Genomic DNA, 70,109 nt, shown 5'->3' with positions numbered 1-70,109 from the left:
AAAAGATGTAAATGAATCATAAATAAAGAGAACTAAACAAAAATATCAAGATTAAGAGGCATAGAAATATAGAAAAATATAAGCATATCAATGAGCACCGTTCAATGGCTAGAAGAAGTCGCCATGGATGATATGATCAACATGCTCATGAAGGTAATCGCCAAAGTTGGCAAATACATGACCAAAGGAGTCATGACGTTGAGGGTTGGGGGTTGGACACCATGGCGCCACTTTTGGCCATGGTAACACTATTCCAACGCCAATGGTCCTAGGGACCATTTATATTGCATCAATACGCCTCAATCAAGAGAGCATCCTCTACATTATGTTTTATGGAGTACTTGATCAATGATGATCAAGACATCGAGTTCAAAAAGACTTTAAATCTGGCGATGAAGACAAAATGCCGCAGATTTTTATTTCGAATAGTCTTTTATTTTTTTTCCAAGAATTATGTAATGGCAATTATGCCTTAATCAATAAATGACAATTTTGTATTAACTCTTTCTCAAGTGGCGCATCCAATGAAGTATGATGTCTAGGAAAGTGATTGAGATTAGTGGTACTTAAGAGAGCCTTGCTCCATCGACATCTCTCTCTACTTCCCTGGTCATATTTGATTGGAGTTACCAAACGGATTGAGTGACTACGATTTGTCTAAGTTTGATTTTTATTTTGGATTAGACTTTGGTTAAGAAACTTTGATGTAATCATTGGCTATTAATAAAGTGTCGATTCTTTTACTTAATGTCTAGGACATACCTTAATTCGAACTTTATTTGAAAGATATAAAAGCTAATGGTTTTCATGTGGAAACACATTGTGAGAATGGATAAGAGTTCCTTTGCATCACCTCTAATGACTACGGACATAAATGAGTATTAGAGAAACTTATGTGTCGCTCTAGTGGGTTGTATGCAACCACGATTCGAGTCATTGAATCCAACCATGTCATGAGAGATGACTTATGGGATTCTGACACATATAGGCTTTGGCACGACCGTTTGGGACACCCAGGTCATGATATGATGATCCGTGATACTAAAGACTTCACACGGACATCTCTTCTTTAGAACGAAGACAAGTGAGAATCAAAAGTCGATTCAAAGAGAGCATTGCACCGCCACCGCACCTTGGGGCGTCGCCACCATGCACCACCGGCCAGCCAACGCCGGCACCGTGATCCCCCTGCGGCAAAATCATGGCTTTGACGCCATGTATGGAGACTTGGCTCCTCTCTCTACTTCTCAAAGTAAATTGTGACATTGTGGCTCAACCAAAACCTTCATTGGTTAATTATAAGGCCAATCTTGTAAAGCCTGTTTTTTTAGGATCAAGGCCATCCTATGCAAAGGACACTAAAGAAATAATTCCATTCTTACATAGAATCCAAGGGGATTTTGTGGATCGATTCAACCAACTTGCGGACTGCTTAGATGTTTTATGGTGTTGGTTAATGTGTGGACACGCTGGTCATGTGTCGCGCTATCATCCACTCGTAATGTTGCTTATGATGAACTCCTAGCCCAGAACATGTGGCTACGGGCTCACTACCCAGATCATCCCATTCAGTCAATTTGACTTGATAATGCTAGAAAGTTTACATCGAAAATTTTCGATGACTATTGCATATCATTGGGTATTGATATCAAGTATCATATTCCCATGTACACACCCAATTGGTCTCGCGGAAAAGCCACCACTAAAAGACTACGATGGTAGCCCAGACTTTGGTAATGCGCACCAATATTTCCGCTTGGGTTATGCAATATCGCATGCAGCTATGCTAATTTGTCTACGACTCATAGCAGCCACTCAACTTTTATTTGCGTTACAGCTAGTGACTGGGTTCGAGTCTTATATCTCGTACTTATGCATATTTGAGTGTGCGGTTTATGTGCCAATTGCGCCGCCACAGCGCATCAACATGAGTCATTGCAACGAATGCATATATATATTTGTGTTGGACATAAGTCTCCAACCACAAGTCCGCTATGTAGAACCCTTGACAGGCGATCTCTTTTTCGCTGAATTTGCGAATTGTCACTTTGATGAGACAGTCTTCCCGTCATTAGGGGGAGATTAGAACATCAATGTTCAACAGGAACGACAGGAATTGTCGTGGTCTGTCCCCACTATGTCTCATCTTGATCCCCTAAAAGTGACGAGATAACATATACCTGCTGCAAACATGTCTGCAAGGATTGATGTCCCCACAAGAGGACATGGTGCCACCCAGAGGAGATGGGTACGGCACCACTACCATGGATGGTGGTATGGTGACGCCACAAAGGTGGAATAATAGCGTCATAGGCCATGGGTTCCGCTAGAGAGCGTAGGAGACCCAAAGGTTCCATGGATTCTCGCCCTAGGAAGAGAGCGAGTTTGGCACAACTTGATCCATTGATCATTGATACTCAAAATCTGTCTCATGAGAATATTCTGGATTGTGGTTATGTCCAAGAGACATTGTTGGGGGACGCCTCAATGTTAGAACCAATTCCTGGGAATATAGAGATCTCTACGAATTACACTAGTGTACATGAAGACGTAGAATTGTTGAGACCAATGACATCAAACCTTACTCCGTTGAAGAATGCTAACGTAGAGAAAATTGGCCTAAATGGAAAGATGCGATCCAGGTTGAATTGGATTCACTAACGAAGAGGAAGGATTTCGGGCCTGAGATGCCAACACCTCCTAACATAAAACCTGTTGACATTAATAGGTCTTCGTTAGATAGCGTGATGAGAAAAAGAGATGATAATCTCGCCTTATGGAGCAAGGCTTCTCACAAAACGCCCTGGAATCGACTACGAGAAGACATATTCTCTCGTAATGGATGTCATTGCACTCCACTACCTTGTCAGTTTGGTAGTTTCTGAATAACTGAACATGCAGCTTACGAATGTGGTCACTACGTATCTCTATGGGGATCTAGATACGGAATATAATGAAGAGTCTTGTGTACTTCATTTACCCAAATCAAGTGGCTCTTGACCACGAAGCGCATTTGCAATGAGGGTGAAACGCTCACTAAAGTGACTACTTGATTGGGAAGGGATATGATGAACTATGCCCCTGCGTTTTCATGACAAGTTCTGGATTTGCAATTGTCACGGTTGATGTTGATAAACATAATTGGAACCTTTGAGAGTTAAAGGAAACCGCTGAACACCTGAAATCCGAGTTTGAGATGAAAGACCTTGGGAGAACACGGTTTTGTCTAGATTTAGAACTTGTATACCGTGTCAATAAATGCTTTGCATTTTGATAAAGTCAAAGATGCACTCCCATGGTCGTCCGTAGTCTTGACCCTAAGAGGGATACGTTTCGTCCCAGGGATGATGACGAAGACGTGTTAATTGGCAGAAGTGTCTTACCTAAGTGCAATAGGCGCATTATTGTACTTAACACAATACAAGACCGGACACCTCATTTGTTATGAACTTGTTGGCTAGATGTAGCCCTGCGCCAACGCAACGCCATTGGACTAGTATAAAGACAATCTTTCGTTACTTAAAATGTACGATAGATATGGGCTTGTTCTATCCCTGCAGAGAGAAAAGAATGATGGAAGAATGAGAACGGATCTCATTAGCCCAATAGGCCATGACCGGCAAAGCTGCCACCGCCAAGGGTGGCCGGCGTCATCCTCCTCCCATACACCAAAACGATGGTGATGTTTGTTGATGAAGGGTATTTCTATGACCCTCACAAAGGTCGCTCCCAAATGGGTTATGTCTTTACCATGGGAAGCACCGCTATATCTTGGACGTCTATAAAACAGACCCTTATTGCTACTTCCTCGAATCATGCGGAGACTATTACTCTACATAAACTTGTGCGTGAATGCATATGGCTAAGGTTTGTAATTAGACATATTCGAGGAACTTGTGGTTTGAAATCTACCACAGATAAACCTACATGCATTTATGAGGATAATGCATTTATGAATTGAACAAATGTAATTAGGTTTCATCAAGGGCAACAACACCAAGCATATATCACCTAAGTTCTTTTACAATCAGCAACAATATTAATCACTTCTAAAGATTGAAGTGAATCAAATCAGATCAAAGGATAATGTAGCGGACTTATTCACTAAGTCGTTACGTAAATCCACCTTCGAGAAACATGTGAAGAGCCTCGGATTGAGAAAATTATCCGAACTCCCATGATTGTAGCAATCAGGGGGAGATGTTGACATCAGGGGGAGGAATGATGTCTACATGATCGATCTCGAAGAGTGAAGGACGTGTTGTGCTCTTTTTGTCCTTCGACCAGGGTTATTTTTATCCCACTGGGTTTTTGTTACCTGGCAAGGTTTTTAACGAGGCAACGATCAAAGCGTCATCACCAAGTTTGAGCGGCACAAGGGGGAGTGTTGAAGGATATCGACATTGTGTGTGCCTCTTCAAACTAGGGTTTAGTCCTAGAGTTGTAATAGGAGAAGGTTCTAGATTTCCTAGTTATGTTCGGATTCTATTACCTAGGGCTGGGCACGGGCCGGGCCCAACATAATTTTGGGGTTTTTCCCGTATACCCAAAAAGCTCTTGTATTTTTCCCAACTACCCAACACTTTTGTATTCCACTATTGACTTTAGGGAAGGACGAAAAGGGGTAAGTCTTTATCTAAAATGCTCTTTGTATCTTATGTTGACCCGTAGTTTTGTCAATAGTATTTGACCAGAAAAAAAATTATTTTAAACGACAAAAACAAAAACAAGACTAGCCTTCAACATGCCCAAGTTTTTCTCCTAACGGCCTCTTGCCTAACGGATACTTTAACAGGCGGAATCACTGCTGCTTGTCCTAATTTTTGGTTTTGAAACTGGTTTTTTTTTTTTTTTTTTTTTTTTCGGGTAAATAGTACAAACCTAACTTTGGATTTCTATAAGATGCAGACATTTTGGATAATGACATATGAAGAAACATGAAGGAAAATGATGACAATGACATAATGACAATAATTATAAAATGACAACGACATTTGTTGAAGAAGTGGACGAGTAACCACATGAATTCATTTATTCAAATATATACATGTTAAACATTCAGAGCCTCATTCTCAGGTAAACAGCAAAAACTGTTTAGCTATCCATAAGAATGAGAACAGGTACTTACTTGTACTGGAAGCACACTACTTCACTTTATATAGGAAGGGAAGCACACTGCTAAACTATTTGAGAGAAGACTCTTCTACTCAAGGTGTTTGAATCTAGAACTGATATGGCTATTTTCGAATATTGGACTGATGTTTCCGTTTTCGAATGCCTTACAAATGAAACTAAAGCTCCTTATATAGAGAGCGGAACTCAAACTAGAATTCAAACTAAAAAATGTACAGAACAACTCCGTGATCTTCTGCTTTTCTGAGTGCTCCTGATGATGGAGGTCGGACAGGGAAAAGCAAAAGAACTTTAGGTGAAATGTTTTTCACCTTCTTCTTTTCTGAAAAGCAAAAGTATCTTTTTGAAAAAGGTAACAGTTGCTTTTTTGTTTTGGTGCTTTTCTTCTTCACCAGCTGCTACATGTTGTCATCAGTCTCTGAATTGTGGCCAAAGACAAAGGAGTTGTTGTCTGCCTGGGCCATTCTGACTGTTGTAGCATTGTCTTCTACATCGGTATCGACATACATCTTGTAGTGGTTGTCGTTTTCAAGCTTTTCTATCCACTGCATGCATGCCATTGTTAAGTCTATCTCTTTTCTGGTGAGAGATAGAAATAAGTCACTGCTGACTACGTCTGGATGATCATAGGCAGTGATAATAGTTTTCTCTCCTGCTGCCAAGAAGGTGTTGCTGATGTCTTTAGAGATGATCTTCTTAATGTATTCCAGGGTCATGGCCTTCATCCATGGGATGCTTGAGTTTGGTTGACCATTGTACCCAACGCAGGCAGGTTGTAGATATTCTCTTTGAATGATTCTCACATAATGGTATGGAGAAATGTATTCAACCTCGCCGTTTGCCTTTCGGATCCATTCTGGAGGAGTGGATTTAAACTTCAGTCTAAGTGTGCTGTCATTCTTTCTGATATTTTTGACAGTATTGACGATGATGGGCGGCAAACCTTTTAGATCATCATTAGTTTTAGTCCACAGATTATGGACAAAACCATTTTCAACAAGCCAAAGCTTGTGTTCTTGGGGATGTTCACTCTGAACATTTACCAGGTATCTTCCAACATATGGTCCCGCGATGATGAAGAGGGTTGGAGGAACTAGGTCTTCTGAATTATGCCTTCCTATCAGATTGTGGAATTCATGCCAATCTGATTCATTGAGTGCCATGATAGGGACCCTAGCACTTTCTGGATTTTCAAGGAAGTTAATTTTTTCTTTCTTGACAGCACTCTGCTGTAGTTCTTCGAACTGTGGCCTGCCATTTTCATAGAGTTCTTCAGCTAATGCAAAGAGAGCTGGGAACATTAGACCACTGCTTCTTTCCTGAAACGCAAATAAAAGATTGTCCAGAATTGCCTTCTGGTGGTAAGCAAGTCTCCTGCCAGTTCTGAATACAGGAGTATCGAAAGTTCGAAGTTCATAATTGAAAACATTTATTATTCCAGTTGTAGTAGGTTTGCTTTTTGGCAAAGCAACAGCCGTCAACAGTCTTGATGAGCCTTTACCGTCTGCCGTTTGAGACGGGCTAGCCAATCCTTTACCCTGGGATTGATCAGTTGTGGCTGGTCCTTTTGGACCTAGCAGGAATCTTTTGAGGATAATTTCTTTAGGATCCTCAGTGTCTTCATGTTCTTTCCCAAGTCTTCTGCTTCTGGGATTGCGACCTTCGTCGTCATCTCTTCTGTTGAACATGGCTAATTCTCTTGTTAAGGCGTCTGGAAGATAGTTCTTGTTTCCTGCAATTAATTCAACAACATAGTCGTATTGATTAAGAAATAATTGCCAGTTGGCTAATCTTCCTCTGTCAGCAGCTTTATCAAGTTTGAAATTTTTGAAGTTCTTTACTCTGGCACAATCGGTGTGAACAGTAAAGGGTTTTCCAAGAAAAGCTGGAGAATTTAAAATAGTTTTCTTAACAGGCAAAATTTCTTTTTCCCCTGTGGGATAATTCAGTTCTGCAGGGCTGAACTTGCCACTACAAAATTTACAGATCTTTTCAATGTTAGTTCCAGGCGCTTTCACCAGAACAACACCGGACCAGTAATTATCACTCGCATCTGTCTGGATGATAATTTCATCATTCTCTTCTGGTTGTTGAAGAGGCGGGAGGTTTTTGCAGAGATTTTTTATCTGCTTCACTGTTTTTTCATCATCTTCTGTGAAGTTCCATTTTTTCTTGGAACTTGTTTTTGGAGATAACATTGCTGTTAATCCCGAGATTTTAGGGATAAAATCTCTCCCATAGTTTATGACACCAAGAAATCTCTCTAGACTCTTAGCATCAGGAATTCTATCTGGAAACTTCCAGATCTTCTCAAGGATATGAGGTTGGAGTTTTATTACTCCATTCTTGATGTTTATTCCTAGGAAATCAACTTCATCGAGGATAAAGAAGATCTTCTTTTCTCCTAGGATAATTCCATGCTGAACTATCAGCTTGACAACCTCGTGGAGGTGTTTCATGTGTTCTTCTCAATTTTTGGAGAAGACAAGGATGTCATCAATGTAGACGACGCAGAACTCCGCGACATGCTTGAAGATGTTGTCCATCTTTCTTTGGAAGATTGAGGGAGCTTGCTTTAGACCAAAAGGCATTACCAGCCATTCGTAATGTCCTTGTGGTGTTCCAAATGCAGTGAGAGGCACACTCTTAGGATGCATCTTGACTTGCCAAAAACCCGACTTTGCATCGAACTTTGAAAAGACCTTGGCTCCTCTGAGCTGGTTGATCAATACTCGTACTTGAGCAATTTGATAGCCGTCTTTGACAGTCTTCTTATTGACATCTCTGTAGTCAATAACCATTCTAGCTTTTCCTCTAAGGGTTTCTGCATGATTTCTCACGTAGAATGCTGGAGCATGATGAGGGCTAGTGGAAGGTTGAATTAATCTCTTGTTCAGGAGATCTTTAATATCTTTTCTGAATTCTTTTTGGTCTTCCTCTTTGTACTGAGGAATGGCTTTGACATGACAAATAGCATTCATGTCATGTAATCTCAGTTCACAGACCACTGGGTCTTTTTCCCAAAACTTCTGAGGATCTGTGTCGATGTTCTCTTCAAGTAATTTCTTGATTTTCTCAAGAGTGGGAATTTTCTGAGACTCAAGCTTATTCTGAAAGTGCTTGAGGTTATGCTCATGGATGAAACTAGTTTCTTCATCTTCGCTAGTCTCTTCTTCTTCTTCTTCTTCTTCAGAAGATTCTTCAACAAGTAGCTCCTCTTGTTGCTTGATTTGGAGTATAGGTTCGAATTTTGGTTTGTAGGGATCACCACTATTCTGTTGCGATCTCTGATACTGAGTAGTAAAACCGTGACCTACCACACTTTTTGCTTGTGTGAGTCGGTCAGCCCAGAACACCCGTTCTCTTTTTCTGAAGCCTATAGCTTCTTCATCCTGAATAAATCTCTGTTGGAGAATAAAATCATTTCCCAACAAGAAATCTGAGCCTTGACCTTCAGATTGCCAGACATTGTGGATGATAAATGTTCCTCCACCGATGGTGATATGAACATTTTTTGCTACTTTATTCATGGTGAGATGGCTTCCATCAAATGTGACACCAGTAGCAGATTTTTTCTTATCTTCTTTCCAGAGTTCTTCTGGAATTGCAAATCTCTTTGCAACAGTAAATCCTGATCCATTATCTACAAAGGCATGTAGATGATATTTTTTATGATCAGGGAATTTGAGTCCAATCTCTATGTAGTTGTTGTATCTACTAGTAGAGACGACTTTCGATTGTTGAAGCTCATTTTTTTGAGCTTGTTCCTTTGGAATGAATGGTTTACATTCTTCTGGAACATTTTCCTGAGTGGGAGATTTATCAAAACTAGAAGGTTTTGTATCATCCCAGTTTGTAGGAATTATCTCTTTGCTGTCTGGATTACTGAACCATGACGGAGGGTCATATCGGACTTTATAATCAAACTTGCCAGAAGGTTGGCCAAGTAGATCCCATGTTTCAGTATTTCTCGTAGCTGCTTCTTGCCTTTCTAAGAGATGAACAGTTTCTGGTGGTTTCACCAGTTCTACATTTTCTGGTACTTCAACCAGTTCAAAGTTGTCATCGATTTTTTCTTCGATGATTTCTTCCTTTTTCGAGGAAGATGGTTCCATGGTTTCCCGGAACAAAGTTTCTACTTCTTTCTCCTTTTTCTCAGAGAAATATTCTTCATATTCTTGTTCAAACCAATTGGCTGACAAGGCCATTCTTGGTTTTTCTTCTTGCTTCAGCTATGAAGCATTCTTTGTGATAAGTCTTTTTTGACTCTTCACAAAACATAGGGAGACCATCCTTTTCGTGACATAAGCAGTAGTCACAAACGAATGTACCAGGGTTCACCTGATAAGAAGACATTAATGATTCTGTCTTACTTTCTTCCCAGTTTTTGATTCTTAGGACATTCATTTGTCTGGATTCGAAGTACTCTACTTCAGAATCAGTATCAGACTCAGATGATTCGTCTTCATCAGACCAGGCAGAGTATACTGACCTGTCATCTTCTTCATCATCAGAATAGGCTATTTCGTAGCCCTTCATGTTTGCTGTTTCTACTATAGGCTCATATTCCTCGAACAGAGCTTTAGTAGATCTTTTACCCTTTTCTGGGCATTCATTGGCATAGTGCCCTTCAGCTTTACATAACCAACATCTGCAAGCTTTCTTGCTGGGTTGTTGTTTATGCTGATGAATATTCTTCTTTTTCTTGAAGAATTTCTTTTTAGGACCTTCGTCCTGTTGTTTCTTGTAATTGGAACTTTTCTTGAATTTCCAATCTCTTTTCTTATTACCCTTGTAGAATCTTTTGGGGTAATACTTTTCTTTTCTTTTCTTGAGGAACTTGGATTCATGACATCCCCAGTTAGTGGGTATATCCAATATTCCATAGCAGAAATTTTCAACTCCTTTGAGTTGTTTCTTGGCCATCTTTGCTCTAAGATTGGCTTTGCATTGTTCTTTCAGTAGTTGCCGGATTCTGTCGGCAATTCCTCCAACTGAAAATCTTTCAATTGGTTTTTCAGCTATGCTTTCTCTCACAGCTGTTCTCCATGGTTCAGGGAGTTTTCTGTGCAACAGGTTGACTAGATTAGTATTCTCTAGTTCACCAATCGTACAGTAATATTCTTGAAATTCATTCAAGTATTCTTCAAAATATCTCATGTCACAAATCTTTAGTGCATAGATTTTTGATTTGGCCGTTTCTTTAGCCTTGTACCTACATGTACGTTTGCAAAGCATAATTAGCTATAATCAGCCACGCTCATCGTACCACCAGAGGTGCCAACTACCGTCAAAGGAGTGACCCACGGATAGGCAGCCAGGCGGGCCACGGCCTGAGCACAAGAGTTCCCCGGGATCACCGCTGACGCGCCGCCACGCACTCTGCCAAAACGGCATCAGAAGCTACTGAAACTGGGAACTGAAGCATATCAGTCCCACATAGAAAACAAAGAGAAGATCAGACCTCTCCTCACCTATAAAAGGTCCTCTCTTCTCTCTTCATTATTACGCATTAACTACTCATTTATTATTGTGCTGCCTATATGTATCAACTGACTTAGGCATCGGAGAAGTGAAGACCGCCCAACGCGGTCTCCCTCTGACGCCCTGTCTTTCATTTGGCAGCCAGCAAGGATCACCAAGTATACAGAGTAGCGGTCCGCCCACCGGACCCGCGTTAAACGAAGGTTTGGCTACCGCCAGACTTTGAGCATTAACATTGGCGCCGTCTGTGGGAACCCTTGAACAAGAGGTCATCCCATCACAACTACCATGACTAGCGGTAGCGGGGGAAACGCCGATGAGCAGGCAGACCAATCCGCTATCCCCCAACCATCCAATCCAGCGGTAGGTGTTAACCGCGCACTATTCAACACCCCAACCAACCCCGGCGGTGAGACGAATCCAAGCAGCAGCCGCCCACCAGGCCAGGACCTCGCCGCCATGTACGAGCTGGCACTGGCAGACCTTCACAAGGCAAACAGGGAGCGTGAAGAGGAGCGCAGAGAGAAGACCGAGGCCCAAAAGCAGGTGGCTACGCTGATGTCACGTTTTGATGACCTGAAAAGGACGTTGGAAAGAACCGCCAACCCGGCACAGAGCGAGCATTCGCATAGCACAAGGCGTAGTCATCCCAACGCTGGTACATTGGGACCAGAACCAGTCGTACAGATGCAGGTCCCGCTGGACCCCCCTGAACTACTGGGGATGGGACCACCGCCCATTCCCCAACTCATGTTGGAGCAGGAGGCAGAGTCGGTACCACGCACCAACCGCTCGGAAATTAGGGCAAGAACTGAGGGTGATCCGCCTGCGCCAAGGCATAGGCAGACCCAGCGGAGTATATACGCCGGACCCGCCGGCGACGCAACAGCCCAAATTCTGGAGAGGATGCAACAGTTGGAACAAAGGTTGGTCCGGGCGGAGTCGGGCGCCACACCGCCAACTCAAAGTCCACTTTTCACGACCAGACCAGGGCCCTTCACCGCTGCAATTCTACAAGCTATCAGGCCTGCGTACGCAAAAACTCCAAAGATGTCTCATTACAGCGGTACAACCGACCCCTTCGTCCACATGGACACCTTCAAGAAGGTCACCAACAACAAGGGATTTGACGACCCCACTCTGTGCCACTTGTTCAGCGAAACATTAGACGGAGAGGCAATGAATTGGTTCTTCGAATGTCCGCCAGGATCCATTGACTCATTCAACGCACTATCACATACCTTCCTCTCCTGGTTCATCTTATTGTCCGCCGGACATCATAACACGAGTCAGCTGTTCAGCGTCAAGCAGGGAGAGAACGAATCACTAAAGGCATTCGTCACAAGGTGGCGAGCGGCAGCATCTCAGTGCCGCGATCTAGACAAATCGATGGCATCGGCGGCCTTCAAGCAAGGACTCCTCAAGGGGCCGTTCCTCTATCACCTCAACTACAATCATCCAAACGCGGCATATGACCATATCATGAGTGAGGCGGTCATTCACGCCCAGGCGGAATTCATTACATATGGAGAAGCCCCACCGCCACCGGCAACGCCAGCAAAGGCAACACAGCCCACCTCCAGTCATGAGACCGTTAATAAAGCACCCGCCGCATTGCCAACTGACAAGAAAAGGGAATGGCCACAGGGCACCAGAGCAAGCGGCAGAAGGATCAATACCACAAGGGCAACCGCCCAACCCAGGAAGATAACCGCAACAGACAAACGGAGTCTTCTCAACGGTATGCAGTGTTCACGGTCCTCACAACCTCGTACGAGGAAATATACAATCAGTGCAATGATCAAATCCCGCCACCTCCCCCAGCAAAATACCCAAAGACGGGCAAACCTAAAAACACCGGCAGATGGTGCAAGTACCATGAAGACAGCGGCCACAATACCAACAGCTGCAACGCATTGAAAACGGCAATTGAGACCTTGTACCGTGAAGGCAAGATGGAACAGTTCAAGGTGCGCCAACCGCCACCCGTGATCGCCAACGTAGAGACGTTGGGCTGCATTAACACAATCGACGGCGGTGCTCCAATCACGGGCATGTCTCACAGAGCCAGGAAGCGTTATGCACGCATTAATCACCCAAAGGAGGTCTGCCATATCCGTTACGAGAGATCCGCCAAAGTCCCAAAGGTGGGTTGGGAACCTATTACATTCTCAGAGGAGGAGGAGCGCGGGGTGCACCTACCCCATGATGACCCCTTCTTGGTCGACGCCATTCTTGGCAGGTTCTCAGTGGGGAGAATATTGGTAGATAGCGGGTCCGCTGTCAACGTCATCTTTAACGGTTGCTACAGCCACCTCAAGTGGAATAACAAGTTGCTCCAGGACCATGAGCCACTGCTCAGCTTCTCTGGTGACGTCACGCAACCGCTCGGTTCTGACTACATGCGGTTGACTATTGGCGCTAGTCCATGTATGGCGGAGGTACATACAGAATTCATAATCGTTGATTGTCTCAGCTCATATAATGCCATCCTCGGACGACCGGCGCTCAACAAGCTTAAGTGCATTATCGCCGGATACATGCTTCTCATGAAGTTCCCCACACCTAACGGCACGGGCAGTGTGAGGGGAAGCCAGCAGTTGGCACGCGAGTGTTATTCAACGACTATAGCACGGTCAACACACCGCCATGATGTCCTGACAGTGGGAAACCAGGCACCGCCACCAAATATCTTCGAGGACCCTAGGGATGAGGAGGAGAAGTATGCAAGGAAGGAGCCGGTCAACCCGGACACATCCTTGAAAGTTGTCTGCATCTCAGACGAGCACCCTGAGCGGACAGTCCGCATAGGCGCCCAACTAGACCCAGAAGTAGAGGCAGAACTCATTCAATTCCTACGTCATAACGCCTCCGTCTTTGCATGGTCCTACGCGGACATGCCAGGTATCTCCCCTGAGATTATCACTCATAAACTGACCATCAAACCCTCATTTTATCCCATCAAGCAGAAGCGGAGGGCCTTCGATGAGGAAAAATACCGGGCAATCGGAGAAGAGGTCGCCAAACTCCAGGACATTGGATTCATCCGCCAAGTCATCTATCCCCAGTGGATCTCAAATTTGGTAATGGTCAAAAAGCCCAGCGGCAAGTGGCGGATGTGTGTTGACTTCAAAAATCTCAACAAGGCATGCCCAAAGGATAGTTTCCCGCTACCCCGTATCGATCAGTTGGTCGATTCAACCGCCAGACATGAGCTCCTCAGCATGATGGACGCTTTCTCCGGATACAATCAGATCAAAATGCACCCCAGCGACCAGGAATGCACCACCTTCACCACCGACAAAGGCCTCTACTGCTACAATGTCATGCCTTTCGGTCTGAAGAACGCCGGTGCCACTTACCAGCGGTTGATGAACGCCATGTTCGCTGAGCATCTGGGAAAAATCATCGAGGTCTACGTGGACGACATGCTAGTTAAGAGCATAAAGGCCGGCGGACATGTGGCAAACCTCAGGATCATAGTAACCATTCTCTTGGCCTATGGTATGCGCCTCAACCCGGAAAAATGTTTCTTTGCAGTCACCGCTAGCAAATTCCTGGGATACATTGTCAGCGAGCGGGGCATCGAGGCTAACCCAGACAAGGTCCAGGCCATCCTTGACCTGGCGGACCCTGAGTATAAGGTACACGTCCAGTGCCTCCAGGGCAAGTTAACCGCCCTTTCTCGATTCATCTCTCGACTCACTGATAAGTGTGCCCCATTCTTCAAACTCCTCAAAACAACGCACAAGAAGGTCATCAACTGGAATCCAGAATGTCAGGCGGCGTTCCAGGGCCTGAAGGAATACCTGGCGGCAGTCCCTCTCCTCTCTGTCCCTGTCCAAGGAGAAACCCTATTCATATACCTAGCGGTATCCGCATCGGCGGTAAGTTGCGCAATTGTCCGAAGGGAAGGCATGAACGGAGCAGAAACAAGGTATCCACCCTTGGAGCAACTGGCCCTTGCACTTATCGTTGCCGCCAGGCGCCTCCGCCAATACTTCCAGGCTCACACGATCCATGTGTTAACTAATCAACCGCTGAGGCAAGTAATGCAGAACCCTGAACACTCGGGGCGCCTCAGCAAGTGGGCCATCGAGCTCAGCGAGTTCGACATAGAATACAAACCAAGAACCGCCATGAAGGGCCAGGCAGTGGCGGACTTCATCGCTGAACTCACCGAACGTCAACCTGAACCCGGTATAGAGATGGTGCCCGGAGCGGAAGTGGTAACCGTTGGGGAGGCGAGTCCCCTCCAGTCAGAATGGAACCTACATGTGGACGGGTCCGCCAGCGCCAAGGCCAGCGGCGCCAGAGTCATCTTAACAGGACCCGAGGGACTGAAAGCGGAGTACGCGTTGAAATTCAACTTCAAAGCTTCAAACAATGTGGCGGAGTACGAGGCACTTATCGCCGGTCTGCTCCTCGCCATTAACTCAGGGGCTGACAGCGTCAACATATTCAGCGACTCTCAGTTAGTCGTTAACCAGGTCAACGACAGTTTCCAAGCCAAGGACCAGCAGTTAGCGGCATACTTGGGATACGTCAAAACATTGCTAAAAAAGTTCAACTTTCACACCATCACACAAATCCCCAGGGAAAAGAACGCCAAGGCTGATTCACTGGCGAGACTGGCAACCGCCCAGCCGCATCAAAGTCCAGCGGACACAAAGGTGGAATGCCTTGACAAGCCAAGCATCACAAAGACCCTAGCAGAGATCTTCAACATTGAAATCAACCCGAGCTGGATGGACGAGATCACTGCATACAAGCGCAGCGGCACATTACCAGAGGATAAGGTCAAGGCACGCCAAATTCAGCGGAGAGCAACCCGCTACAATATCCAGAATGGCAAGTTTTACCGCCAGGGGTTCACTCACCCCAACCTCCGCTGTTTAACCCCGGAGGAAGGAAAGGTCGTGTTGGCAGGAATCCACGGCGGGGAGTGCGGAAACCACTCGGGCGCCAGATCCCTGGCCAATCGCACAATGCGACAGGGCTACTTTTGGCCTACGCTGGGTGAGGACGCCCGGCAGGTATCAAGATCTTGCCACAAATGCCAGCAGTTCGCCGATCTCCCACATGCGCCGGCAGAACCACTTTCAATCATCATCGGTCCATGGGTCCACTCTACATGGGGCCTCGATTTGATGGGAAAATTCCCAACCGCCAAAGGACAGTTCAAGTACATCATTGTTGCTATCGACTACAACAGCAAGTGGATAGAGGCAGAGCCACTGACGGCCATCACTACCGCCAAAGTCATTCACTTCCTCTGGAAAAACATTTACTGCCGCTATGGTGTCCCACACACAATCATTACAGACAACGGCACACAGTTCAACAATGAGGAGCTCATTTCATTCACCGCCAATCTGGGCACCAAGATGAGCTTCGCATCTGTCGCCCACCCCCAAACCAACGGCCAGGTCGAAGCGGCAAACAAGATAATCAAGAAGCTGCTAAAAAAGAAACTCGACACTGCCAAGGGCTTGTGGGCGGAAAAGCTTCCAGAAGTGCTATGGGCCATCAGGACGACTCCATCCTCCGCCACTGGTGAAACCCCCTTTTGTATGACGTTCGGAACTGAGGCCGTTCTGCCTGTCGAGGTAACTCAACCCACTGCTCGGGTCGAGTGCTACCACCCAGAGACCAACGGCGATGGCATCAACCTGGACTTGGACCTCCTAGAGGAAAAACGACACAAGGCCCATTTGCAAAACCTGCAAAACAAGCAACGAGTATCACGTTTCTACAACTCCAGAGTCAAGGCCCGGAACCTCCAACTGGGGGACTGGGTAATGAAGGAAGTCATTCCACCACCAACAAAACTCCGCCCAACTTGGGAAGGTCCATACAAAATAGTAGAAGTCGTTAGCCCAGGCACCTTCTACTTAATGGACAAGGATGGCGTCACTACGACCCACCCTTGGAATACCGAACACCTTCGGTATTACTACAAATAGTCATGTCGCTACCCAGGAGCATCTTGACTTAGCTAAATTTTTGTTCAATATTTAGCTAAGGGAAGCTACCCAACGGGTACATCCCCACTTTTGTTAACACTGACCAGTCAGTTATCAATGAAACGAGGAGTTATTCAAACCATTGTTACCAAGTCTAGCACTGAGGGCAGCTGGCAACGCCGGTAATCGTCAGCGGACCACGTCCGCTACGTTGTGCACTTGGACCAATCTTAATTCCTTTAATATTTCATTGATTACAAAAGAAAATCCTAAGTCAAAACTCTAGCGGTATAGACATGTCATCACACAACGTAAAAAATTCCATACTTCATATATTCAGGGCTGGGACTCCCCACCCAAAAATATTCCTTACATTCAAAAAAAAAAAAAAAAAAGAGTACATATATCTTCAGCCTCAGCGGCTACACAATCATAACAAGGCAAGTCCGGCATCTCAGGGGTTGGCCCCGGCGTCGCCTACTTCGGACTGCGGCGGCTGTACGCAGCTTACTTGGTCAGTCCCTCGAGCGGTGGGACTTGGCGTCTCTATGGTCCCATCCACCGGAGTATGGTACCCACTGCCTGAGCTGCCACCTCCTGCTGGGGGACTAGGTACTGGCGGGAGTTTCTTCGTCGGCGCTACATTTTTTGCTTGCGGCGCCTTGGGCAGGGACGCCTTCGCCCAGTCAATGGCACCCTTCGCTTGCAGCATCTCGACGTTCGCTAGGGCGCCGGCCTTCGCCGATTCATTCATCGCGTTTTTGTATTCCGCCGACTGCTTGAATTTCTCCACAGCGGCGGCGGCGGCTCGGCTTCCCTCGTCCCTCAGCCGGGTCACCTCACCCTCCAGTCTCTTCACCTCCCCTTGCCTGGCGGCAGACTCCCGCTGCAGGATATCAATTTTCTTATCCTTGGCGGCCACCCGCTCTTGCAGCAAGGCCATGTCCTGCTCCAGCTTGGAGACATGATCATTTCGTTCTATGTCCCGCTGGATGGCCACGTCTAGCTTGCCTCGAGCGTCCGCAGCATCACAGTCCGCCTTCATCAAGCGTCGCTCCACATCCGCCAGCCTGTCCTTGGCATCCACCAGCTCCCTCTCAAGCCTCTTAACCTCCTTCCGGAGCTGTCCCTCAATTCGGGGTTGCTTGGAGGCCGCCAAGAACATTTCTTTCAGCCCAACCGCCAGGTGCCCAAAGGCTGAGCTAAAGGGCGACTGCTCGATCGCCATTGGCCGCGTCATCCCTGCCAGACCGCCGAACCCCAACCGCTCGCACAGATGATAGAGAAACTCCCGCTCACTGTCGGTCATGAACTCGGTGAAGGCGGCGAAAGAGTCCAGATCGCTCACGGGCATCTCTCTCTCGGCCGTCACAGGGGCCTTCGACGGGTCTTGTCGGCCCTTCTTCTGCATATGGACCTCGAGGATCTCGTCATCCTCCTCCTCCCCGGCCGAGTCACACTGGCGCCGCTTCCGCAGGATCCCCCGTGTATTTCCAGTGGGCGCAGCCCTAGACCCCTTCTGCGGTTGTCTCCCCACCGCAGTAGCGGCAGCCCCCGCCGGCGCCACAACTCTTTCCTTCTGTGGCCCACGTCGAGTGGCGACCACTCTTTCCTTCTGCGGCACGGTAGAGGACCCCTTTTTTCCCCCGCCCGCATTCCCATCCGCCTGCACGCTGGGCAGACCATCGGCCTCTAGGTGGGAGTGGTGCGGCATGGGCAGCACCACCGGAACCTCGGATGCGCTCACCTCCAGAGTCTCCGGGTTCACAACTGTACTTTGGGCCGCCTCCCCTGACGCATACATCGCCTCCAAGAAATTGTCGATCTCCGCACGATCCATGGCTTTGTCAAAGGTGTCGCGGCTCGCTTTGTTGCCTGGTGGAGTATCTGAGAACATGCAAACACCCGTCAGCTTTAACCAAGTTATCAAGAGATACAATGTGGCGGAGATCTCTTACCAATAGCGCGCGTTAGCTGTTGGTCGACCAACAACTCCCAGCCGGTGAGGAGACGGAAGTCCAGCAAATTGCGATTCTTCCAACAGCCTTTGATACGCGCAACACGGCACTCTTCCTCACGCGTCAGGTTATAACGCAGTCCCGCTACAAAACAAGAAGCAAGGCGTCAGTACAACAGTTGAAATACATATACAGTAAACCGCCAACTATGTTCAGCGGAGATCGACGGACAACCTCGGATTGGCTGAAACTCCGACTTAATCCTAAACGTCGGTTCCCCCTCGTTAGACTCTGATTGATACTCCCACCCTGTCATTGCCACGCAAAACGTCCCCCGCCAGTAGGACATCGAATCCCTCAAATTCTCTATCAGCTTGGGCGCTCCCTGCCGGCGGCTCAAATTTACTTGCCCTCTGCAACCTTGGCGATTCACGTACACCAGTTCGTAGAAGTGCAAAACCTCCGCCACAGTCGGCCCCTCGCACCCGGATAGCCGCCACAAGGAGTTCATCGCCAGCATCAACCGCCACATGTTGGGACAGATCTGCCCAAAGGCGACGCCGAACTCGCACACCAAGATCTGAAGGTTGGGTACAAGCGGCAATGTCACTCCTTGGCGGAATATTGCCTCGTGAACAGCGGCGAACCCCGCTGGAAGAATTGAGGCCTTCTCGTCCGCTGTCGGTTGACGAAGTCTCACCACTCCCGGCAGCCAGTATATCCGCTTCATCCGGTTGACAGCGGCGGCAGTCATCCGCCCTCCCGCCTCGTCAATGGGGGTCCCATCCTGGAGAACCCATGCCGACTCTGTTTCCTCCCCCGTCACGTTTCCCCCGTCACCGGAACCACTGGCGGCGCTGTTACTTGCTAGCCGCTCCTCACTCCTATTCCGCGCAGCAGCATCCTCACCCGCCCTAGAACTCTCCGGACGCGACGTACGGCCCATGACTACTTCCCAGGGTATGGTTTGTAGCGGCTCGATGTCTAGCGGCTCTGGCAGTGAGGTTCCTGCACGGGCAGACGGACGCAACGAGTCAATAAAAACCCTATCCGCCGCACTGATTGACATGTCAGACCCGGAGTCCTCACTGCTCGAGATCTCTATGACGTTGGCCATCCCAAACCCTAAAACCCAAATCAGTTAGCCCACAGAAGGATCTAACCTATCCCTATATCAGGTATAGCAAAGAACACCACGAACAGCTACCCAGAAAATACCAAAATATGAACAAACCCCCCTCAACCCAGATTCAACCATCTAGCAAAACCCTAACTGACAACTCTCTGTCAAACACCATAACCTACCCCCAAATCTCCTCTTACACCCCCGACGAACATCAAGAAACCCAGTTCACACACCAATCCCAGAAACAACCACCAAACCCATAAATCGACAAAAACACGAAACCGACAAGAAGGATAACCAGAACACTAACCTCAGTCGTGAACTCTCTGGCGTACTGATGCTCGCTATGCCCCGACGACGGAAGTTTTCGTCTCTCCGACCACGAGAACTCCACCAACGCGCGGCACTCTCTCTCTGCAATCTGGGATGGGCAGAGCTTGAAGACGACTAAGGTTCGAATGGATTTTGTGATGTCCCTTCTCGATGAGTTCCCCCCCTTTTATGTCCACATCAGAGGCTTTTGGGCCGTCCGCTAGAAAACGACATCACACCCCAGCCGTACACGTGTCTCCTGCTCGCACTAACCCTCCGGGTTAACCGAGGCGTCGCCTCGGTTACGAAATCCATCATTACTCGCATTAATGACGAGAAGACGGCCGGACTGAGGAGACGCGTCTCCGCACGCTAACCCTCTAGTTATTTGCCACATGTCAACCGCCGTCAGACGAGGCGTATCACGGAAGCAATCACAAGTACGCCCTTCTACAAGTGACGGTCTCCGCTGAGCGAAACCCCGCCAGCGGAACTTCTCACTTGTCCTCTCCAAGTGACGGTCTCCGCTGAGCGAAACCCCGCCAGCGGAACTTCTCACTTGTCCTCTCCAAGTGACGGTCTCCGCTGAGCGAAACCCCGCCAGCGGAACTTCTCACTTGTCCTCTCCAAGTGACGGTCTCCGCTGAGCGAAACCCCGCCCGCGGAACTTCTCACTTGTCCTCTCCAAGTGACTGTCTCCACTGGGCGGAACCCCGCCAGCGGAACTTTTCACTAGCTGTTATTCACGAAGTCTCCCAACAGCGGAACTTCTCCCTTGTCATCATACAAACGGGGCGCCTTCCGCTACACACCTCTAGCGGAAACCTCTTTTATCTGGCAAGTCGCGTACTTTATTCAGCGCGGTACCGCTCAATAAAGTAACGCCAAGCACGTCCACTGGACGCTGTTTACTGCTATAAACCAGCGGGGGGACACCCGCCAGCGGCGGATCCCGAGGCCACGCCTCATTCTGACAAATGACCGCCACGCGGCGTTACAGTCAGATTGTCCCTACGGGACACGGGGACTAGTCAACAGTCTACGACGGCCCTGATCAGGTACGTTGACCCCCGTCACTCGGGTACTAAAGATTGGGTTCGCTACCCAACACCCTCTGCTCCGTGCAGCTCCCCCTCACCAAACAAATTTTGCGACCATCCGGAGGTCCATCTTAGCCGGGGAGTGGGGGACTCCCTGGGGGGCCTAGCAGGGGCCCACCCGAAAGGGTATAAAGCGTTTGCTCAGTAATATCCATGGCTGACAACGCACCGACGCTAATTATGCTTTTGCAAAGTCTAGCGGAAGAAAACGCTTCAAACCGCCGATCAACTCCCCAACCAAGATTGCCCTCCTTGACTGGGGACTTGGGGGACTTGTACCTACATGTACATTTGCAAAGCATAATTAGCTATAATCAGCCACGCTCATCGTACCACCAGAGGTGCCAACTACCGTCAAAGGAGTGACCCACGGATAGGCAGCCAGGCGGGCCACGGCCTGAGCACAAGAATTCCCCGGGATCACCGCTAACGCGCCGCCACACACTCTGCCAAGACGGCATCAGAAGCTACTGAAACTGGGAACTGAAGCATATCAGTCCCACATCGAAAACAAAGAGAAGATCAGACCTCTCCTCACCTATAAAAGGTCCTCTCTTCTCTCTTCATTATTACGCATTAACTACTCATTTATTATTATGCTGCCTATATGTAGCAACTGACTTAGGCATCGGAGAAGTGAAGACCGCCCAACGCGGTCTCCCTCTGACGCCCTGTCTTTCATTTGGCAGCCAGCAAGGATCACAAAGTATACAGAGTAGCGGTCCGCCCACCGGACCCGCGTTAAACGAAGGTTTGGCTACCGCCAGACTTTGAGCATTAACAAGCCTTTTCACTGAAATTTGAGAAATCTCCACAGAACTGATTGTACAGTGGTGCTGCAAAATCATACGGAGATTTTGAAGTTCTGATCTCTTCCAGCCATTCTTTTGCTCTGGCGGTTTCTTTGAAAGCGAAGTAATACTTCTTAGCTACCCCGGTAAGAGTAGTTTCAAAGTACATCTGTAGATCAGGAGCTTCAAATTTTCCAAGGGTAAGAGCGGATGCCATCATCAGGCTGTCTACCCATTGATCAAGAGTTTTTCTCTTGTCTAGAACTTTGTCTAGATCTAGCCAGATACCATAGTTGGAAATTGGTACTCTGGGAATCTTGTCCTCTGGGACAAATCTTTGAGAATTTCTTTCTCCATTTCTGCCCCTAGGGGCCTTCTGAACAGGGAGTTTGATCTTTCCCTTTTCTCTAATGATAACTGTTTTGGAACTGGAGCTATCTCCTTCTTCCATTTCAATATCCTGATAGGGAAGGAGTTTTCTTTCCTTTCCTGGTTTGAATTTTTTCATTTCTTCGATTAGTTTTTCTAATCGTTCAGGATTTTCGCAGGACTCTGCTTCTTCATAGAGATAATAGAGCTTTTGTGCTCTAAGCATATTAGCTGGTCTGTTTAGATCAGCTTCCAATTCTTCTTCAGTGATGGATATGGACTCTGATGGTTTTTCAGAGCTTTTTGTACCACTGACACTAGCTTCTCTAGTGTTGTAGCTTCTTCTGAGAAGATTCTTGTTTATCCTGAAATTTTCAGGACAGACATCACTTTTTCTGTGATTGTCAAAATTTAGACTGATTTCTCCAGTCTTTCTACTTTCATAAATTTTAGCTTTTGCACTTTCTGCTGGTAGCTTCGGACCAGATAACTTCCATTCAATAGGAAAAGTTACTTCATTCCAAGTAACCTTGTGAATCTGTTGTGAATGGTTCTTCTGACTGGTGAGGAATCCAGTAGTAAGACCAGGGATATTTGTTATCCTTGTCTTTGGCTCTACTGTAGTACTCATTAATTTATAGTATATTCTGTATACTATTGCCAATTCTTGCATATCCTTTTTCATAGATATGCCGTCTGTCTTGACTCTCAGTCGGAGACAGTGGGCTGCGTCCTTCAAGCTGGTTGAGAAGTTGGGGAAGCAGTTGAAATACGCCACCTGGTTGCACAAAGATGCTTCAAGGGTTCCCAACAGACTAGCTTGGAAATCTGTTAGTCTATTGTCTTGTAAGACACATAGAACTGAACAGTTTATGCCTTCTCGAGCTAAAAGCTTTATGCCTACTTGGACTGCTCCAATATGCATAAATTGATAATTTTTTGATCTAGCTCTGGCGACTTCAGATGGAGTGATCATTAGTAGATCTGTTTCTCCTGTTGTGGAAGGGGTTGTAAATTCCAGTTTTTTGAAATGATGGATGTCCATCAGGTCAAAGGTTCCCCTTCTGTAGATTTGTTTGAAATCTAGCTTTGGAATTGAGGCGTTTTTTTACCTCATGCTCGATTTCATTGTATTCAAATTCTTCAGCATTTAGGAGTTGTACTCCTTTCTTTTTCCCGAAGATGCTTAACATGTTGACATCTCGAGTTTCTGTCGGCTTTTCATACCAAATACTAGTAGAACTAGTTGATGGTTCCAGAAAAATCATGTTTGGAACAGGATTCTTTTCTGGCCTTTCTAATGGTTTGAACCCATTAGCCTTCTTTGGTTTTACTGTAGGCACTTTCTTGTCCTTCAGTATACTTTTCATAGAATCCAGCGTTTTTTGCTGTTCATTGATTTTTCTACTAACACTCGTTAGCTTTTCTTCTTCCGTTTTTGGAAGTTCCTTGATATAATCCAGTTTGTTTTCCAATCTTTCTAATTGGTGGATTATCTCAGGAATTTTTTCTAGATGATCTTGATATCTAGATATTTCTTTCTGCAGGTTCTGATATTTTTCATCAGATGAGGTTAATAGAGAATTCAGTCTCTCTATTATCAAATCAGACATTGTCCCCATCGGGGATTCTCCTGCTGAGCTCCGTTTTCAAGCTCTGATACCAGTGATTTGCGGATCTAACCAATGCTCAAATAATCAAGAGGTTTTTGTTCCTCTTCTAGAACATATAAAAGATTATCAATATCTTGTTCTAGTTTATAAATTCTTGTTTGAAGTCTATAGAGGATATCCCAATAATTGGGAGTTTCCCTAGGAAGACGTTCTCTATAGTCTTTCAATTTTCTCAATTTTTCTCTTTCCTGATTCAATTCTTTGCTAGTATTTTTGCAGATAGCATTCAACTCAAGTCTGTCAACGATCGAAATTCTGAATAGTAAAGTGCACTGTTTACCTTTGAAATAGAGGATGATTGCAACATTTGTATATATATTAAACAAATACAATTCTTATGGGCCCACCACGTTTCAACAAAACAAATTTAAGTAAAGACAGACATACAGACTGATAGAGACACGACCAAAGTGACAAAAACAACCAGGAGAGGGTATTACTGGTAGAGGTTTTGATAAGATGGGTTGGTAGGAATGGAAATGAGGAAAAGTTATGTAAAGAGGAATAAAAATAAGACACTGGGGTGTATGAGAAGTATTTTCAGGGATCGGGGGTGTATGAGCATTATCCCCATAATTTTTGCAAGGCCCGGGAACGGACCGGAAAAAACAAGCCGGCCCCAAAGCAAAGGTATGTTCGAACGGGGCCCGTATAGGGACCGGCCCGCAGAATTTCGGGCCCAAAACATCATTTTGAGTTTTATATTTTTTTTTCCAGTTTTTCCAGTTTCATCAGTTCATCATATCAGAATTCGAATCAATTTTTTCCTCCATCATTGAATCAGTGTTCCAGGTTTGATCGTCAAATAGGAAGAGCAACAAATTAGACGACAAAACAATAATTCTCTAGAAATTCAAATTCAGCAAAACAAAACAACATGCAAGAACACAACAAGATGATGAGAGAAGAAAACCCAGATGAGAAATTGATGATGCTAGGAACTGATCTTGAATTGATGGAACTTTATGTAGGTAAAAGCATAACCTATGTGAGGAAAGGTAGTCGGAGAGATCGAGGAGAAGAAGAAAAAGAAAAGAAAAAATTCTTAAGAAGGAGATGAGATCTAGGTGATGCCGAAATGGCTTTTATGAAGAGAAGGGAGTCAACTTGGTGGCAGGTTCCATGGATTTGCAGAAAAATGTAGAAGAAGTGGGGTGGGGAGGGGAGGGGAGGGGGTGAGAGAGAGAGAGATATGCGGCTGCTACTGTGTGAATGGGAGGGGAAAAAGATAAGCCTTAGAGCACGGATTACATGTGAGGGAGTGTATGGTAAAAGTGTGGACATGCATGTCTATTAATATAAGACACTTGTCTATTTGTCCATATTTCGGGCCCTACGGGCTTTTGTTTATGAAAATTACTGGGTCCGGGCCCGAACCGTTTTTTATATATCTTGACCCGAACCCGGACCGTTTCTCATAAAAATTTATAGGGCCCGGACCTTACGGGCCAGTCCAAGGCGGGCTGGATCGGGCGGACCGTTTCTCATAAAAATTTATAGGGCCCGGACCTTACGGGCCAGTCCAAGGCGGGCCGGATCGGGCTTGCGGGCTTTCGGGCTAAAATGCCCAGCCCTACTATTACATTTCTTGTACTCTGTAAATTCCCTATATAAAGGGCTCCTATTATCAATAATACGACACAGTTCTCTCTGCAATTCCTTTTTACTTCAACAGATGGATGGTTCGTTATGTTTTCCCAAATATTTAATATATTCCAAGTTTCCAACGACCCGAAGTCCCGAAGCATGTCCCCATTTTCTTAGAAACGAGCTACCATCGAATAAAGACTCCACTTTAATAAAGACTTCTGTCATCTTGATTACTACACACAAAAGAAAACAGAGAAAAGAAGACAACCAGATATAATTATAGATGAATTAAAAATTAATCTAATCAGTCGGCCGGTGGGAGGAGGGGCATTATCTGTTAATTTCAGAGCAGTTTCTTACAAGACCCAGCTAGGACAGATGGGCAGTCTTTGTCTAAATAATAATAATAAAAAAGGGTATTTCTAAATGTACCCAGCAAATATCTAAATACACCCAGCACTTAATATATTGTCCTATAACTTCCAACTTTACCCTTGCTTTGATTTACAAACCCAGCAACCAGATCCAAGAGACATAGAAGACAATGGGCTACGTACTGCTTCATTGAGTTCAATACTCCTCTGGAAGCTGAACTTGCCAGGGAGAAGACTCATGGATACAAGCTGGACAGATCACACATTTTTGCTGTCTCACTTAATGATTTGCTTTTTCATTCTTTTTATTTTTTGTTTGTTTGCACGTGCTCAGCAAACCTCATGATTTTGGATTTGGGAAGCTCTTAGGCTATCTTGCATTTTCAATTTTGCATTATTGTACCTTGATTTTATGAGAACTTTACACAATACTTTCAGCAATCAATATGAATGGACTGATGTAAACTTTGTTGCATCTCTTTGGCAGCTTGCTGTGATTCTTACAGAAACAACATGGAGGAGAATCCGAGCTTGGTTTTTGTTGCTTTTGTTGAAAACTTTTCTTTATTGTTGTACAAAGAGACACAAATTTGGAGCCCTTCCCAGCATCTTGCGTTTTTTTTTTTTGCTGGGTTTTTAGCTGGGTGTATTTTACTTAAGGGTAAATTTAGAAAATTTAATATAATATTCTAGGGCTGGGTATGTTAAGATATTTGCTGGGTACATTTAGAAATACCCATAAAAAATTATATAGTTTGTTTAAAAGGGAGAATAGTCACTTTGGTCACTCAATTATGACTCATTCGACACTTTGGTCACTCAAGTTTCAAATATATCACTTTGGTCACTCAAGTATTACACTGTTGTGAGAAAAAATGCCCCTTGGGCGACTTTTGTAAATGACAGTGTAATACTTGAGTGACCAAAGTGATATATTTGAAACTTGAGTGACCAAAATGTCGAATGAGTCATAATTAAGTAATCATTTGTAGAATTCTCCCTGTTTAAAATGTGAACACCAGAGTTTTGTGTTCCCACGAGCATTGGTCATTGTTTAAGATCTGAGAGTTACATCCTAGCGATGTGGCTCTCTTTATTATATCGAATACAAAAATTAAATTCTCATGCGATAGAAATCAAAAATAAGTCTTCAAAACTTATCTTCGATCGAAAAATTAATGTTCTCTCCTCCTCCCTTCATTCTTCTACTGTTTCTGACTTTGCTCAATTTCATTTTGAACAGCTTGCAATAATTGTCGGGCCTATAGTGAACTGTGGATCATTTCCCCAGGTACCGGCTTCCTATATTGCCTAACCCTCCACTTGGGTCTACTATTTCTTCTTCTTCTTCTTCTTCTTCTTCTTCGTCTTTCCTTCAATCTTTCTCCTTCTTCATTCTGCATGCCTCATCTTCTTCATTTGTTTTTTCATACATATGAGGCTTATATACCTCATGATCTATAGATCTGAGGCTTAAACCTCTATCTGCAAATCTGCAATTTAAACTTCACCGGATCTTTTTGCTGCACGGATCGATTATCGCCTCTAACTCCCGGCCGTCGGAATTCTCCGGTACCGACCGAAACCAACCGTTTATCTCGGTAAACCGAAGTTTCGGATACCGGAAAGCTCGGTCCGGCTACGGTAAGAGATTTAGGCAAGCCGAGAAGTTTCGGTTGAGGCAAAAACACTCGGTTTCCGAGCCGAAACCAGCCAGCCCTTTTCAATATAGTTGGGATATCAGAAAGTTCAAAGCTAGCGATGGATCCTCGTCTATATGAGGCAGTAACATCCGGTGACGTTGATGTCTTGAAGATAACTATCAGAGATGATGATCTTCTCAATCAGAGAACACCTAAATACAACAACATTCTTCACCTTGCTGCAATGCCCTGCTGAATTCAAACACATAAACGTCTTCACGGAAGTACCACTAGATGATCAATCTCCGCTGTTTTGGGCTGCCAACAAGTATGGCGACACCCCTCTGCACGTTGCTGCAAGAGTGGTTGCAATGAGGTAATAACATTCCTCATTGAACACTCGAAGAAAACACTACAGGGTGAAGCAGCTGAAGTGGAAAGTGGACCAGCTGATGCTGAAGCTTATAAAGAGCTGCTTCGTGTTACTAATTTGCGGAAGGATACAGCATCTCATGTAGCTGTCCGATTTGGTCACAGTGAAGTGGTGAATTTGTTAATGGCGGCTGGTCCCGAAATGTGCTGTTTTACTAACAGAGTGAAGTCTCATATGTATCATCTGAACGATCCCCAAATGGTTTTCCACTAGTGTGAAGTGTCACTTTCTAGAAAGAAGAGTGACATGCATAAAACCAAAGCAAATGTCCCGAAGGTTACTATCCCAGATTTTTGAAGATATCACCGTCTGTTGGAGTGTTGGGGTCTAAAGCCGTCAATCACGTTGGTGTCTGTCTCCCACATTTGTTGTCTTTTTTCTTTTGGACGTGTCCCACTTGTTGTCTGCCTCCCACTTTTGTTGTAGTGCTATTTCTAATGACCACTCAGTGACGCTTACAACTCCATTACTTTCGCTGAAGGAGCCAGGAAACTGCTTTGCACATGGCCAAACCGAGAGGCCTAATATATATAACAAGACATATAGTCCTTGACAGTAACAATACCATCCGAAATTATTTCAATTCAGCCTCCTCACTCATCCTCCTGCAATCAAACAACATGGATATGAGCAAACCTCAATTTGAAGCCTCTTCCTCTTCCTCTTCTTCCCCCCATTTGTTCACACATGATGTCTTTGTGAGTTTTAGAGGTGCTGATACGCGCAACAATTTCACAGGCCATTTGTACAGCAATTTGGTTAACAAGGGAATTAACACTTTCCTAGATGATGAAGGGCTTCTGAAAGGAGAAGATATATCACAAGAGCTTCTCAAAGTAATTGAAGGATCAAGGATTTCCATTGTTGTATTCTCTACGAACTATACATCTTCAAAGTGGTGCTTGAATGAACTTGTCAAGATCTTTCAATGTAAAGAATCCAAGCAACAAATCGTTTACCCAATTTTCTACAAGGTAGATCCATCGATGATACGGTACCAGAAGGGCCAGGTTGGTGAGGCAATTGCTCACCTTAGCAAATACAAGGATAACTTAGAGAAGGTGGCGAATTGGAAGGCAGCTCTTAGAAAAGCAGCAACTTTGCTTGGATGGCACATCTCGGATGGAGTGTACGTATGTTCACTCTCAAGCATCTCAACTTTATAATGCAGATTTTAACATTCTACCGTTAACACATAGTTAACTTAGTTAACAGATTACGTAATGTTTAATCTTACTCATGCATCAATAGTTTCACTTTACATAATGTTTAATCTTACCCATGCATCAATAGTTTAACTAACTAATGGACTATTCTAATCTTGAATATGATTTAGTCCGTCATTGATCCGTCCCCTAAAAAACTAGACATGTAAGAAAGTTTAAACTAAATGTTTCATATGCTTTTACATTTGCAGGCATGAAGCGAATATCATTGATGAAATTGTTAAAGAGATATCAACCAAAATAATGAAATGCAACCCTTTACATGTGGCAACATATCCTGTTGGAATAAAATCTCGTGTAGAAGACATACTTAAGCTCTTAAATGTTGGGGAATACGATCCTAATATGATAGGGATATGGGGAATTGGTGGAATAGGAAAAACAACACTTGCAAAAGCTGTTTACAATTCAATTAGCCATAAGTTTGAACATAACTGTTTCCTGGCAAATGTTGGACAAGAATCATTTTCATATGGAGGTCTTGTCAAGCTACAAAACAATTTTCTTTCTAAGATTATAGAGAGGAATCCACCTAATGTAACCAATGTTGATGAAGGAATCACTGTGCTCAAGCAAAAACTAAGCCAGAAAAGGGTTCTGTTAGTTCTTGATGATGTGGACGACTTGGATCAATTAAGAAAACTTGCTGGAGGGTGTGATTGGTTTGGTCCAAGAAGTAGAATTATCATAACAACAAGAAATACGAAGTGCCTAAGTGCTCATCAAGTCAATTCAATATATGTGGTGAAGGAATTAAATGATCAAGAAGCTTTAGAGCTCTTCAATTTCAATGCCTTCAAAAGAAATATATGTTCGGATGACTTCTTTGAACTTGCAATTGAGGTAATACATTATGCTAAAGGGATTCCGTTAGTTTTGGAAGTTTTGGGGTCAGATCTATGTAGTAAAAATGATAAGGATGAGTGGAAAGCTGCAGTAGAGTATTACAACAGATACCCTAACCAAGATATTCAACAAGTTCTCAAAAGAAGTTACAAGGCATTGCCTGATCTGATGAAAGAAGTTTTTCTTCAGATTGCATGTTTCTTTAAAGGTGATGAAAATGTGATGGATGTACTACAAAGCTATGATGAGCAATTGCGGACAGAAGAATCAAAGACTAAAAGTGTGTGCCAGTGCCAGACCTCTTATGCTACTTCAGCTCAGGTTAGTGATGTTTAGTTGCTTGCTGGGCAAGTATGATGCATTTACAATATATAATGTCTGAGTTGTTCTCTGGTATGAATACTCATTTCCATATATTACAATATTAGTTGCATTTTGTAGGGTGTCTTATGTAATGTTAGTAAATGCTAGTTTCTGTAATTGATCTGATCAAGATTGTGTCAATATATTTTTACTGTAAGCAGAACGGTCCAGGATATTGTTCCGATGAGTCGAGATGTATACAGTGCACCAAGTGTAGAAATTCTCATATATGGGTGTGCACCAATAGAAGTAAGACCAAGGCTCGATGGTGTCAGGTCAGACATTGTATTGTTATTTTTATTTTTTCAAACTTTAACTTATCAACTTTTCAGTTTGTAGTCAAGAGATATAATTGTTTGGATCTGTTGTGGGATTAGGATTGCCGCCAATATCATCAAGCAAAGGATGGAGATGGATGGGTCGAGTACAAAAGATCCTTAGTCTTTGATAGGCCTCAGAAGGTAGTTTTCTTGCAATAAGTGCTTTTCTTTTATGTTTCTGTATCTACTTCTTAGACCTCATGAGTTCTTAACCTTTCTCAAATTTCAAGCAATTTTATTTTTCCTTTGTTTAGTAACTTGGGAAAGAATGATAATTTGGGAAAGAATGATAATTTGGAAGGATGTAAGTTCAAGTAAACTCTCACATGCGTAGAGATGAGAGCCAGCTATCAATGATTCTTTTGAATGATTTTCACATGATTTCCCTGTTTCAATGTCTATAATGCATGTTCTAAGGAATTATTTTCAACTTCAATATAAATAGATGCTTTATTGAATTGAATCTTGAAGAATTTCCTTCTTGCCAACAATGTACCTATAAGCAATCCCTCTTATCTAAGTTGAATCTTTGGTTTCTTGTCATTTAGGCGGAAATACCACGAGCTTTTGTTTGTGCTGATAGCAAAATCTTTGATGTGTCGGAATGGGCAGTTTGTCAGGTTAGTGTTCACACGTGTGGCCTTGTTCTACATTATTCTGTGCAGTTTGAACAAAATAGTTTCCAGGGTGGATTGGCCAATTATTTATTGTAAAAAGTGATCCTGAAGTCAGATTTTTGTAAATGGACGCTTAACTTGCCATTTAGAACATGCTGAATCTTCTGTAAGAAAGCACCTCGTATGAGGAAGATCATGGTTTGACATCTAACAGCTGCAACTTCTTCCGTACAGGGAATGGCGTGTAGGCCCAACACCCATCGGCCTAGTTTCCATGTAAACATGGTTGGTTTGGAGAAAACTCAAAGATCCCACTCAAGTAGATTCCCATGGGATTTGGATGCTGAAATGATGGATGAAGATGAAGAAGAATTTGAGGTGTGGCTTCAGCAAGCTCTGGCCTCAGGTATCTTTTGTGAGTCCTCAAAACTTTGTGCTAATTAACTCTCCAAGGTTGTGCCAGAAAAACATCTGCACATCCCATAGAGAAAAGGATTGGACTATTCTGGAAGCAAATAGTGAGGATTGTCAAGATAAAGATTGGCAGCCTTGCTTACTTTGAGAGAGGTGGATAGGTATCAAATTAAGAGAGGCAAATGGCTTGGTATCTTATGATAAAAAATGGATAGACCCTTTGTATCACTACCCCAGGATTTAGGACATTACAGGCATAAGAGCTCAGGTTTTGGTTGCTCTTCTTAAGCTTGTGTTCAATCAATTTTGGCATATAATGCTTCCTACCCGAATGATGCAGCAGAGTCCACCATCGACTGAGCCTCTTTGTACGTATTCTTTTCTTAATAAAATTTCGTTCCAAGGTAGAAACCAGAAAAAAAGGTGTAGTTTGCTTGTATAAGAGGGGGATTTCAATTTTTATGATTCCATTCTAAATATTGTTCTTTCAATCCAATACAAACAATTGTTTATAAACACATTACTCCATTAGCTATTGGCTATTTTCAAGAAAAACACAACATTTTCCAATTGTTCACATTGTGCAAGCTTCTTTCAAATTGCATTCTATTTTAACTGGTGCAGACAGCAGACTTGATGTTGCCTGTGCTAGACATCACAAGAAAACACTTTTGAATACCTCTTGTTTATACTCTGGAAGGCCAATACAGGAAGCTGGAGTTATTTATGGAGTCCGGTAAGAAATCTATGAATACCAGCAAAATCAGGAATTATACTCAAATTACAAAAGCTGCCTCTAGCCTCATTTTCCATGTACTCCACAAGATACTTGCACTGCTTCTCACCATTTGTCTGCAACAAAAAGCAAGGGAATAGAGGTTAGAAAATGAATCAAATTACCAATTACAAACTAGTGGAAACAACAATAAATTTAACCAGATCTTGCACTAAAAACACCTTATAGTCACCCAGTTGGAGCAGTAGGTGTCTCAGCTTCACTAGGAAGTAAGAACCCGTATTTATCTCTAAAGTTCTATCACACCATCTCATATACAGAATACTTGGTCATTAACCAATTATATCGCTGTGCAACTTCAGCTGATTTCCATTCAAGTACTGTTATTAACTAATCATACTTCGCTAATTTAAACTTTAGAGAACAAAGAATAGAAACCTCTAAAGCCAAAAATCCACCAGGTTTCAACATGGAAGCAGCCCCTTTGCAAAGATGTAAAAGATCATCCATGCCATCAACACCGCCATCCAGTGCAACTCTGGGTTCATGTCTTCCAACTTCAGCTTGTAGCCCCAAGATATTGTCACTTGGTATGTATGGTGGATTACTTACAAACCCCGCAAGTTTACCTTCCACATCCTTTAATGGGTCAAACCAAGATCCTTGCCTTAGCTCCACTACATCCTGATTAGCACATTAAGAAGGAGCTTGAGGACAGAACAACATAGAAAACTTTGAAAGTAGTAAAATGATTATGAAAGTTCAAATATTTGTAAACTACATCTCCAAGTCACCTGGCAATCAATATATTTGTATCATTCTTCATGAAAAAAATCAGAAGCATACATTACCAAACATCTATAGCCAAATAAAGTGTCAAATTGCACTATCTTCTTAAAAAGCCCACATGTGCCAGTTCATAACATCCCAAAGATCCAGATAAAGAAATTTATCGTCTTTTTTTAAGTGTGTATTCGAGCCTAGAGCTGAACCTAATAGCGAATACCAAGGTGATAAAGCTCGACTCTTTTTCTTGCATTTTCATTCAACAACTCATATCAGCAAACATTCTCATTCCCCAAAACTAATCCAATGCATTACAAAGCTATAACTCTAGCATTCTCTATCTACCTCAACATAACTTCAAAACACAACATATCATGTCAACTCAACTACAACCATGTCATTTTGCAATCCAAATTTCCCAACTCTTCTAACCCATAAGCACAATGCCAAACACTAACCTGTAAACCATACCTCTCCACATTAAACCCCGCAACCGAAATCGCAGTGGGACTCAAATCAGTTGCAATGACTCTGCCACCACCAGTCCCCAAAACCCTCGCAATCCCAATAGCAATAGCCCCACTCCCAGTCCCCAAATCTGCCCACAAACCCTCTCTTAAACCCTCCTCACCCTTCACCACATCACCCACCAAATCCACAATGAGCTCAGTCTCCGGCCTCGGAATCAAAACCCCTTCTTGAACACACAGCACCAACTCCCTCCAATGCTCACACCCAACAATGTACTGAAAGGGTCTCCTCTCTTCAATCCTCTGCTTCCACAACAAGTACAATTCGTCCAGACTCACTCTCAATCTAATTTTTCTTCGACCATTTTCGATTCCTTGTTGAACTGCGTCGTCTACGAGCCAGTTGAGCTCTCTGAGCAAAAGGGTCGAGTCCGGGCCGTTGTCTGAGTCGGCGAAGGTGGACCCAACTGAGGAAGCGAGGGTTTTGGCCCAGTCCTGCCATTGCTGGAGGTCTGAGGAGGTGGCTGAGTGAATGGGTGGCCTCAGAAAGAGAGGGGTTTGGGGTTTTATAGAAATGGGTGGTGGTGGTGGTGGTGATGGTGAAGAAGAGCAAATAGAGCGACGGAGAGGAGTAGAAGCAAGGGAGGGTTTAAGGAAGGTTGAGAGTTTTGGAGTGAGGCTTAGCTTCATCTTTCATACTGGTGAACAAAACTTGAAGGATGGGCTTCCTATATATTATACCCACCTCCATTTTATTTTAGGGAAAAACTCACAAACAGTACCTGAACTTCAAGCCACTAATAACTTTCGTACCTCAAATTCAAAAAATATCAGATTGGTACCTGAACTTCTGACCCCGACCCAATATCAGTATCTGAGAACAGTAAAATCGTTAACGGAGTTAATTTTTGAAGAGTAAATTTGTCATTTCACTGTTCATCATCTCCAAAACTCTCCCCTCTCTCTCTGCAAACCCAGATTTTTCATTATCTTCTTCATACCTCACACACACAAACCCAAATCGACCAAAGGAGAGGTGAGAGGTGAGAGGAGTTGGTGGTGGATGGGACGCTGGCTATTGAAGAAGTGAAAGGTTGGTTGATAGTGGTGATGAGGTATGAAGAAGAAGAAGAAGAAATCTGGTATTGTAGAGAGATGGGAGAGTTTTGGAGATGATGAACAGTGAAATGACAGATTTACCCTTCAAAAATTAACCCCGTTAACGATTTTACTGTTCCCAGGTACTGATATTGGGTCGGGGTCAGAAGTTCAGGTACCAATATGATATTTTTTGAACTTGAGGTACGAAAGTTATTAGTGACCGATAGGTCAGGTACTGTTTGTGAGATTTTCCCTTTATTTTATTTATTTTGCTATAATCCTATATATTTCAAAATAATTATAGCATCTCCCTTTCAAAACACCACACTACCCCAACAACATGGAACCCCGTCAAGGTAGGAGGCTCGCTCTCACACTTTTATATTATTAGATGAAGTCATGAAGAAGAATATATTAGAAGGACGTAAGACATAAACCCCATGAGTTAGAAATGACATATTTATTTTTATTAATGCAAACTATGAGGTAAGAAAATCCTTCCTCTCTACCCAAAAATGAACTCAATGATCAAATGAACCACCTTGTTACACTCACACAATCGATAGAGAATTTCAAAAACAATCAACTCCATCAGTAGCATAATAGTCCTCGTCTTTATTTACTAGAGACACAACTTCTCCACAATCAGACTCAATGATCAGAGGGAAGAAAGAAAAATCTAGAGCAAATTCCAGACATGTATTAATAGCAAAGAGCTCAGTTTCCAAGATGGAGATATGACATTCCTATTGCTTAGCAACCGCTCTCGTTACGAGTCCCTCGTGATTGCAAACACCACCACCGACTCCCTGCTTGGTTTTACCATTTATCGTAGCTCCATCCACATTAAGTTTGTAATAATCCACTAGTGGAGGCTGTCAAATTCCTTGCGGACTTCTATTTGTGGCAGAGGATATGTGATGGTCATCGTGAAACCTACTAATTCTCAAAATCTCTATCCGACTCTAGTCACAAACAAAAAATCCCTAATAAACCACATGATCGAGGCTCTGTAATAATAGTTCAGAAGAGATTTTAATCGGTTTAATCCATATAATCGAAACAATATAACAATAGAATCATCAATAAAAAAATTTCTTGAATATCAACTAACAAAGAAGAGAAAAGAATTGAAGAAGTTGGAATTGAATTCTCTTTCATTTATAAGTTTTTGCGTTTTAACAGCGAGTAAAATGAGAGTAGCTTAAACTGTAGAAGCATGGTTATAGAAGAACAATACAAGCGTCACACTACACCTTGAATAGTGAGAATTCGTCCCTTTTATTTTATTTTATTTATTTATTTATTTTAATGAGAGGCTTTTAACAACAAATGAGTAATCAACAAACATGCATCTCTTTTATTTTATTTTTTCAAAGAGAAATTTTAAACCAATGAATAATTTATTGGAAAATGTGCATTATTTTTATATTGTTGGTGACTTTTACAAACAAGACATTCATGATTCATTGCCAGGAGTTTATTTTATTTTATTTCGTGCCGAATTATACAACGCAATGACGCATGATATGCTTTCACTTCTAGCCATTGCTTCTCTATCAATCTCTTCCATCTTCTCTTCCTCTCGTTAACAGGTTTTTTTTTCTATTAATTTGTTTCCTTGGTGTTTTATTGCTCAATTTATCAACTTGATTGGAGGCCAAAGCGATCTGTTACTTTATTATTTGCTCACAATAGTGTTTGGCAACAGAAATAACAGTGAGAGGTTTGGACTTCTTTTGGTGATGCAAACACAAGCACAAACACAAGCAGTCGATAAATTGGTTGCCGCTCAAATATATGCTAAGAACAAAAAAATCCACACCAACAGTCGACTACTTGCTTTGGCCACTTTCAAGATGTTAATTTCTGCTATGTTATTAACAAAAAACTCGCAAAAGTTTCTACCATATCCTAAATGCTTCATGTAAACAAGCAAAAAACGAAAACATTAAACCAAGACAGATTTCATAAACCACCTCATAACTCATAAGCAGTATATATATGTACGATTACCAGCCTATCTCTAACCCCAATTCATGGTGACAACAGAAACCATAAGGTCTTGGTCAACATATAGCAAATCCTAGCTGATTGAAGAGCTTTGTCTGCACACCAGTACATAACCGATAACTGTGCAAGAACCATGAAAATTTGCCTAATTGGGAACCCAAGAATTGAAAGAAAGATATTCTGCAGCTCAGAAACTTTAAATTGCATCCACTCTATGAAAACAGTGAGGGGGAACCATGCCATAGATTTAACAACAATTAACATCATGCGAACCCATGAAGTTGAAAATACAATATCGTCTAGTATGTTTATATTTTGCATGTTAATGAGTAATAACAAGTATTTTTATTACATACATTTGAGGCAAGGGTGAGGTGAGAAGGTAGTACTGGGGCAAAAATTGTCAATTCAAGGGTACATATGTTCTTAATCTTCTGGACATTGCAAGATTAAGATTTGAGGGATCTTGACTATAAAATTCTTCTAATGGTAAGTAGCAGATTAGATATACCTCTTGATGGCAAGAAACATATATATACAACTGGAAAGACAAGGTCAACCAATCAAGCCCTCAAGCCCTGTTTGCTGAGGAGCAATTGGACTTAGATGTTGAATCTTGTCCCATCCATTTCCCTTCCCTGACTGCATCTCCTGATCCTTGGTCACCCCAACAACTGAACTCAAATCAATTTCATCTGTGTCAAAAAACTTATCCCAGAAGACATCATTAATTCCCGGAAGGTTAGGCTCTCCATCTTGCGAGACATCTGCATCAGGATTGATCTCAGGAGAAAAGGCCTCAGTTTTTGTAGGCATTGCCTGATCCAAAACTGACACATCCATGTACTCTGTATTCACCATCTCAGAGGGCATAAAGTTTGCATTAGGGATCTCCACAGTGCTTGGTGGGGCAATACCATGCATTGCAGTTAGTTCAGGCAAAACTGTATCTTCTTGAAGATTGTAGATGTTCTCTTCTGAAATTTGAGTTGCTGTAACACAGTCAGTAGCCACAGAAGGGGAAGACTGGACCTGAGAAGTAGCTCTAGAATGACAAGTGACAGGAAATCCAGATTCCGCTGTCATATAAGTTGGTGAAACCTCTGAAAGGGTGACTCCCAAATTCCGGCTACAGTTCCTACTGTCTAATACATTGGAAGAAGGAACATTGTCAATCAGAAAAGCATCAGGATTGTTCATTGACGGTTCCCGCCTAGGAGATATATTCATCTTCATAATCTGCCGTAGCATTGCTTTTGCTGCTTCATTCATTGAAGGCTGGTATTTCACAATTTGTCCATCCAGAGTTTTACTGCTAAGCTTCCCCACCAAAATTTCGTCTTCTTGCCTTGGGAGTCTCCTTTTCTTGTTGCTTCCAGTGATGCGCCTGTTGCTCTCATTCTGATGCTGTACAAGCTGGGATAAAAATCCAGGACTATGCATAGCCTTTGCAAGAAATGACATCATTTGCTGCTGCCGCTGTTCCATTCCCTGCACACGTTGACCAACATTCTGTAATTGGTTATCTGTTGCTTGCTGCTCCTGCCTCAAACTAATAAGTTCCTGCATAAGAGTGTTCTTGTCCATTTTAAGCCTTTCAACCTCCTCCTCCAGTCCAAGTTTTCCCACCTCTACGCATGCAGCAACTTGGGAGCTCTTTACTTTAGGTGCTGGTACTGGTGCTGATTGTTGATGACTCTGTACATTAACTGGCTTTCGCCTATTGACAGTCTTCAAAAGATGTTTCTGACCTCTTAGAAACCCTTCATTTGCGAATTCCCATCGGTCTGGATGAACTTTTCTAAAACCCTGCAAAAATTAAAAGCAACACCATAAATTATTATACAAACAGCGATAATTAATTTTCATTGGGAGCACAGAACAAAGAAACAAATTTCTCATATCATGACTGTTTCGGGCAATAGACACTATTCTCATAGTAATAATTGTTGTATTCAACCTCCAACAGTCATAAGCTTTTGCCTTCTTCTTTACTCTTCTTATTCCTTTCTTTCCAGTAACCACAAATCAAAAGCCCCTTTTTTTAATAGTAATAAACAAGGATAGGCGACCGGGTAAATAAAACAGAGCATGCTCAATGACATTTGCCTCAAAAAGAAGATATTTCAGGCATCACGTTCTTTTAATAAAGAAAGACATCATATTCTCTAAATTACTTTTTATAGAGAGTATTTACCAGTCGCAAGATCACCAAATCATTTAGGATTGGAACAATAGTTTAGTAAATTTTATAATTAACAGTCACAAATTCCAGAGGAAGTAACATTAGAACAGCCCTAAGACATCATAGTCTCTTAATTACTTTTTATAGAGAGTATTTACCAGTCGCAAGATCACCAAATCATTTAGGATTGGAACAATAGTTTAGTAAATTTTATGATAACAGTCACAAATTCCAGAGGAAGTACCATTAAAACAGCCATTCACATAACAATAGAGAACAGAGCCATTGTTTCCGGCCACTAATAGTGCTATAATGTTCATCAAACCTAAAAATCCGAGCTAACAGCAGAAGAAAAAGCAATAACATGATCTCAAATAGACCTAAAGACAAAACAATTAATACCTAATGTCAGCTGCTAAATTTTAGTTTCCCTTTCAACCACATAAGCAAGTAGGAGATCATGACTGTACTGCATAAATACTTATGTATGTATATATAGAGGTTACTCCATTAAAAATTATCATTCCATGGATTTAATTTATGACTATGCTTATTCAAACACATCAATAATACAACTGCAAAAACAAAATGGCCTAGCTTCACCTCTTATATCGTTCTAAAATAAAAAAACCCAAGTATTGTCACACAATTTCTCTATCGTATATGAATTTCAAGGGATGGAAGGGTTAGTTTCGCAACCTTAATCTAGGATGTAAGAGAAGAGGAAAGGAACAAACCTCACATGTAAGATACCTGTTCATTGAAATATTACATGGCGCTAGTTTTTCTATTAACAATGCCCATAAGTAATTACCAAAACCGGAACACTACTTGATACCAGTCATCTGTAAGAGTTCAGACAACATGATTACCACATCTAGTGTTATGCCATATAACTAGTCCCATGCAGTATCAATCACCAACTACAACCAACTAGCTCCAGATGAAAAAACATCAAGCTACCAAAAGGTGAGAAGATGAGATTTTATTGCCAAAAAAAGAAAAGAAAAAAAAAGATGAGATTTTGAGGCTTAAGAAAAGGTGACATGCCAATCATTTCGAATTTCATTGGAATTCACTTCAAATTTTATTGGACATTATTATACCAAATCTGCAAATGTCAAAGCAATTTTTTTTAGTGAAAAAGAAAAAGATTCTATTTAATGGAGAAGCGTTTCATTTAGAATGAAAACAAGTGTGAAGAAATTGTAGAAGCATGAGCAATAGTGATCATCAGACTCGAATTTCAAATCTTTTCTGAAAGAACGCAATGAATGACCTTGAATCCAATTCTTTAACTCTATCAACTTTTCACAAAAACCTAATCGCATATTGATGCTGCATAACAAACCCCCAAATTGAATTTTCACCGCATAAAGCATCGATCTTTCATCCAAACACCAATCACAAATCCGCAAGATAACTAACAAAAAATTGAAATTAAAAATGGGAAAGAAGGAGGAAAGGGAAAACCCACATAAGTATTGAGCTGGCGGACGAAGCTGGAGAAGTTGTTGTGCTTGAAGTACTTGGGCAAAAGATCCCTGGCGAACTGGGCGTCGTTCCAAACGACGAAGCTGTTGTTGGCGTCGGTCCATGAGACCAAGTAGTCGGTGGAGGGGTCGTCGACCATGTCGTAGGTCTTGTTCAGAAACGGCGGGATGCTCGTCGCCGAGTTGATCATCGTCGCCGCGTCTTCCATGGTTGAATCGGAATTGGGGGGGTTTTAGAGAGAGAGAGAGAGAGAGTGTGGGGGGTTTGGAGTGAGGAGTGAAGACCTAGATTACAGGGTTGATGATGATGAGTCAATAGGGGGGAGTAAAAGAGCGATGGGTGGCAGGGTTGGAAATATTGACACACCCCTTGACGGCACACCTCCACACTTAAATACTTTTCGGCCTAACTAAATTGAATTGGATCAGTTTTTTTTGGGTAAGGTAAAAAGAAATCCAATTCTAGATGAACTTACCTTTTCTTTTTTTTTTCTTCATAGAAACGAGATGTTTTATTGATTCTTTTACTTTTATTACACAACAACTAATGTTGCGATGAGGTTAAATTCGAGGTGGGGTGAAATTTTGAAATGACGAATGATGATTTCTTTTACACGAGCCAATCAATCAAGAGGATCATCATTGACCTTTCAAATAACATCGATTTTTAGTTTTGATCTATATTGCCGCAGTCTGTTTTTTGAGATGAAGTTAGTACCAGAGTAATCAAACTACTAATTCTACTTATTGATACGCATAAATTAACAAGTAATCATTATGAGTTTAGGTTGGATTGAAAATATCGATGAAATAATGTATAATAAGTCTACGAACACTAAATGGACAGACACTTGCGATAAGAACAATTACCAATAACTGCAATGATGTTAGTTGTTGAAGACTTGCTTCTTATACAAATCACATAATTAGAGCACACTTAAGACCATCATCCGTTTCATTGTCATATCACATTTTGCCACAATTTCATTAGATCAGAATCTTGCTACGGAAAATTAGTTAGAGGCACGTAAACATTTTTAAGATGACCAGATAACGATCTTTCATTATATTCCCAAGAGCAATTAGTGTTGTAATATTTTTTTTTTTTTAATTTTTAATAAAAGTCCTTCTGTATAACAGTAACATTTTTCAATAATTCATAGACTGATAACTTTATCGTGTTTCACACGGGGAATCTCCAACACAAATCCCAGCAGCGTTGTGGAAGCTGCCAAAAACCCAACCCAATTGCGTCGCCCACACTCTGCCTCAAATGATATTATGCTCACCTTCACCACCACTGCAAATAAAATGCCCATATTTCATGATTTTACAAAAACCTTGCCTTATCGCCAGTGTAATTTGACAGGCACACAGCCAGCCACATACTCTTTCAAATTTCGTACCCCAAATTTGTTTTTGGCCTTTTAGCTTTTAGCTTCTTTCCACCTCCACTATATTATCCCCAACCTTCATCACCACAATCTCTCTTCCCACTTCACACACACTCTGTCTCTCCCAGCTCAACAATCCCCAAGTTTTGGAATTCCCACTACAGTTGAGAGGTAAAGTTGCCGTCTTTATCTCGAAAGTGTTAGAATTTGGGGTTCTGGGTTTTCATTTTTCTGTGTTTATCTGCTGGGAAACAGAGGTATTGTTGTTAGTTTGTTTAATTCCAGTTCTGGGTAGCTTGAATTTGATTGAAAGTTCATTACTTTACTTAGAAATTTACATTTTGTGTGGAGCTACAGGAGTATAGGGTGGTAGTGTAGGAAATACACATGGGCAGTTGTGTAGTGGAGTTTACATGCTCATATTAGTTGGAAGCATGCAGGGAACAATGGTTTCTTTGGCTTCCCTTGTTAGTTTGGGAAGTGTTGTTACGCTTGCGGGTTCATCCGAAAGGTCTGGCTCGCTTGTTAAGAAGGTTTCGTTGTCTAAGAGTAGTTTTAGGGGTAATAGGAGATGGCATTGTGTGAGATTGTCAGTTTGTAAATTTTCGGTCACAACAACTGATTTCGTTGCTGAGCATAGCAATGAGGTATCCCTTGATTCTAACTATAGAGGAAGTAGTAGTAATGATGCTTCTGTTGCCAATGCTGATTTTCTACTTAAGCCGTCCCCGAAGCCAGTATTGAAGCCCTCTGAGGGGTCCAATGCTGAACCGCCCCTTTTAAGCCTTAATGCTGCTGATTGGGACGCCTCAAAAACTAGTGGGGATTCGGATGTGGAAGAGGAAGATAAGAGTAATGTGATTGAGTCACTTGGAGAGGTTTTGGAGAAGGCTGAAAAGCTAGAAGCTCCAAAAGTGGGTGATTCGAGTACTAAGAAAGCCAGTAAGCCTGTAAATAGACCTGCACCATCTAATGCAACTACTACTTCAGGAAATGCTAGACCAGTAAACTCGACAGCTAGTACCAAGGCTAAAACTTTGAAGAGTGTGTGGCGTAAAGGAGACACAGTTGCAGCTGTGCAAAAGGTTGTAAAGGAATTACCTAAGGTTAATAATACAGTTCGGAGAGAAGAACCAAAAACAGGGGAAGGGGTGAAGGTAGAGTCGCCAACCCGTCCTCCTTTAAGACCTCATTCTCCACCTTTGAGACCCCAACCAACATTACAAGCAAAGCCTTCTACAGCTCCTCCACCCACGATAAAGAAACCTGTAGTTCTGAAGGATCTTGGGGCAGCTCCAAAGTCGGCAGTGATTGATGACACTGGTTCACCCCCAAAAACTAAAGAAAGGAAGCCAATTTTGATTGACAAATTTTCTACCAAGAAGCCAGGGGTCGATTCTGTGGTTTCTCAAGCAGTTTTAGCTCCTACAAAACCAGCCAAGGGCTCTCCGCCTGGCAGATTCAAAGATGGGTTCCGGAAGAAAAATGCTCAACCTGGAGGACTACGAAGGCGGAAGGCTAATGATGAGCTCACTGATGATGAGAGTTCGGAACTTAATGTCTCTAAAGCAGCAAGGAAAGGGAGGAAGTGGAGTAAAGCAAGCAGGAAGGCGGCAAGACTCCAGGCTGCCAAAGATGCAGCTCCTGTTAAAGTAGATATTCTAGAGGTTGATGACGATGGCATGTTAATAGATGAGTTGGCCTTCAATTTGGCTATTAATGAATCCGAAATTCTCGGATCTCTGTACTCCAGGGGAATTAAGCCTGATGGGGTTCAAACTCTGAGCAAAGATATGGTAAAGATGATTTGTAAAGAGTATGATGTGGAAGTCATAGATGTTGACCCAGTAAAGGTGGAAGAAGGGGCAAGAAAGAAAGAAATACTCGATGAAGATGACCTAGACAAACTAGAAGACAGGCCTCCTGTCCTCACTATAATGGGTCATGTGGATCATGGCAAGGTAAATGGCTTTCTATCGTTTTACTTGCTAGTCAATTCTTTTACATCCTTACTTACTTAAATTTCTCTTGATTATTGTAATTTATAATCTGTACTGCTAATAGGTTAATATTGCTAATTATTTTTTTTTGTGTTGATCACTTGGCAGACAACTCTATTGGATTACATCCGGAAGAGCAAGGTACATGGCAGCTCAACAGTCAATTTCTTCTTTCAGTTTATTTTGCATTGACCTTAGTGGTATATGGTTATATGGCTTTGGTGATATTGGTAATATCTAAACACTCTGGTGGTTTGAATATACACTATTTTGATTGTCATACAATACGGTATCAGTGTCCTAGAATTTGGAGCTTTGTGGGAATTGGTTCTAGCATGAAAATACTGATGATTGAACTGAGGCCTGACTGGTAGATATATACAGGTTGCTGCCTCCGAGGCTGGTGGAATTACACAAGGAATTGGGGCATATAAGGTGCTCGTGCCAATTGATGGCAAGTTGCAATCATGTGTTTTCCTTGATACTCCTGGACATGAGGTACACTCACTTTCTTGGCCCATATAGCACTTTGTTATTCCTTGATTTTCCTGGATCATATTCAGTGTTCTCTAATCCTTGACTCAGTCATGAACTGTAACTTGCTGTCACTCTTCTTTTCTTTTAGATAATATCTGTATCCACTTCTGTAGGCATTTGGAGCAATGAGAGCTCGTGGAGCAAGGGTGACAGACATAGCTATCATTGTTGTGGCTGCTGATGATGGAATCCGCCCTCAAACAAAAGAGGCCATCGCTCATGCTAAAGCTGCTGGTGTGCCGATAGTAATAGCTATAAATAAGGTATGGCAACTATAATGGCACTTTTTTCTTTTAACCTTTAATCACAATAAAAATAAGGAAGAAATAAATGCTTTGCTTGCATTGCATATGGCATCGGTTTTGTTAAGTCTCATCTTTTTTATTCTAATTGTACCAGATAGACAAGGATGGAGCTAATCCAGAACGAGTCATGCAAGAGCTTTCTTCTATTGGTCTAATGCCGGAGGATTGGGGTGGTGACGTCCCAATGGTCCAGGTTGTTATTTCTTGAATGGATGAATTGTACTTACATATTTTGTTTTATGCCTTATACTTTTCTTCTGAGCCCAATCTTGTGTCTTTAAACAGATTAGTGCTCTTAAAGGGAAGAATATAGATGACCTTTTGGAAACCGTAATGCTAGTTGCAGAGGTAAGTCAGATGTGTAATGATGTTGAAACATTAGCTTTGATATGCTTCTTGCAAAATCGATGTGTAATCCTACTGTCATCGTAATAGTTTGTCTTAATTTACCTTCCTGTAACCTCTCTAGGCTTGTACACTTATGATCAGTATTTAAAATTCACACCGCTTCCTTGTATTTTGGTTACCTCCTCCATTTATCTAACCTTTTGTATGGTTGTGTTAGTTGCAAGAGTTAAAGGCCAATCCTGATAGAAGTGCAAAAGGCACGGTTATTGAGGCCGGTCTTGATAAATCCAGAGGACCTTTAGTTACACTTATCGTGCAAAATGGAACCCTTAGAAAGGGGGACATAGTAATTTGTGGAGAAGCCTTTGGAAAGGTTGGTTGATGACTTTGGATTTTTGATATCACCGTATGTAATGTTGCTCAAGCGGTCAATATTGATAAACTGAGTAATGTATCTTTACTTTCGCATTTTGACTAAAATGAAGGACTTTTTTTATGCCTTGGTTAGGTACGGGCTTTATTTGATCATGGTGGAAATCGTGTCAATGAAGCCGGACCCTCTATACCAGTTCAGGTTAGTTGTTCATACTCTTATTTTATTTTATTTTATTTTTGTTATGTTATTTCTTTTTTAATTACCAGGTTGTCTTTGACTAGTTTGTAGCAGTGTCTTAATTCAGAATCATCGGTGGGATCTAAAGTAGGTCCAGATTTAAAATTGTTTGTTGTAATATATTAGCTAGAAATTGCTATAGGGGTTTATTTGGAGAAAAAGGACACATTTTCAAGATAGTTACCATATGTTACCTATATTATATGTTGAAATTTGGTTAGTTGTTTTGCATTTAAAGCATATAATAAGCCGGGGCATATTTGTAAGCAATATAGATATGCTGTGATAGAACTAAAATGTTAATATGGGTTTTCCAGATGCTGTGATGGCTGTAGAATCATAATCTCTTGTGTAAATTTATATGGCTCTGGAGATGCTACTGCTTGTATAAGAATATGTTCATTATAATCTACTTGCCATTTTGTTGGTATTTTGAAAGCTAGACACAACTACAGTTTGGAAGATGAATGTCAAAGATTTCTCTGATCAACAAAATATATGTAAAATAACTGAAAAACAATTCATGAATTAACACAGATTTTGTCTGGTTGTTAATAAGCTTATAAGCTTATAGGAGCAGCCATCTTATCTCATTCTAGAAGTTGCTTTGGTGCCTTAATTATTTCAAAATGTGTTTTGGCTGATGTTTTATTCTGCCATTGTTGTTGCATGATTCTTGTTTCAATACCCTGAATAACATTTTCAGTGTCTTTATTGCAGGTTATTGGATTAAATAATGTTCCTATTGCTGGTGATGAATTTGAGGTCGTGAGCTCCCTTGATATTGCACGTGAAAGGGCAGAGTCACGTGCAGACACATTGCGAAATGAACGCATATCAGCTAAGGCTGGCGATGGGAAGGTTACTCTTTCTTCTTTAGCTTCTGCAGTCTCGGCAGGAAAGCTGGCTGGACTTGACTTGCACCAGCTAAATATTATTCTGAAGGTTGATCTTCAGGTATGCACATCCTTCTCATAATTACTCGTTTTATTCTGTTGCACTTGGACTTAAATACTGATGAGCTGAAATTTGAGATTGTCTAATTGATGACACTATATATCAGAATAAAACACAGAGGGGAGTGATCATTAATATTGAAATATCAGATATTTTCTTAAATTGTACCCTAACAAGGTACAACCTATTTATTTAATATGCAGAGATATCTAGAAATGTAAATAAGGCGTAATCTGTAGAATTGGCCAAAAAAAAAGAACAATATGTAGGATTGATGAAAATAAATAGCTCTAGAACATTGCTAGAACAGATGTAAATAAGGCATAAAACAATCTGCAGAATATCAAAAGTGTTAGTACTCTTTCTTGCTTAGTAGTTTGGAATCTTAGGACTAGTTGGGTATAATTGGCATAATTGTTGAGCATATAAAGACAGCACGGAAATGAAGAATTGGCATAATTGTTGAGCATCTACTGGAATAGTAATTAGACATCATGAACCAAATGAGAAAAAACAGCAGAGGTTCAATTTATTTTAGATGTTCATTACCGGCTTTATTTTCATTGGGAAATGGGTACACATATAGTTTGGTGATGCAAATTTTATCATCTGTTCTACTTGCCATTAATAAATATTCAGTCTGGTAACTGGCCCTACCAATTCAAGTTTCACAGATAACTGGCCCTACCAATTCAAGTTTCACAGATAACTGTTTGGATGTTTTTTCTTTCTCTTTTCTCTGTTTGGATTCAATTCTACTGCAATTACATCATGATTTTTTTTTTTAATTTTTTAATTTTTTAATTTTGGGTCTTGTGTAGGGATCTATTGAGGCTGTCAGGCAAGCCCTGCAGGTCCTCCCTCAAGATAATGTCACCTTGAAGTTTCTCATGGAAACAACAGGTGATGTAAACACCAGCGATGTTGATCTTGCTGCGGCCAGCAAAGCCATAATTTTGGGATTCAATATCAAAGCTCCAGGTTCTGTTAAAAGCTATGCTGAAAACAAAGGTGTGGAGATTCGGCTATATAAAGTTATCTATGACCTTATTGATGATGTACGAAATGCAATGGAAGGACTCCTACAGCCTGTTGAGGTATCTATGAACTTAAACACCAGATCTCTTGACTTTGTTTAAGGCCTGGGCTCTTGGGGCATACACTGCTTATGCTGTAATATTGTTTGAAATGTCTAGATTGAAATTTTGGACTGACATTATGACTTGTGTGTATTGATAGGAACAAGTAACAATTGGTTCTGCAGAAGTCCGAGCCATATTCAGCAGTGGCAGTGGACGTGTTGCTGGTTGTATGGTAAATGAAGGAAAAGTTGTTAAAGGCTGCGGCATTCAGGTCATTCGAAGGGGAAAAGTAGTACATGATGGTGTTCTTGATTCTTTAAAACGGGTTAAGGAAGTCGTGAAAGAGGTATTATATCGTAGCCTGCATTTACTTATATGAGCCACTTTGTAGAATTTATGGTAAATTGCAAAAGTGGGAGCAACCTAGCACATTGGTAATATAAATTAGATATACACCCTTATATATTTGTATTTTTAGTGAATATAGAACACCCACATGATCTCAGGGCATTATTTCATTGTTTATGGCAGACTAAGAATTATTATTGAGCCTGTTGCCTTTCTTGCGTTTTCTGTACTTCTGAATCTGCAGCCAGTCTGGGTTTTAAATCCCTTTGCGGTGTGCAAATAGACGAATCATAGAAACTACGTCTTCAGTTGCCTTCATGCTTTATATAGCAATTGTCTTCTTAGTTACGTCAGATACTGCAAGATAAAGATATGATATAAGGTTTAGGTGTGTCTTCCTTGCCATTATGGGATAAATGGCTAAGTTATTATGTAGTTATAGTATGGAAGTTAATGAATGCATTTCCAGTTTTCCACTATGACTTATGAAAACTAGATATTAATTTTGATCAAAGTATTAGACTACTACATTCCATTAAATGTGATAAGATATAAAAGCTTTGTTGGTAGATCTAGGCTTCAATTTTGTTCCTGGCACAATGACTGGTTTCAGCCTCTTTCAAAGAGGATCAATTTTATTTTTGCATATCTTAAATTGACCTCATGCTTTTGTGGCGACTATCTAATCTCAGCTTTCTTTCAGTTTTGGCATGCTTTTATTTGTCTTCTGTTTCACAATAAGCTGCACTTTCTCCTCTTTACTAGGTAAATGCTGGACTAGAGTGTGGAATTGGGGTGGAAGACTACGACGATTTTGAGGAGGGAGACATTCTCGAGGCCTTCAACACAGTCCAAAAGAAGCGGACACTTGAAGAGGCGTCTGCTTCCATGGCAGCTGCAGTGGAAGGAACAGGAGTCGAATACTAGAGAGGTGTGTAGTTGCAAATGAAGCCCCTTACGTGCGTATTCTGGTGGAATGAAAATATGGTTTGATCTCAATCAGGCATGAGGAATAGGCACCATCTGCTCAGTGCTTTGACATAATGCTCAGCAGGTCTCAATTGGTTAGCTCCCACATGCTCCATTTATTTCGAGTGTGGGCTGCTAATGATGTCCTGTGCTCGCCATGAATGTACCAAAGTTGTATGCTATACACTGTATATAACAACTTTACACTATAGCTTTCAGCTTCTTTTGTAAAGAGAGGACATTCGTTCCAATTCCTTATAGTTCCAATGTGGAGAGATCACTTGTAACAGATACATTCAATTTGAAAAAAGTTACCAATTTTTTTGTGATGCTCTAACTTGGATGCATCAGGGTATACCTGTTTGCCCTGCACTAGACTAAGAATCTGAAGAGTTCTAACCCTTGCTTTGCTTTGCCCAACAATTCTAAATTTTGGCGGTTCCAGCTAGTCAGAGGAGTTGCTCTACTATTATAGATAATGACTAATTATTAGCTGCTTTAAAATCAAATATTTGACTTAAAATCGATCCGACGTGGCAGGATCTACAGTTTCCAGAAAGGCGATGACAAATGTGCCCGGTCAAAAACTTTCAAAATTCGAAAAAAACAGCCTAACGGTCATAAGTGTCCGAAAACGCAGATTGAATCCCCAAACGAAATTAACGCTTTTACCTTTTCTCTTCTCTGTAAAAAGATTCAAAAGCAACGTTCTTCCTTTTTTGGGGTTTCCTCTTTCTTAAGAGTGTGATCATTATCCCAGTCTTCATTTCTCACTCCAATTCAAAAAACAACAGTCCTCGCTATTTATCCAAATGGATTACGACCCTCTTCTCCTAACCGACGTCTCTCGCCAGCAAAACACCACCTCCATTTCCACTCACTCCGACTGTAACCCCACTCTTAAACCCTATTCTTCTTCTTCAACAATCAAAACTACCCAAGATTTAGTTTCCTTGAATTCGTTCTCTGATTTGTTGATTTCTTACTTTTGTAGACTCGGTACTGTGCTCGAAATTGAAAAGCTTGACCATGGTGGATCCCGATTCTTCTTGCTCTGAAGCAAATGAAGGTAATTTTTTGAAAACCCCCCTTTGTTTTTTAGGGTTTTTTCTGTAAAGCTTTGGTCTTTTTCTTCTTTGGGACCTAATTTTGAAAATTGAATCACATTGCGTGATACCCAATTGATTTAATTTAAGGTTGATTAAGTCAAGAATATGGAACCCATTGATATGAATTTTCTGATTTCTGTCCGTGTAGATTTTGCTCGGGAAAATTGTTATAGCCCAGAAGTTATTAGCACTACAAAATTCAGGGATGCAGTTGCAAATGACGTTCTTGATGGTAAGCTAGACTAGTATTTTTTTTCCTTTCTTTTGTGATGAAATTGGCCCAAAGTCTTTGATTTGAGTTCAGGGTTTTCAAGAATTTGATGTATTTTGATACATTTCAGGCCGGGCCGTGATAGGATTTTCACTTACATCTCCTGATTTGGTTATGTGTGCTGGGTCACCGGATATACCCCGAACCAGCTGTGTGGAGTCCCCTGAGTTCTTGGAGAGTAGATGCCATCAGAAGCTGGATACTTCGATGGAGCTCTCTTTCGAGAATGGAATCGATGCGTCTCAAGTTAAGGATACTAATAGGACCCCAACTGTGAAGTTCTCCACCACATTGTGCCAAACCTATAAGGAGGATTTGTCTCCTGAAGCTTCATTTGAGCTTCTTCCGCCTATGGTGATTGAGGACAAGTCGAAGGAAGATCCCCTTCTTGATGTAAACAACAATGTAGGTTCTGCAGATGGCTTCCTGGGCAGTGAATCACCTAAAGTAAAGCTTCTTCTTAGATTCAGCTCATTTTAGTTTATTAGAAAACAAATCGACAAGTTATATCTTTTGTGCAAACTATTTCGTGGCAGGATGATGGCAATGCCATGTGCGAAGGAGACTATCAGAAGTTGCTAATCGGTTATGAGAACCAGAGAAAGGAATTAGCAGAGATGAGGAGTGCATTCGAGGAGCTCAAAAAGCAGAACCAATCCAAGAATAATGAATGCCGAGAAGCATGGAAGTCTTTAAAGGACCTCCAAAATGAACTCATGCGCAAGTCGATGCATGTTGGATCGTTGGGTATGGTACTGATATCCTGAACCTCTTAAAAATTTGACCATTTGTCAAATTGGTAATTGATGCTGGTCTGTTGCAGCTTTTGCCATCGAGGGACAGGTGAAAGAGAAAAGCAAGTGGTTTGCATCATTGAGAGATTTGACAAGAAAACTTAAGGTATCAATTTGGAAAATGAAATTAAGATGTATATGGATCCCTAATGATGTGATTAGATTATGAAGATGGAAACTGGTCTGAAATTTTTCATTTTATAGATTATGAAGATGGACCACATTAAGCTATCAGAGGAGGCATTGGCTTATAAGAACTGTCTTGCAGATATGAACGAGATGAGGTCTACCATTCATTCCGCTTGTAAGTGAAACGTGCTCATGTTATCAATCTTTTGAGATATAATATCAGTTTTTGCTTTTTTGATACTGCCTTTTTATCCCAACAGTAAATCAGCAAGTAAGTTTGCATAATGATCTGAAGACCAAGTTTATTGAAGGGGCCAAAGAACGTAAAGAACTCTACAACAAGGTGTTAGAGTTGAAAGGTTAGGTGTATGTTGTTTTATAGAGGTCCAAGTGATTGTGATACTAAAGAGGGTTTCTGACGTCAGTTTTGCTCTCTTGTAGGAAACATAAGGGTCTTTTGCAGGTGTAGGCCTCTAAACACTGAGGAAGTTTCAGCAGGAGCTTCAATGGCTATTGACTTTGAATCTGAGAAAGAAGGTGAGCTTGCTGTCAAGTCAAATGGGGTTACAAGAAGGACCTTTAAGTTTGATGCAGTATTCGGCCCTCAAGCAGACCAAGGTACATGCATAATATGATGCAACAAGTTTTCTGTTGGTTATCTACTGAACTGCAAAAAGCACCTTTGAATAACATACATCCTTTTTGTTTGTCATATTAGCTGATGTCTTCGAAGACACAGCTCCATTTGCAACCTCAGTTCTAGATGGGTACAATGTCTGCATATTTGCTTACGGGCAGACTGGAAGTGGAAAAACCTTTACAATGGAGGGAACGGAAGAAGCTCGGGGAGTCAATTTTAGGACTCTTGAGCAACTGTTTCGTATAATAAAAGAGCGAGAAAAGTTGCATAGATATGATGTGTCTGTTAGTGTTTTAGAAGTGTACAACGAGCAAATACGGGATCTACTTGTTCCAGGGAATCAGCCAGGAGCAACTGCCAAAAGGTCCAAGAGATCCTTAACCATTTCTCTTATTTTTCGGTTTTTCCCCCTTCGTGAATATGTTGAAAGTTCTGTATGATCTTGCTTGTATCTTACTATATGGTGATAATCTTGTATGTTTCTTGATATATGGGTTCTCTTATCTCCATGTTTAGATGGAAAGTCATTTACCTATTCAGACATTGCATAATCTATTTTTCATGAATCGCCACCTGTTTAGCTGGCAGTTAGAATAGAACCATGGCCTCTCATTTCTGTATCTCAAAGTTGAAATCTTTTCTGTTACTGTTATATAACTCTCCTTTCAAAATGTGAAGATAGTGTTATATGTGATATCCATTTTTTCTCCGTACTTGTTGCTATATTTTCATTTCTAACAATTCACCAATCTGTTGGGTACTCTTGATGAGCCACGTCTTTCAGTACTATGAAGGATAACAAGTGAGGTGAATTCCAAGATAATGGTATCTAACAATACTGCAATATTTTGTAGGCTTGAAATTAGACAAGCTGGAGAAGGGACACATCATGTTCCAGGACTTGTTGAGGCACATGTGAAAAACATGAATGAAGTCTGGGAAGTTCTCCAAACTGGCAGTAATGCAAGGGCTGTTGGCTCAACCAATGCCAATGAGCATAGCAGCCGGTCGCACTGGTCTGTTTATCTTGTTTACAACTTATACATTTATGTTTCACAGAATGTGATTGAATGACAGATCGCTAAATGTTAGTCTGGTATTCTTATTAATGCAGCATACACTGTGTAATGGTGAAGGGGGAGAACTTGTTGAATGGGGAATGCACAAGAAGCAAGCTCTGGTTGGTGGATCTAGCAGGGAGTGAGCGTATAGCAAAGACAGAGGTGCAAGGAGAACGACTCAAGGAAACTCAAAATATCAATAGATCTCTATCTGCACTAGGTGATGTCATATCTGCACTTGCAACTAAAACCTCACACATACCCTTCAGGTATATAAGTAACAATTAGTTCCTGATTTAAATACTGTCAATGTGCCTATGCATCTAGTGGTAACCTTCTTCCAAATCATGTGTCATGTGCAGGAACTCCAAGCTAACCCACTTGCTTCAAGACTCTCTAGGTAATTCATTGGAGTCATAGAAGAAGTCAACCCATGATTCACCACTACTTATTCTCATTTGTTTAATATTCCAAGTTCATATACTATTTCATTTCTTTGGGGATGAAATTAAATTCAACTATATATAGGTTGGAGTCATAAAACTGTAAAACTAATGAACTAATGGAACATCCGTCTTTGTTTTAGGTGGAGACTCCAAGACGCTTATGTTTCTTCAAATTAGTCCTAATGAAAATGACTTGAGTGAGACCCTTTGCTCACTGAACTTTGCGAGTAGAGTTAGAGGGATAGAGTTGGGTCCTGCAAAGAGACAAATGGACACTTCTGAACTTTTAAGATACAAACAGATGGTAAATTACTTGTGCTCTTGTAACAACTGCAGATTCTTTATTCTTGTGGTTGAAATTTATCTATTTCATTTCTAACAATCTTGAACCTTCTGTTTGCTAGTATGAGAAAACAAAGCTAGACATCAAGAGCAAAGATGTACAGATAAGGAAGATGGAGGAAACAGTCCATGGGTTAGAACTGAAGATAAGAGAGAGAGACCTGAAAAATAAATGCCTGCAAGACAAGGTATTGTGCAGCAACTCGGTTCCCTACTGTATCTTACATATAACTAAAAGAACATTTAGGTACTATTTTAATTTGTATGTCAGGTGAAAGAATTGGAATCACAACTTTTAATTGAGAGAAAGCTAGCACGTCAGCATGTGGACACAAAAATAGCCGAGCAGCACCTGCAGCAACTGAAACATCAACAAGACGAGCAAACTACTGCACTTGCAAGACCACCTCTAACAAACCGACCATTAACAACTCACAAGATTCTCAATGAGACAGCCATTAATACATTGGGGAAGGACCAAGTAAACCCCACCCAACAACTAACTGAGAAGGCCAACAACAAAATTCCAGTACCTACAATGGATGGTTTTGTCAAGTATATTGATCCTATAGAGAAAGAAAACAACCCCGACATGGCTGAACAATTTGTTCTACCAAAGAGAACTGGAAGAGCCTCTATCTGCCCGACAGTTCAGCGGATTCCTGCTACATCTGCTCCAAGACGCAACTCTCTAATTCCACTCCCTACTGTACCAAACCGCCTCCAATCCCCAATGCCTGTATTATCATTAGCACCAATATCAGCATACCATGCTGATAAGAAAGCTGAAATGGATTATGTGTCTGAAATTGACTGCTTGCCTGAACAGACACCATGTAGTAGTCCTAAAGTTACCAGAACTGGTGGCAAGAAGTTCAACAGCATACTGAGACGAAGCATCCAAAAGAAAGCTCAGATGAAGTCCCCAATGCCGCCACACATGAGAAAAGGTGTGAATGTAGGGATGGAGAAGGTTAGAGTATCTATTGGAAGTCGAGGCAGGATGCCACACAGGGTGTTACTTGGAAATGGTAGAAGGGCAGGTACTAAAGAAGGTCAGAAGCAGATTAGGGAAAAGGAGAGGGGGTGGAACATTGGTACAGCAGGGAGAAATGCTATTTAAAAGCGTAATGGTGATGGCCTGTATGTAGTATGTTCAGCTATGGTCATCATAGAGGCTATGTTCTTGTAGCCTCAGGCATGCAACATGAGAGGTTTTATTCTTTGTTGATGCTAACAATTAATTTGTTTACTTCTCATATTTAATGGATCTGCTCATGTACAGAACTACAAATTCAGTTTGCAATGGTATGTGCTTTTGTGTGATATTTGAGAGTTCATTTACATAAAGTTGTATTATTTGATTCAGTTTGGATTGGCATATCTGAGGCAGCAACATTGCATGATGCATGTTTGTTTCAGATCTGGAGATGTTGATGAGGGAGAACAGAGATTGTTTTGGGGAAACATGAACTAAGCAAAATAAAAACTGCTGGTATATGAGCCCGGACGAGAAAACCACCCTCTCTCGCAAACAATCTAGATCTTGTCGGAGCACTCTTTCATTTTTAGAGGATGGAGGAAGGAGGATGGATGAGGTTTTTTCATTTTTAGAGAAATGGCACTCTTTCTCTCTCCAGAAGAACTAGTTAACTATAGAACCTCGTACTTTAATGGCACAACATATGAGTCGAGTCTTATATTTTTTGTTTGGTGAAATGTGAGTTTTTTTTTTTTTTGGTTACAGGTGAAATGTGAGTTTAGATATAGTTTGTCATGTTTTATAGATATATGTAATCTCTGCATGAAATTTTCAATTCAACCGTACTATAGTTAGTTAGGAAGAGGTACGTTGAGGATGGATCTTATTAGCTGTGCAAAGTAATTATATCTGATGTAAAGGAGCATCTCTAATAGTGAAGTTATTTTGTTAGCTATATTTAGCTAAAAGAGATATATAGGCAGTTAAATTAAATTGAACGTCGGAAAATATAAGTTTTTAGTTAAATTATCTCTCCTCTTAAATATAGCTAGACAATTTAGCAGAAATTAAATTAAATTTTTATTTAGCTATTCTGCTAGAGTGAAATATTATTATAAAATTAGCTAAATTTTAAAATTATTTTAAAATAAATAGTCTGTTAATATGACAATTTTCTTCTAACAATAAAACCGTACTAGCCATGAAGAGGTAGGTTGAGATCATTATTATTATACTTGCGTTTACATGTTTAAGGATGCGGTTCTGGCTCTCTCCAAAACCTAGCCGCCGAGGCTGTGGTTCTCTAATCCGGCGACCGAGTCCGGTCTCCATCCTAAGTGGGGACTCGTTCTCCACACTATGTGGTTTTTGCATCCACTCTCCAACGCAGGCTTATTCCAGCGACCTCTTAGCCTTGTCAACGCGATGCGATCAGGGTATCACCACCATATCTCCTTGGTGTGAACTTGAAGATGATAGTGATCGCTGGACAGATCTGTATGAGATCAGTGATTGGCATGCGTGGATGTCTGGCTTTCGAATGCGACCACGGAGGGGACGACTCAAACCCTTATTTTATCAAATTGTGTGGGCTGACATGATGACTGCAAGGAGATTTGGAATCGATCTAGATGGTTTCTGGGTGAGAGGTCTGGCAGTCAGAGGCTGGGATTGACGTGGATTAAGGCTGAATTGGGAGATAGAGAATGGCGGGCCGGCTCAGCGCTGGGTTTGAAGTGGATTGCAAGCCAGAAGTGGCTAGGCGAATCAATGCTGGCTTTGAAATGGTGTGGTAGAGTCTTCCACCGGACTGTGACTGTGATCGAAGGCATCCGGTCCCAGGGAGCGGCGACTACAGGCACTGCTCTCCGATCAGAGCGTAAGGTGGCAAGGTCGTTGATGGCGGAGGATCTAATGGCCGCCGGTGAGAGGATCCCTACTTCTGGTGGGGTGTCCAAATCATTTAGGTGGCCCATTTCAGGTGGGTGGCCTAAATCAAACGGGCCTGCTGTTTCCTTAGTAGGTGGGCATGTTGTTTGGTTTTGGACCCAAGTGTGGCCCAAATTGATAAGCCTGGGTCCTTTAGGGTGTCGTATTTGGCACCCCGGAGAATTCTATCACTTCACTAATGGGCTCGGTTTCTTCAGAGTTTCGTCTTGGAATCTAGGAGGATCGACTCAGAAAATCACATTTCCAGTCTCTCCAAACCTCCTCGCCCAAATGTTATGGGCAAGGAGAAAATTTAAGTTTAGTTTTTACTTTTTGAACTTAGCCTATTTACTATGTTTTGTTTTCATAGTTCTTAGGCTCGCTTTAAAATAAGTGCGCACTGATTGTCTAATGGGTGGTGCTAGCATATCACGTTCTAAACTTGTCCTTGAGTTGGCAAGGGAAAGTATATATGTATCCGTGCCATTCTGGCTTGTGATGAATGGAATTGATTCCCTTGGTTCAAAAAAGGTAGGTTGAGATCCGTTGTTTAAGTACATGGTACTTATAAATGTCTATCCAAAACTAGCTTGTTTCCACATTTATGAAAAATCCTACATTTATTAGAGCAAGTTCACCCGTTGGGTCACCGGGTCACATACTATTCACTGCTTTTTAGTGTATATTTTCATTCTCTGAGTCACGAAATACACTGTGCCCGTGACCCAGGGCACGAAATACACTGTGCAGGTCACCATGGTGACCCAGAACACTGTACAGGGTGACCCAGGGCATGAAATACACTGTGTTCGTGACCCAGAGGGTGAAATTAACACTAAAAAGTAGTGAATAGTGGGTGACCTGGTGACCCTGTTTGGCTCTAATTTTGTTGCAGCTGGTCAACAGTCTCTTTTCTTGCGCGGGTGTGCCAGCACCGTCGGGTGCGGTCGTCTGGGGTGTCCCTTGACCTGACTTCTGTTGAGCGATTGTAGACGAGGAGAGCACCAACCTCGTCGCGGGATTCTTTGTGCCTCGTGGCGAGGACTTTTGCTGAGCTTCTTGAAAATCACAATCGATACTCGATGTTGTAGATCGAGCAGAGCGAGAACCACTGGGAAGTGAGGAGAATTTGCTAAAGCGTGACTTTAGCTTGGCTGGGTTGCTAGGGCGTTACCCTTGCTTGGCTGGTTCTGTAACCGTTGTGGTTGCGACACTACCGTCGACTCCCGAGGAGACTAGGACCGAAGTACGTTGGCAGAGGGTTTGGTGGCACTGAAAGTCGGCTTCTGAGAAGACTAGGACTAGGAGTGTGATCACCGGTAAGAGAAAGAGAATGAGAGGAGTTGCTCTTAGAGAGGTTGCTCTAGAGAGAACTTAGATCATCTTAGAGATGTTTTGATGTTGTGAATGTGTGTTTGAGAATGAGAGGAGAAGGTGTTTATATAGGGAAGAAAAAGAAGAGTGAAATGATGAGTGGAAGAAAAATAATGAAAGTGGAGTATGGAAGTGATTTGTAAAATATGGAAAAGATAGAGAAATGATGAAATGAAAGCAAAGCATGAAGGTGCAGAAACATGGAAGTGATGATGATCTATTAAAGAGATTGTAGAAGAAAAATATATCCAAGGAAAAAGAGAAAAGCATCTAGCTTTCTTCATGTGGGTAGGAAACATGAACATGATGAATGTTGAGTTGGTTTTAGGTCAGTTTCTGCCCCTTTATTCCTTCAATTATTTCTCCACCAATACTTCAGAATGAGCCTTCGACTTCTTCATAAAAAATGTTCCACTATGAGTGTAGATCATCCTGACAAATTTTCAGAGCTTTATTCCATGCGGTTGGGCTGGAAATGCTGCTGGACCTCTTACAGGTCCAGTTTTCCAGTTTTGCTTCTGTAGAAAATTGGACTGATTGTTTGAAGACCTTCCACTCAAAACTAGCTCTGGCACTCTTCATAAGAAATGATCCTTGGAATGTCTAGTATTAATCTGGAAAGTTTTAGCTCATTTAAATTTCATTTGGTTAGTCTTTGGCCCCTACTTCCTGGTTTAGCTCGGTTTCTCCTAGCCGAAGTAGGAAAATGTGCTAAAGTTGACTTTTCATGCTTCCATAGTAGGCTTTATTTAGCCTCTAAATATATATTTCGAGCTTGTCGACAATATATAGCTTGAGCCACTGACATTGGCTCAATTTCTCCAACACATGCCTTGTCAGGCCAAAATATTCATTTTAAGTCCAAACAGACCCAACGGGTGAACTTGCTCTTACTTGATCGTGCAGTGACTGATCACTATGTGTGTCTGTATGGTAAGCTTCAAGTAATTGCTTCATTACCTTTCCTAAACACGCATGTCAGCTAAGTCGTCTTTCTTTGTTATAAAATAAGTCGTCTCCTTTTGTTTTCTTGTCTAAATATTTAATATATTCCAACGACCCGTAATGTCCGGGAGTATGTCCCCATTTTCTTAGAAACGAGCTACCATCGAATAAAGACTTCTGTCATCTCGATTACTATACACAAAAGAAAACAGAGAAAAGAAGACAACCAGATATAATTATAGATGAATTAAAAATTAATCTAATCAGTCGGCCGGCGGGAGGAGGGGCATTAATTATCTGTTAATTTCATAGCAATTCTTACAAGACCCAGCTAGGACAGATGGGCAGTCTTTGTCTAAATAATAATAATAAAAAACTATATAGTTTGTTTAAAATGTGAACATCAGATCGAGTTTTGTGTCCCCACGAGCATTGGTCATTGTTTAAGATCTGAGAGTTGCATCCTAGCGATGTAGCTTCGTAAATTTGAAACCACTGGGCCACGATCTCTCTTTATTATATCGAATACAAAAAATTAAATTCTCATGCGATAGAAATCAAAAATAAGTCTTCATTAATGTTTATCCATCAGATTTTTCGATCGAATATAAGTTTTGTTCTCTCCTCCTCTTCATTCTTCTACTGTTTCTGACTTTGCTCAATTTCATTTTGAACAGCTTGCAATAACTGTCGGGCCTATGGTGGGTACACCTGTGGATCATTTCCCCAGAGTATTGTCCGGGTACCGGCTTCCTATATTGCCTAACCCTCCACTTGGGTCTACTGTTTCTTCTTCTTCTTCTTCGTCTTTCCTTCAATCCTTCGATCTCCTTCTTCATTCTGCATGCCTCATCTTCCTTCATTTGTTTTTTCATACATATGAGGCTTATAAACCTCATGATCTATAGATCTGTGGCTTAAACCTCTATATCTGCAAATCTGCAATTTAAACTTCACCGGATCTTTTTGCTGCACGTACGGATTATCGCCTCCAACTCCCGGCCGTCGGAATTCTCCGGTACCGACCGAAACCAACCCTTTATCTTGGTAAACCGAAGTTTCAGTTACCGGAAAGCTTGGTCCGGCTACGGTAAGAGATTTAGGCAAGCCGAGAAGTTTCGGCTCGGTTTCGGTTGAGGCAAAAACGCTCGGTTTCCGAGCTGAAACCAGCCACTTTCAAAATAGTTGGGAGATCGATCAGAAAGTTCAAAGCTAGCAATGGATCCTGGTCTATATGAGGCGGTAACATCCGGTGACGTTGATTTCTTGAAAAGAAATATCGGAGATGGTGATCTTCTCAGTCAGAGAACACCTAAATACAACAATATTCTTCACCTTGCTGCTGAATTCAAACACATAAACGTCTTCACGGAAGTACCACAAGGTGATCTATATTCTCCGCTGTTTTGGGCTGCCAACAAGTATGGCGATACCCCTTTACACGATGCTGCAAGAGTAGGTTGCAATGAGGTAATAACATTCCTCATTGAACACTCGAAGAAAACACTACCCGGTGGAGCAGCTGATGTGGAAAGTGGACCAGCTGATGCTGAAGCTTACAAAGAGCTGCTTCGTGTTACTAATTTGCGGAAGGATACAGCATTTCATGTAGCTGTCCAGTATGGTCACAATGAAGTGGTGAATTTGTTAATGGCGGCTGATCCCGAATTGTGCTGTTTTACTAACAGCGCCAATGAGTCACCGCTCTTCATAGCTGTTCGCAAGGGATTTCACCTCGTAGCGCGTTCCATTTTAGTCGAGTGTCCTGTTTCTCCTTCTTTCGCGGGAACGGATGGTGTGACAGCTTTGCATGCCGCAGTAACTCACATAAACATAAACATGACACGTAAGTACATGATGCTATAGAGACTAGCTATATTATTGAGAAAAAAATGGAAATTTTTTCAGAAAAAAGAAATTGTTTGAATGATGAGTGGTTACTGCAACCATAGGTAATTAACTGTTTTTCATTTTTATCTATATTTTATTATTTATCATACTGTCACTCAATTATTAAAAATTATTTAAAATTAACATTAGCTGTAAGACTTTTACTTTCTTTTTACACTCACTTTAGCTGACAAAGTGAGTTTTTTTAAACATAGTATAGAGATTAAAAATTAATTATTACATTATAAAAATATAATAAAGTACTTTAGACGTAATCAGTTAGATATCTTTATATTATGGAGTAATCAAATTCTCTTGATCAGTTTAATGACTTATGAAAACACATATAACCCAACTTGAAAAATCCGATCCAGTTCAATAATCATTTTTACCCCACTCTTAACCCTCATTAAATTAGTTCAACTTGAAAACACATATAGTCATTCATATTATGACGTATGCCATCTGATTAAACTAGAATTAATACCCAATTTAAAACAATATTCTGACTCAAAACTCATAAAATTTTAAATTACACTTTTTTTAAGGTTTCATACACACCTCTAATTAGTTAATACACACCCCATTCTCAATACACCACTAATTTAATTTCTCATTCTAATGTTTTACTAAATACACAACACAAGGTACCTAAAATACCCTTAATCTGAAAAACCATAAAATATCCTATTATTTGACTATATTAAGACTACTATTTAGTATGATTAATATATTGACGTTTTATAAGACCATATTGATTACTTGTGTTAAATCTGATTTGAAATATTATTTATTTATTTTTTTTTTTTTTGAGTTCACGTGAATTCCAATCTGATTTGAAATATGAAATAATGGGAATGTGTATTAAGTAGTTAGAGGTGTGTTTAAAACTTCCCTTCATTTAATGATTCTTTATATTAAACAAAATAAAAACTGCACAAGGCACTGTATAAGGCCGGCCATGGTTCAGGAGATATGAATCATTAACCTATTTTATCCCTCGCCAATTTTTTTTTTTTTTTTTTATAGATCTCCTTTCTATGTACTTCAGGCCTTGTTAAGATTATGGTGTTAAAAGTGCCAGATACAGTCGAAAAAACTGATGCAATTGGGTGGACTCCCTTGCACTACGCAGCATTGAGGGGGTACCTTAAAGTCACTCGAATACTGCTACGTCACGATAGTTCTACAGCTTACGTTTTGGACAAAACTGGAATGTCGGCTCTCCATGTCGCGGCTTGTGCAGGTCGCACTAAGGTGTTGAAAGAGTTGATTCGATATCGGCCTGATGCTTGTGATTTGCTTAATGATAAGGGCCAAAACATTCTTCATTCTGCAGTTTTAGGGGAACAAAGATTTGTTATCAACTATATAATGAAGACGCCTAAGCTTGCACGACTTATAAATGAAGGAGATAGAGATGGAAACACTCCCTTGCATCTAGCTGCCATTTACAAAAAAGAGAGTGCTCTTACAAGAAAGTTGGCAACCGATCCTAGAGTTGATAAGACTGCCATAAATAGTGACTTCTTACATGCTCTCGATATTTACAGCGCCCACGAGTTTAAACAGGTACGCAACATGCATTCACCCATACACACAAACACACAACGGGTTTGTTCCAGTGTTCCATACATATTTAGCGAAAAACAAAACAAATACTTAATACTCTAATGATCTCTTTCTATTTTCTCCGGAATCTAATTTTTTTTCAATGAAAGGAAGTTTTATAGGAGTTATTCTCTTTAATTTGTTGTACTACCTACTTTTGATTTGATACAACTGTTATTCTTTCTTTTCAAAGACAATTTGGGTAAAAGAGCTTAGAGCATATTTAGCAAACTTTCTATTTTAGGTTTTTAGAGCATCTTTAGCATAATCTTTATTTTGGCTCCTTAGCTATTTTGGAGAGCATGTTTAACTTTTTATTTGTTTTAGCAGCTGTACCAGACTCCTAAGTGGCTCCCCACTATAACTTTTACCTATCTCGCTCCTAAATATACAGAGCGAGATGAGACTCTCTATAATTTAAAACATTCATTTAAAGTTATTTTATGTAATTTATAAATACATTTAAACTATTTAATCTTCATTTAAACTATAATATAAATTCAAAACTAATTAAAATAGAGAGCACTGATGATTTAACTAAAAAATGGCTAGCATTGCTAAATAGCTAGTTTAGTGAGCATTTTTAGTTTTTTATTGATTTTAAACAGCTGCACCTGACTCCTAAGAGCATCTTTAGCAGACTTTCTATTTTAGGTTTTTAGAGCATCTTTAGCAGAATCTTTATTTTGACTTCTTAGCTATTTTGGAGAGCATGTTTAGCTTTTTATTTATTTTAACAGCTGTACCAGACTCCTAAGTGGCTCCCCACTATAACTTTTACCTATCTCGCTCCTAAATATACAGAGCGAGATGAGGCTCTCTATAATTTAAAACATTCATTTTAAGTTATTTTATGTAATTTATAAATACATTTAAACTATTTAATCTTCATTTAAACTATAATATAAATTCAAAACTAATTAAAATAGAGAGCACTGATGCAGACGTATTTCTAAAATGCATAGCTAAAATGACTTTTTAGCTACTTTGGCTAAAATTTAACTAAAAAATGGCTAGCATTGCTAAATATCTATTTTAGTGAGCATTTTTAGTTTTTTATTGATTTTAAATAGCTGCACCTGACTCCTTACCTATTTTGGAAAATATGTTTAACTTTTTATCAGTTTTAGTAGCTGCACCAGACTCCCAATCTTTAGCAATGTTAGCCATTTTTTAGTCAAATTTTAGCCAAAGTAGCCAAAAAGTCATTTTGGCTAGCCACTTCAGAAATACACCTGCATCAGTGCTCTCTATTTTAGCTAATTTTGAAATTTATATTATTTTTTAAAGAGTAAAACCCACCACTAGGGTCAAAACTTTTCTCTACCGGACAAAATGATACCCAACTTTCAAAAGTGATCAAAATGATACCTAAATTTTTAAAGTGATCAAAATGATACCTAAATTTTTAAAAACAAATCAACTTGATACCCAACTTTCAAAAGTGATCAAAATGATACCTAAAGTTTTAAAAACAAATCAATTTGATACCTCAGTTTAATTTTTTGTAACTTTTTGTTAAAATTGATCACGTGTGGTGCAGTATTTTATGGGGTTATAATAATATTTTACACAAAAAACTATTTTTCAATTATTTTTTATTTTACTTTGTTAATTCTCTTCTTCTTCTTCTATCTCTGCCTCTCTCTCTGTCTTCCCATTTTCCTTTGTTTCTTTAGAATTTGGGAAACATCCGAAATTTATTTGTTTCTACGATCGATGGTAGAATTGAAATTGAATGGAAGATTTTTTTTAAAAATTCTATAGAAGAAGAAGATTGGGTTATAGATGATTGATGGCCCTCTGACCACAAATCACTTCAATTTTTGTACTTGATTTTGCATTTGATTTAACAAAGAAGTTAAAAAAAATGGATAAATACTGACTTCTAGTTTGGGTCCAAAATCAATTCAATCCCTAAACTTCTAATTTCATCAAGAACACCCTTGCCATTTCAATTTTGATCTAATAGGTCTAATTTGTTAGTATTCTGACAATTGAGTCATTTAACTTGTTGACGTGGCTCATATATGGCCTATGTTTTATGATGTGGTGTTGAGGTGGCCTGCATAGTCAATTTTGGAGTGAGTCCCACTATTAGAAATCTATCAAATAAATAGTTTTTCAACAAATAATCCAACTATAACTTGAACCCATAATAGAATATTAATGAATTGGACCTATTAGATCAAAATTGAAAGTACAGGGGTGTTTTTGATGAAATTAGAAGTCCAGGGACTGAATTGATTTTGGACCTAAACCACAGAGTAGTAACCAGTATTTAGCCCTAAAAAAAATAAACTGAGTTATCAAATTGATTTGTTTTTAAAACTTTAGGTATCATTTTGATCACTTTTAAAAGTTGGGTATCAAGTTGATTTGTTTTTAAAAATTTAGGTATCATTTTGATCACTTTTAAAAATTTAGGTATCATTTTGATCACTTTTGAAAGTTGAGTATCATTTTGTCCGGTGGAGAAAAGTTTTGACCCTAGTGGTGGGTTTTACTCTTTTTTAAATGAAGATTAAATAGTTAAAATGTATTTATAAATTACATAAAATAACTTAAAAGGAATGTTTTAAATTATAGAGAGTCTTACCTCGCTCTCTATATTTAGGAGCGAAATAGCTAAAAGTTATAATAGAGAGCCACTTAGGAGTCTGGTGCAGCTGTTAAAATAGATAAAAAGCTAAACATTCTCCCCAAAATAGCTAAGGAGCCAAAATAGAGAATCTGCTAAAGATGCTCAGTGACTCTCTACTTTTACTTTTAGTTATCTCACTTCTAAATATAGAGAGTGACATGAGGCTCTCTATTATTTTTGTTAATTTAAAACATTCCTTTTAAGTCATTTTATGTAATTTATATAAACATTTAAACTATTTTTTCTTCATTCAATAAATAATATAAATTCAAATCTAACTAAAATAGAGAGAAACTGACGCAAACGTATTTCTAAAGTGGCTAGCTAAAATGACTTTTTACTTATTTTGGCTAGTCATTTTAGCTAAAATTTGAATAAAAAATGGCTAGCATTGCTAAAGATACTCTAAGAGTTTTGAATTAAGATATGTCAGAGTTAAATCCAGTCAATGTAACTCAAAAGATTGGGTCAATTATCATTCATCACTACATGATTCTAATAGGAAAAATAAAATTCACATTCCTAAATTTGCAATCCACTTTTTTTTTTTTTGGTTGATATTCTTAAAAAATACAAAATTTAAATTAAAAAATATATATATATGTTGTACGGATTGTAAAATGAGAAATGTAAATGTCACTTCCCTTCTAATATTTTGGATTCTTAACCCTGAAATGGAATTAATTGTTTGAAAATGAGTTAAAGAAACAATAAGTACCGATCAAAACTAAGGTTGGGTAAAAAAGATGGAAAACCTGAAAAACTGACCCGAACCGATTGATTCGATTAGGTTTTTCTTCTAAAATTTAATATTTTGATCCGATATGATTTGAACCGAATTTTTTCAGTCTAGTTCTCGGTCCCACGTATTTATATTTGATAAAATCCGATGAGATTGAAATGTATATAATATTTAATTTAAAAAAAAAATTAATTTTTTTTCAAAAGTTAAGTGGCATTTGGTTAGTGGACATATCCACACTTTAGCCAACACTCACCCTCCTCCTCCTCCTCCTCCTCTTTCTTCTTCCTCTTCTTTTTGTGAAAAATGATGGTTTTTGGTTTAGCCATTTGGTTTAGATCGGATTGATCGGTGTATCAAGACGATGAAATCATTGAAATGAGACCGAAAATCTGAGAAACCGACCCAAAACATTTCATATTAGATTCTATCCAATTCCGGCCACTGAAAAAACTTGATCTGAGACCAACCCAAAATTTTTTGGTTCAGATCTAGTCTCGGCAAATCATCAGCTAGGACCAACCCGTGCCCAGCGCTAATCAAAACAGAACTCAAAAAATTAAAACGAAAACAACTCCACAATTTTGAGTATCATAATGGGAATCTAGCATATATTTACCATATGTATTTTCTGTTGGGCAGTGACCCATTAATTAGTTATTTCATATGTTCATTAAAGCTTCTTTTTGTTCAAGAACGTTCGTTATGTTAGTCCCTTGTTCCGCCTGGGGAGGTCTGTTGGCGTGCCATTTTTCCACGAACAAATTCTTCATAAGATAATGGCATTGGAATCTACGGTGAAGATTACATCCAGCTCACCAACCAACAACACTGCATACAAGAGAACAGAAAATTTCCAAACTGATGGAGATTCGAAAATTTATAATACCAACCTATTGGTAGCAGTGCCAATTGCAACAGTGACATTTGCTGCGGCTTTCACCATGCCTGGAGGACTTAAAAGCGATGGCACACCGGTTTTACAAGGCAAGCCATTCCTCATCGTGTTTCTGTTATCTGACGCCTGCTCTTTCTTTGCGTCCATTTTTGTGGTGTTTTTGTAGTCTTAAACTGAAGGATTACTCAACTAAAGACAATCACATATATATAAACACATTAGCTTAAGGCATGCCAGAACAAGTTTGAAAGACAGAAGACATACTTGAAGCTGAGAATGAATTGAGTGCCATGATGAACTGGTCCGGTCTTCTGCAACTGCTCTAGATTCAAGTCTTCTCTTTATGGGGCTGAGATCTTAATACTTGTGTGTAGAGAGTGCAGGGACCTGAACCTATATATAGAGGATGATATCAGGAACTTCCCATAACAGTTTTCCTAAATCAATTAGGTCCTCTACATATAAATCCTGTATCAATATACATTACTTGATTACAAGCACATTAAGTTTCACAATACAATATGGATTTCAGATACAAATTCCTTATTGTTCCAGGGATAGAATCATCTATGCAATCCCGGTTATTTCATTCAACAGTAATCATATACAATTGTTAAAGTCATAATGTGATTAATGTAAGTCCAACTCTTACATTCTCCCACTTGGACTACATTACTCACTCAATTGTACACAATTAGAACAATGTAATAACCACTGAAGTGTGCACATGAAATTGCATAAAATTCTCAAACTTAATCACAAACTTGGTCAAGTTATGGAATCTGGCAGAGCTAAGGAAAAATAATGCTTTCAAAAGCACACCACTCCAAAACTACAAAACCATAACCATAACCCACATAAGTTCAATTGATACAACCAAAGATAAAACATACATATGCAGTATGTATCTGTCATCATCTGCAGTGCATATGTAAATGGTCCAAACTGAAGGATTTTGACTATCAAAATCAGAGACACAACCAAAACTGGAATGGATTATTACTGAATGTGTCTGCACTTTACAAAACTGAAATGTTGATCTTAATCAACTCAATCTATCCAACATAAATCAAATAGCTATTTGCCAAAACAAAATACAGAAATATTCACAATCACCAAATGCTGCAGCAAAATAAAAACTTCTGAATAATACCATGGATTTATTACTGAATAATGAAGACAAAGTCATTACAAAACTTCAAATTTCAGAAAAACAAGAATTGAAATTAAACGACACTGAAGATAAAACTTTTAACAAAAATAATGCTCCCACTGATCCTAGGCATCTAAGGTAGGAAGGACTCCCATATCAGCTACATGTTTCTGAAAAGCTGCTACAGATAATGCCTTAGTGAATGGATCAGCTAACTGTGAGTGTGTATTAACCTGAGCTATTTCAATTTCCTGATGCTTCACTCTTTCTCTCACACTATAATATTTCAAGTCTATGTGCTTAGAGTTATTAGACCTCTTATTATTCTTAGTGAAGCAAACAGCTGCAGAATTATCACTATAAACTCTCAAAGGTCTGGTATTGATGGAATCCAACAACCTAGTCTGAATTAGAAAATTTCTGAGCCATAACCCTTGACATACACCATCGTATATTGCTATAAACTCTGCCTGCATAGTCGAAGTGGCTGTCAATGTTTGCTTAATGCTCCTCCAAGCTATGGCACCTCCAGCCATCATATAAACATATCCAGAAGTAGACTTAGTCGAATCCGGATATTTACCTGCAAAGTCCGCATCAGTGTATCCAACTACTTCTAGCTTCTCAACTTTCTTGTACACCAGCAAATAATCTTTGGTTTTCTGCAAATATCTAAGGACCTTCTTTGCTGCAACCCAATGCTCATGTCCAGGGTTTGACTGAAATCTCGATAATATACCCACTGCATATGCTAAATCAGGCCTAGTGCACACTTGTGCATACATCAAGCTGCCAATTAGTCTAGCATAAGGTCTGCCCTTCATATCTTCCCTTTCTAAGTCATTCCTAGGACATTGACCTTTGATCAGTTTATCTCCTTTTGAAATAGGTGCATCTCCTGGTGCACACTTCTGCATATCAAATCTGCTCAAAACTCTAGAAATATAATTACGCTGACATAGTCCCAGTAGCCCTCTTTTCCTATCTCTTTTAATTTCAATTCCCAGCACAAATGAAGCTTCACCAAGATCTTTCATATCGAAGTTCTTAGACAGAAAGTTTTTAGTCAATTTCAACAAGTTCACATCACTGCTGGCAAGTAGTATATCATCTACATATAGAATCAAGAAAATAAAGTGTTTACCTACAGTCTTTAAATAAACACACTCATCAACTATATTCTCAGTAAAACCAAAGGTAATGACTACTGAATCGAATTTCTTATACCACTGTCTAGATGCCTGTTTTAGACCATAAATGGATTTCTTCAGTTTACAGACCATGTGTTCTCTTCCTGGTTCAATGAATCCCTCGGGCTGTTTCATGTAGATATTTTCTTCAAGTTCCCCATTTAGGAATGCAGTCTTCACATCCATTTGGTGTAGCTCTAGATTAAAGTGCGCTACTAAAGCCATAATCATCCTAAAGGAATCTTTTGTTGAAACTGGAGAGAAGGTTTCAGTAAAATCAATGCCTTCTTGCTGCGTAAAACCCTTAGCTACTAACCTCGCTTTATACCTCTCTATACTGCCATCAGCATGTCTTTTGGTTTTGTAAATCCACTTACAACCTACAGGTTTTTGATTTGCTATAGGTTCAACTAACTCCCAAACTCCATTGTCATACATACTCTGCAATTCAGCTTCCATAGCCTCACTCCATTGCTTAACAAATTCACTCTCAGTGGCTTGTTTATAACTAATGGGATCATTGTCTTCCCCAAAATCAAAGTCTGGTTCCTGAAGATATACTTCATACTCAGTTGTATCTATGGTGGGTTTTCTAACTCTGTTTGATCTTCTTACTGGTTGAGGTACTTCAACGTTTTCGTTTTGAGGCATCACAACGTTATCCTGAGGTTGTAGATTTTCTGGTGCTTCTTGGACAGCCTCTGCGGGTTCTAAAATTGGCTGCTGAGGTACAATGATGGGCGGTGCAAGAGCAAAAGGTAAAACCTGAGCTAATGTTTCGGTTTCAAGGATTTCTTCAAACTCAAACTGTAAGTCTTCGGGTTCTCTATTGTAAAACACTTCATCTAGAAACTTTGCTTTATTTGTCTCGATGATTCTGGTAT

At 40.8% G+C, this 70,109-nt stretch overlaps 6 protein-coding genes across 8 annotated transcripts; 4 read left to right on the top strand and 2 right to left on the bottom strand.

Annotated features, from left to right (window-relative positions):
- Nucleotides 1-26,937: 26,937 nt before the first annotated feature.
- On the top strand, nt 26,938-32,256 carry LOC133728537 (disease resistance protein RPV1-like). 2 transcript variants are annotated; one of them, XM_062155938.1, is made up of 6 exons: nt 26,938-29,081; nt 29,370-30,345; nt 30,549-30,662; nt 30,765-30,848; nt 31,256-31,327; nt 31,559-32,256. In XM_062155938.1, the coding sequence occupies exons 1-6, from the start codon at nt 28,456-28,458 to the stop codon at nt 31,766-31,768; spliced, it is 2,082 nt and encodes a 693-aa protein (XP_062011922.1). In that variant the 5' UTR covers nt 26,938-28,455; the 3' UTR covers nt 31,769-32,256. The 2 variants fall into 2 exon arrangements, with proteins under 2 accessions (XP_062011922.1, XP_062011923.1); XM_062155939.1 differs by having other exon boundaries at nt 28,947-29,085.
- A 53-nt stretch (nt 32,257-32,309) lies between these two features.
- On the bottom strand, nt 32,310-34,431 carry LOC133728538 (uncharacterized). The gene is made up of 3 exons (XM_062155940.1): nt 33,719-34,431; nt 32,913-33,158; nt 32,310-32,590 (listed from the first exon to the last, which is right to left on the bottom strand). Exons 1-3 carry the CDS (start codon nt 34,418-34,420, stop codon nt 32,459-32,461), a joined length of 1,080 nt encoding a protein of 359 aa, XP_062011924.1. The 5' UTR covers nt 34,421-34,431; the 3' UTR covers nt 32,310-32,458.
- Nucleotides 34,432-37,125: 2,694 nt separating this feature from the next.
- Nucleotides 37,126-40,842, bottom strand: LOC133728536 (heat stress transcription factor A-1-like). Of its 2 annotated transcripts, none has more exons than XM_062155936.1 (2): nt 40,507-40,842; nt 37,126-38,653 (listed from the first exon to the last, which is right to left on the bottom strand). In XM_062155936.1, the coding sequence occupies exons 1-2, from the start codon at nt 40,729-40,731 to the stop codon at nt 37,400-37,402; spliced, it is 1,479 nt and encodes a 492-aa protein (XP_062011920.1). In that variant the 5' UTR covers nt 40,732-40,842; the 3' UTR covers nt 37,126-37,399. The 2 variants fall into 2 exon arrangements, with proteins under 2 accessions (XP_062011920.1, XP_062011921.1); XM_062155937.1 differs by lacking the exon at nt 40,507-40,842 and adding an exon at nt 39,767-40,006.
- A 903-nt stretch (nt 40,843-41,745) lies between these two features.
- LOC133728535 (translation initiation factor IF-2, chloroplastic) lies at nt 41,746-49,412 on the top strand. The gene is made up of 12 exons (XM_062155935.1): nt 41,746-43,877; nt 44,025-44,057; nt 44,301-44,414; nt 44,567-44,716; nt 44,853-44,951; nt 45,044-45,106; nt 45,324-45,479; nt 45,615-45,680; nt 46,440-46,676; nt 47,498-47,773; nt 47,916-48,104; nt 48,872-49,412. Exons 1-12 carry the CDS (start codon nt 42,330-42,332, stop codon nt 49,031-49,033), a joined length of 3,093 nt encoding a protein of 1,030 aa, XP_062011919.1. The 5' UTR covers nt 41,746-42,329; the 3' UTR covers nt 49,034-49,412.
- A 333-nt stretch (nt 49,413-49,745) lies between these two features.
- LOC133728534 (kinesin-like protein KIN-14Q) lies at nt 49,746-55,193 on the top strand. The gene is made up of 16 exons (XM_062155934.1): nt 49,746-49,963; nt 50,070-50,144; nt 50,333-50,416; nt 50,526-50,902; nt 50,992-51,202; nt 51,279-51,355; nt 51,454-51,553; nt 51,639-51,737; nt 51,820-51,996; nt 52,097-52,382; nt 52,873-53,034; nt 53,133-53,348; nt 53,442-53,479; nt 53,666-53,829; nt 53,930-54,055; nt 54,139-55,193. Exons 1-16 carry the CDS (start codon nt 49,888-49,890, stop codon nt 54,988-54,990), a joined length of 3,120 nt encoding a protein of 1,039 aa, XP_062011918.1. The 5' UTR covers nt 49,746-49,887; the 3' UTR covers nt 54,991-55,193.
- A 4,353-nt stretch (nt 55,194-59,546) lies between these two features.
- On the top strand, nt 59,547-67,384 carry LOC133728974 (ankyrin repeat-containing protein At5g02620-like). Its single transcript, XM_062156440.1, has 3 exons — nt 59,547-60,943; nt 62,039-62,559; nt 66,680-67,384. Exons 1-3 carry the CDS (start codon nt 60,316-60,318, stop codon nt 67,046-67,048), a joined length of 1,518 nt encoding a protein of 505 aa, XP_062012424.1. The 5' UTR covers nt 59,547-60,315; the 3' UTR covers nt 67,049-67,384.
- The last annotated feature ends 2,725 nt before the right edge of the window (nt 67,385-70,109 follow it).

The sequence above is a fragment of the Rosa rugosa genome, chromosome 2 (genome assembly GCF_958449725.1).
Source record: "Rosa rugosa chromosome 2, drRosRugo1.1, whole genome shotgun sequence".
In the NCBI taxonomy this organism is placed as follows: Eukaryota; Viridiplantae; Streptophyta; class Magnoliopsida; order Rosales; family Rosaceae; genus Rosa; species Rosa rugosa.
Note: the sequence above shows the minus strand (reverse complement) of the source record. Positions and strands in the feature narration are given on the sequence as shown.

Bases quoted from the DNA above. Each gene is read 5' to 3' on its own strand.
- LOC133728534 (XM_062155934.1), top strand. From the start codon at position 49,888: ATGGATTACGACCCTCTTCTCCTAACCGACGTCTCTCGCCAGCAAAAC. The intron at 51,554-51,638 runs GTAAGTGAAACG...TTATCCCAACAG, and splicing joins GTCTACCATTCATTCCGCTT to TAAATCAGCAAGTAAGTTTG. The intron at 51,997-52,096 runs GTACATGCATAA...TTGTCATATTAG, and splicing joins CGGCCCTCAAGCAGACCAAG to CTGATGTCTTCGAAGACACA.
- LOC133728974 (XM_062156440.1), top strand. From the start codon at position 60,316: ATGGATCCTGGTCTATATGAGGCGGTAACATCCGGTGACGTTGATTTC. The intron at 60,944-62,038 runs GTAAGTACATGA...TATGTACTTCAG, and splicing joins CATAAACATAAACATGACAC to GCCTTGTTAAGATTATGGTG. The intron at 62,560-66,679 runs GTACGCAACATG...TTTTTGTTCAAG, and splicing joins GCGCCCACGAGTTTAAACAG to AACGTTCGTTATGTTAGTCC.
- LOC133728535 (XM_062155935.1), top strand. From the start codon at position 42,330: ATGCTCATATTAGTTGGAAGCATGCAGGGAACAATGGTTTCTTTGGCT. The intron at 45,681-46,439 runs GTTAGTTGTTCA...TCTTTATTGCAG, and splicing joins GACCCTCTATACCAGTTCAG to GTTATTGGATTAAATAATGT. The intron at 48,105-48,871 runs GTATTATATCGT...CCTCTTTACTAG, and splicing joins TTAAGGAAGTCGTGAAAGAG to GTAAATGCTGGACTAGAGTG.
- LOC133728538 (XM_062155940.1), bottom strand. From the start codon at position 34,420: ATGAAGCTAAGCCTCACTCCAAAACTCTCAACCTTCCTTAAACCCTCC. The intron at 33,159-33,718 runs GTTAGTGTTTGG...TGTGCTAATCAG, and splicing joins TGGAGAGGTATGGTTTACAG to GATGTAGTGGAGCTAAGGCA. The intron at 32,591-32,912 runs GTTTCTATTCTT...TTTTTGTTGCAG, and splicing joins GTGGATTTTTGGCTTTAGAG to ACAAATGGTGAGAAGCAGTG.
- LOC133728537 (XM_062155938.1), top strand. From the start codon at position 28,456: ATGGCCAAACCGAGAGGCCTAATATATATAACAAGACATATAGTCCTT. The intron at 30,346-30,548 runs GTTAGTGATGTT...TACTGTAAGCAG, and splicing joins CTTATGCTACTTCAGCTCAG to AACGGTCCAGGATATTGTTC. The intron at 31,328-31,558 runs GTTAGTGTTCAC...TCTTCCGTACAG, and splicing joins CGGAATGGGCAGTTTGTCAG to GGAATGGCGTGTAGGCCCAA.
- LOC133728536 (XM_062155936.1), bottom strand. From the start codon at position 40,731: ATGGAAGACGCGGCGACGATGATCAACTCGGCGACGAGCATCCCGCCG. The intron at 38,654-40,506 runs GTGGGTTTTCCC...TAATTTTTGCAG, and splicing joins TCCGCCAGCTCAATACTTAT to GGTTTTAGAAAAGTTCATCC.